At 37.4% G+C, this 70,549-nt stretch overlaps 1 protein-coding gene across 2 annotated transcripts; it reads left to right on the forward strand.

The window, feature by feature from the left end:
• Positions 1 to 11,812: 11,812 nt before the first annotated feature.
• On the forward strand, positions 11,813 to 60,623 carry ACADM (acyl-CoA dehydrogenase medium chain). 2 transcript variants are annotated; one of them, XM_060084560.1, is made up of 12 exons: positions 11,813 to 11,898; positions 21,466 to 21,553; positions 23,738 to 23,835; positions 23,952 to 24,021; positions 24,660 to 24,760; positions 25,745 to 25,825; positions 34,959 to 35,089; positions 37,234 to 37,342; positions 41,226 to 41,366; positions 41,928 to 42,023; positions 58,303 to 58,551; positions 59,843 to 60,623. In XM_060084560.1, exons 1-12 carry the CDS (start codon positions 11,869 to 11,871, stop codon positions 59,912 to 59,914), a joined length of 1,266 nt encoding a protein of 421 aa, XP_059940543.1. In that variant the 5' UTR covers positions 11,813 to 11,868; the 3' UTR covers positions 59,915 to 60,623. The 2 variants fall into 2 exon arrangements, with proteins under 2 accessions (XP_059940543.1, XP_059940552.1); XM_060084569.1 differs by lacking the exon at positions 58,303 to 58,551.
• Positions 60,624 to 70,549: the final 9,926 nt, after the last annotated feature.

Below are 70,549 nucleotides of genomic sequence, written 5' to 3' on the forward strand. Positions count from 1 at the left end.
TCCAGCTTGCAAACTGCAGATCTTGGTACTTAACAGCCTCCATAATCAAATGAGCCAATTCCTTAGACTGAATCAGTCTCTCTCCCTCTCTCCATATTTATTATATATATATATATATATATATATATAAAAAATATATATAATATACATAGACTACCCATTTAGTCAGTATCAATGGATTGATTTGGTTCAATAAGTTTTTTCTAGGTGCCAACATAACACCATAATGTGTCTATCTGATTATATTATGCAGACAGCACAAGTTATAGTGATACCTAAATAAATCATAATTGGTAAATAATTGAAATACTTATAATTTTGAAATTATACTGTAATTAAGTTACTTTATAATTTAAAAACATAAGAATGGAAATATTTTAAATTTTGTACGAAGGCATAATACAATGTAGAATCAAATAGAGATAAAGAAACTAGTAATATTACTGGAATGGTAAAGAAAAAACAGACTGGAAGAAGGTATATTGCAAATATCACCATAACTGGCAATTGAAATTTGCTGCAGCAGAGCAAAATTTAAAAGCTGTTCTTTGTATAAGAAAATCTATAAATAATAAAGTAGACCATTTTAGGGCATAATTTCAGTAATTACATAAAGAATTTGGAAAAAAAATTTCCTCTCAAGAAAAAAAATCTATGAAATCAACCACTTAGAATCAAGTGTCCAACAAATATGGTTTTAAAGATTTATAACAGGATCTGAGCTTGTAACTTTGGCTGGTCATAAATTAGCTTGGATTTTTGCTCATACACAAATAAAATTTATGTGGAGAGATGATAAAAGAATAATTATTTTAGTCATGGAATTTGGAAAGTTTTGAGAAAAAGACTAAAAATGAAAATGAAATGTCAGAAAAAGTAAAAGATCTTCAATTAAGCCACCAAACAACTGTTTCCAAAATGCAAGACCTTTCAAACAATATCAAATACCATAGATTCAAATGTTTAAAAATTGCAAACACTTTTCCTTGGCTTTAGATTAGATATGCAATATGAGACAGTTACAACTGGAAATCCACATGCAAAAGAATGAAGTTGGACTCCTATTCCACACTGTACACAAAAATTAACTCAAAATGGGTCATAGACCTAAATGTGAGAAATGAAACTATAAAACTCTTAGAAGAAAACATTAGATTAAACTTTCATGACCTTGGGTTAGGCAAAATCTTCTTAGATATAACAAAAACACAAAGTGACAAAAGAAAAACAGAGAAGTTGGACTTCACCAAAATTAAAAAACATTTTTATTCAAAAGACACCCATCTGGGCTTCCCTGGTGGTCCAGTGGTTGAGAGTCCACCTGCCGATGCAGGGGACACGGGTTCGTGTCCCGGTCCGGGAGGATCCCACATGCTGTGGAGCGGCTGGGCCCGTGAGCCATGGCCTCTGAGCCTGCGTGTCTGGAGCCTGTGCTCCGCAGTGGGAGAGGCCACAACAGTGAGAGGCCCGCGTAACGCAAAAAAAAAAAAAAAAAAAAAAAAAAAGAACCCCATCAAAAAAGAGAAAAAATAGCCCACAGAATGGGAGAAAATATTTGTAAATAATATATCTAATGTAGGACTTATATATAAAGAAATTCTTTCAGATCAATAATAAAAAGATAACCACATTTTAAACTGAGCAAAGGATTTGAGTTGCCATTTCTCCAAAGAAGATATACAAATGATCAGTAAGCACATGAACAGGTGCTGGATAACCTTAGTCACCGGGGAAATGCAAATCAAAACCACAGTGAAATACCATTTCACATCCCCTAGAATGGCTGTAATCAAAAGGACAGATAATAAATGTTGAGGATGATATAAAGAAATTGGAACCTTCATATGTTGCTGGTGGGAATGTAAAATGATGCAGCTTCTTTGGACAACAGTTTGACAGCTCCTCAGATGCTAAACATAGTTACCATATGATCCAACAATTCCACTCCTAGGTATATACCCAAGAGAAATAAACACATACATCCACATGTACATAAATGTGTACATAAATGTTCATAGCAGCATTATTCCTAATAGCCAAAAAAGTGGAAAAAACCCAAATGTCCATCAACTGATGAATGCATAAGTAAAATGTGATATACATCCACACAATGGAATATTATTCAGCCGTAAAGAGCAATGAAGAACTGACACAAGCAATGTGGATAAACCTTGAAAACATGATGCTAAGTGAAAGAAACCAGTCACAAAAGACCACGTATTCCCTGATTCCATTTATATGAAATCTCTGGATTAGGGAAATCTTTGGAAACAGAAAGTAAATGGGAGAAGGTGGGAATGTGGAATGACTGCTAATGGGTATGGGGTTTCTTTCGGGGATGTTGAAATGCTTTAACATTAGGTGGTTGTGACCGTCACATAATCCTGTAAGTATACTAGAAAACCATTACATTGTGCACTTTTAAAGTGTGAATTTTAACGTGTATGAATTATATCTCAGTGAAGCCACAAAGAAAAAAAAAGAGAGAGAGAGAGAAGCATAGGGGAAGAAAGGGAATGGAAGAGAGGAAGGTAGTGTCGAAAAGAGGAGAGGAAAGAAGATGAAAAAATGAGAAAAGCAAGAGCTGCTGTTGTGGGTTTTCTCCTCAATAAGAAATGAAGAATAAAGGAAGGGATAGAGAGAGATTTGGTTATGGTTTTGGAATGGAAGATAATAAATCAATAGAACAAAGAGAAAGGGATTTAATAGACCACAACCATGGATTATAAATTGAATGTCTACAGTTTCCCTGGAGGGATAGTAAAAGATTACAATTCCTTTTATTTAATACTTTTATTTTTATACTATGTGTATACAACTCTGTAGAGATTGGGCCATGTAGGGCCTAACCCTTTATTAACATTATATTATAAAAGAGGTTTGTACAAAGAACACACAAGAGAAATTACTTGATTTGACAGATAGCTTCAGGAATTTCACCAAAGGTGACATTTGAGCTGCCTCTCATAGGACAAATAAAAATCAGATGGAGATCCAAGATGCAGGGTATTATGTGCTAAGGGATCAGTTCATGTGAAAAAGCATAGCATAGCAGAGAAATATGAGGGAAAGGAGGTGGAGAAATTGCACGGGGCAAGGAAGTAAAAGTTCTTTTCTATTATGCAATGAAGTTTTAACCTTATCCTATAAATAATAAGCCAGGGAATGTGTTAAAATGAGATATAATCAGATTTTCATTTTAGAAAGGTAAACAAGGCCTTTATGATGAGGTACATTCTCTCTATACACAGTTTGCTGAGAGATTTTATCATGAAAGGTTGAATTTAGTCAAATGCGTTTTCTGCACCTATTGAAATAATCACGATTTTTATCTTTCATTTTGCTATGTGGTATATTACATTGATTGATTTACAGATGGTGAACCATTCATACATATCAGGGATAAATCCTGCTTGATCACAGTACATGAGCCTTTTAGCATACTGTTGAATTCAGTTTGCTAATATTTTGTTAAGGATTTTTGCACCTATGTTAATCAGGGATATTGGCCTGTAATTTTCTCTTCTTGCAGACTCCTTGCCTGGTTTTGGTATCAAGGTAATGCTGGATTTGTAAAATGATCATGGAAGTGTCCCCTTCTCTTTATCTTTTGGGAGAGTTTGAGAAAAATAGGTATTAATTCTCTTTTAAATGTTTTTTAGAATTCACGAGTGAAGCCATCTGGTCTTGGAATTTTTTTAGGAGGCTTTTGATACTGATGCAGTCTCCTTACAAGTAATTGGTATGTTCAGATTTTCTATGTCTTCATGATTCAGTCTTGCAGGTTGCATGTTTCTAGAAAAGTACCCATTTCTTCTAGGTTGTCCAAATTATTGGCAAATAATTGTTCACAGTTATTTCTTATGATCCCATGAATTTCTGTGGTATTGGTTGTAATATCTCCTCTTCTTTCATTTATAATTTTATTTGAGTCCTCTCTCTCAGTTTTAAAAATTGTCTTTTTAGTATATATTTCATTTATTTTCACTCTGGTCTTGGTTTTTTTCTTTCCTTTTCTGACTTCAGGCTTAGGTTTTTCATTTTCTTTCCCTTGAGCTATAAAGTCAGGTTGAGATCTTCATTTTTTCTTAATGTAGATATTTATTGCTCTGAACTTCCCTCTTACACTGCTTATGTTGCATTCCATAAGTTTTGGTATGTTGTGTTTCCATTGTCATTTATATCAAGATATTTTTTGCGCTTTTGATTTCTTCTTTGACCCATTGGTTGTTCAGTAGCATGCTATTTAATATCCACATATTTGTGAACTTTCCAGTTTTCTTCTTGTGATTAATTTCTAGTTTTATACCATTGTAATAGTTGGAAAAGATGCTTGATATTTTAATTTTCTTAAATTTATCAATACTTTTGTGGCCCAGTATGTGATCAACCCTGGAGAATGTTCCATGTGCACTTGAGAAGAATGTATACTCTTGCTGTTGTATGTAATGTTCTGTAAAAGTCTATTAAGTCTGTTAATTCCATCTGATCTAACATGTAGTTTAAGTTGAATGCTTTCTTACTGATTTTCTGCCTGGATGATCTATCCATTGTTGAAAGTGGAGTATTGCATTATCCAGCTATTATTATATTGCTGTCTATTTCTCCATTCAGAAGTTTTATTTGCTTTATATCTTTGGGTGCTCCTATGTCTTATGCATAAATATTTACAAATGATATATCCTCTTGATGAATTGACCACTTTATCATTATACAATGACCTTATTTGTCTCATTACAGTCTTTGGTTTAAAATTATTTTGTCTGATGTATGTATAGCTATCCCTGCTTTCTTTTGGTTCCATTTGCATAGAACATCTTATTCCATCCCTTCACTTTCAATGTACATATGTCCTTAAAGCTGAAGTGAGCCCCTTGTAGGCAGCATATAGTGTGGTCTTATTTTTTTTTTAACATCTTTATGGGAGTATAATTGCTTTACAGTGTTGTGTTAGCTTCTGATGTATAACAATGTGAATCAGCTATACGTATACATATATCCCCATATCCCCTCCCTCTTGCGTCTCCCTCCCACCCTCTGTATCCACCCTTCTAGGTGGTCACAAAGCACAGAGCTGATCTCCCTGTGCTATGTGGCTGCTTCCCACTAGCTATCTATTTTACATTTGGTAGTGTATATACATCAATGCCACTCTCTCACTTCGTCTCAGCTTACCCTTCCCCCTCCCCTTGTCCGCAAGTCCATTCTCTACGTCTGTGTCTTTATTCCTGTCCTGCACCTAGGTTCTTCGGAACCTTTTTTTTAGATTCCATACATATGTGTTAGCATATGGTATTTGCTTTTCTCTTTCTGACTTACTTCACTCTGTATGACAGACTCTAGGTCCATCCACCTCACTACAAGTAACTCAATTTCGTTCCTCTTTATGGCTAATATTCCATTGTATATATGTGCCACATCTTCTTTATCTATTCATCTGTTGATGGACACTTAGGTTGCTTCCATGTCCTGGCTATTGTAAATAGTGCTGCAATGAACATTGCGGTACATGACTCTTGTTTGAATTATGGTTTTCTCAGGGTATATGCCCAGTAGTGGGACTGTTTGTAGATTTTTTGATGATGGCCATTCTGACTGGTATGAGGTGATACCTCATTGCAGTCTTGATTTGCATTTCTCTAATGATTAGTGATGTGGAGCATTTTTCATGTGTTTGTTGGCAATCTGTATATCTTCTTTGGAGAAATGTCTATTTAGGTCTTCTGCCCATTTTTGAATTGGGTTGTTTTTTTGATTTTGAGCTGCATGAGCTGCTTGTATATTTTGGAGATTAATCCTTTGTCAGTTGCTTCATTTGCAAATATTTTCTCCCATTCTGAGGGCTGTCTTTTCGTCTTGTTTATGGTTCTTTCATTTATGATTTTATTTAGTTGAGTCCTGTTTTTTTCTTGGTAAGTCTAGCTAAAGATTTGCCAATCTTGTTTATCTTTTCAGAGAACCAGTTCTGAGTTTTACTGACCTCTTCTGTTGTCTTTTTAGTCTTCCTTTCACTTATTTCTCCACTCATTTTTGTTATTTCCTTCCTTCTATTGATTTTGGGCTTCATTTGTTCTTTTTCCCGCTCTTCAAGGTGTAAATTTAGGTTTCATAAATTCATTTTCTATGAATCATTTTTCATAATAATGTAATGTAGCATTCCTGGCTCTATTACTAATGCTAGAGAAGACAGAACTAGAGTACTATTTGAAAAAGGAATGGAAGAAAAAGAAAATCAGGTACCAAAAAGGTTAATGTTGTTGTTTTGTACCAAACTTATCAGCTTATAATTACAATTCTATCATCATTTTTCCCCCTATTTAACTGAGAGGAAAATATGGATGCTACCAAGAGTTTTAAACTTGACTCAAAGTCACTTTATCTCAAACTATGGTCATGATTCTTAGTAACTTCAATATCCACAGAAATGATCCTTCCATTAACCTGGCCTCTCAGTCTTTGACTTCCTTCCCCACAATAATATTGTTCTCCACTCTGCTTCAAGTGCTTATTCCCACAATGGTGCCCTAGAGCTTGTCTTTATTTTCCTGCATTCTTCCACCTGACTACTACTCTCTTTTTGGCTCATTCTTTCCAATATTCTAGTTCCATTAATTTTTCAAACTCACTAGATATGCCAACACATTGGAACTAGTACCTCTGCAGGGTCCCTCATATCCTCACAATCTCACTCCCAGGACGTTTGAGAAAAAAGAAAATAGTCTAGGTTCTTCCATGGTGGAACAGTGGTTAAGACTCCATGCTCCCAACACAGGGGGCCTGGGTTCGATCCCTGGTCAGGGAACTAGATCCCACATGCATGTCACAACTAAGAGTTCGCATGCCACAACTAAGGAGCCTGCCTGCCGCAACTAAGACCAAATAAATAAACAAATATTAAAAAAGAAGGAAAGAAAGAAAATAGTCTATACTTGTAAGAGATAGGGTAGGGGATCCCTGGAGAAAGAAAACCAGGCATGGCTTTCTTGACATAAGAGAAGCCATTTTTGGCCTAAGCCATTTTGTGACCTAAGCCTGATTACAATACTTATCCTTGAACAGATCTCAGTAATTAATGATCTTAAGGGAACAAAAGAATGCAGAAGCAAATGACTTATTGGGCAAGAGAAGTAACCACAGAAAAGATAATATATCAGTTGTAAAGACTCCCAGTTCTGTTTCAGTGGTAAAGATTAGCCTGAAGAGCTCAACAACAGATCAACTGGAACCTAAGGGATGATGATGTTGACCTTTTCTGACTCCTGTGACTTTAACCAATAAGAGCTTGGACTCTGTCGACCACCCAATCCCCTTCATGTATATGCATGTACTCTTAGCTTAAAAATTCCCCAATATTGCTGTTTGGGGAGACACTGCTTTGGGAAATATCGCTGGTGTTCCCTTACTTGCTGCAGGTAATAAATCCTTCCTTCTCCTGAGCTTTGGCTTGGTTGTGTCTTTTGGCTCAACACCTATCAAAAGGCGAACGCAGTTTTGGGGTAACATACTTACAAAATAATTTTTTGTTCTTTTCTCAAATTTCCAATATTCCCTCACTCTCTGTTAATAATCTTACTTCCCATTTCATTGGGAAATAGAAACAATCAGCAGAAAATCTCCAACTGTTCCCTCCATCACATCTACCAAATTATCAGCACCTGAACTTACATACTCTTACTTTCTTACCTGTGTGAGTATCTTTTCCTCAGAAATGTATGAAGGAATATAAAAATTTTTCCCTCAACTCCAAAGCAATCTCCGGTCTACCTTCAGCTTATTCAAGGGCCCCAGGTTAAGAACCACTAACCTAAAGAAGGGCCTGTCATTTATGTCATATTCCCCTGAGTTAGGGGGATGGCAGGGAATAAAGGAACATTGGGGAGAGATATTTGAACTGTTGTATGTAAAAATGTAGTAAAAGGTTTGTGGAACGGTGCCCAATTAATATAAAGGTATTTATTAAGAACTGATTCTGGAACCATGCAACCCAGATTGGGACTTGAACCCATGTGCTGCGACTCGAACCCAGCCAAAACCCAGAATGGGACTTGAACCCATGTGCCAGGACTTAAACCCAGCCAAAACCCAGATTGGGACTTGAACCCACAGTCTTTTCTTTGAGAACACACACATGGTCTCAGGACTTAATGAAGCTCAGGTTCTCTCTCTCTCTTTTTTTTTTTTTTTTGCCGTACGCAGGCCTCTCACTGTTGTGGCCTCTCCCATTGCAGAGCACAGGCTCCAGACGTGCAGGCTCAGTGGCCATGGCTCATGGGCCCAGCCACTCCACGGCATGTGGGGTCTTCCCAGACCGGGGCACGAACCCGTGTCCCCTGCATCGGCAGGCAGACTCTCAACCACTGCGCCACCAGGGAAGCCCGAAGCTCAGGTTCTTGATGTCTCATCACAGAGAGGAATTCAGTGACAGACAAAGTGATAAGCAAGAAGTGGATTTATCTAGAGAACCACACTCCACAGAGTGTTGGCCATCTCAGAAGGCGAGAGTGGGCCTCAGGGTATGGGGTTGTCAGTTTTTATAGGGGTGAGTAGTTTCATAGGCTAATGAGTGGGAGGAGTATTCCAGCTATTTTGGGGAAGGGGTGGGGATTTCCAGGAACTGGGCCACTGTCCACTTTTTGACTTTTATAGTTGGCCTTGGAACTCTCATGGTGCCTGTGGGTGTGTCATTTAGCTTGCTGATGTGTTATACTGAGGCTCAAGGTCTAGTGGAAGTTGACTAGTCTGCCATCTTGGACCTATTTGGTTCGAATCAGTTTATGTCATGTCCTCGGGCTATGCCATTCTTTTAAAGGTTGTGCCCTGCCCTTTCCCTCCTGTTTCAATTCCACGTCTACCAAGGGGCAAAATTTAGTAGAAAGGTTGTTTAGCATAATGCCACGTATCACTGAAACTGAGCAGGACTCTGATACAAAAGCCTTTCCATGTCCCCCATTTCTTGTCTGTAAGGAAAAAGGTTTCAGCTCCTAGCCCTTCCCTGAATTCCAAAGGGCAGATTCAAACAGTTACTAATTAGAAGAGTGAGAGAATGCAGAAACAAAAGAAAAGCAGTCAAGAAACACTGCGGAGATGGAGCAGGGTCCTGGTTCCTGCTCAAGGGATATACATAGCAATCTGATACAAACTCTGAATTCTTCTAGGGGAACTAAGTGCCCTTGCCCAGGTGGAAGATGGTAACCTCATGCTTAGCACAAGCACATGGAACCCAGACTGGCTGAAACCAAAAGGCTGATGATTGAGATTCCCGGAACACCACCCTGTTACCTCACCACCAACCAATCAGAGGAAGATCACACATAGTGCAGACCTCCCCTCAAACTTTGCCTATAAAAACTCTTCCCCAAAAACCATTGGGGAGTTCAGGCCTTTTGGGCACAAGCCACCCATTTTCCTTGCTCAGCCCTGCAATGAACATTTCTCTGTTCCAAACTATGATGACATTTCGGTTTGTTTGGCCTCACTGTGTCTTGGGCACATGAACTTGGGTTCAATAACATCACCCTATAGATAGCTTCTTAATTACAAAGGGAAAAATATACCTTTACCATTGAAAGAAATGACCTTAATTGGTAAGCACGTTAATCAATCAAACTTACCATCACAAATAATGGGACAAACCTGACATTAAACACCTCCTAATGTGATACAACATGAATTACACAGTATGACAAAAAGTATCCTTGCCAAATATGTTTAATCTTAACTACTCGAGCCTCTCATAACTAGCAGTTTATAGGAAATACAAGGTCTAGAAGCAAAAATAAATACAATCAGACAACTCAGAATTAGGCCATTCTTCAAGACAACTGGTTGGTTTCTTAAGGAAAAAATCAAAATTACTGGATTACAAGTTTTTGGTTAAAAGAAATCAAAGAAAGTTAAAACCTAACTGCAACAGGCAATCATTGATATGATCTTAGTTCAAAACCGAACAGCATACAAGAGTCATTTTGCAGACAACCAGGGAAATCTAAATATTAACTGGATATTAACTTAGAGAATAACCATTAATTTTTTTCCACGTGATAAAGTTTTGTAGTTATGTAGGACAATGTCCTCATAGGAGATATATAGCAAAAATATTCAGAGGTGAAGTGCCTTAATGTCAACAGCTTATGGTTCTCACAAAAACAAAAACAACCAGCAAACACAAACACACACACACATATATGTATATACAAACATATAAATAAAACGTGACATATAGTAACAATTTTAAAATTTAGTGATGGGCATATGTGTGATTTTGTATTTTTTGTTCATCTTTTCTGTGTTTAAAATGCTCACAATAAGAAATTGGAAAAAAAGAAGTCAAATCCTACCCATCTTTAACAGTCCATTTTGTGTTTTACCTACCTCTTCAAGAGCTTCCTTGCTGATTCCAGGACAAACTGCGTTCTACCTTTACTGAATTTCCCTGCTACTTTTTTTTTTTTTTTTTTCGGTACGCGGGCCTCTCACTGTTGTGGCCTCTCCCGTTGCGGAACACAGGCTCGGGACGCGCAGGCTCAGCGGCCATGGCTCACGGGCCTAGTCACTCCGCGGCATGTGGGATCTTCCCAGACCGGGGCACAAACCCGCGTCCCCTTTATCGGCAAGCGGACTCTCAACCACTGCGCCACCAGGGAAGCCCTCCCTGGTACTTTTAATTTAGCTCTTAATTAACGTTCTGTCTTGTACTCAGTCTGCAATAAATACATCATAAATTTCCAGAAGACAAAGTGGAAGGTTCTTGTAGGGGAGTACAATAACAGGATATAGAAGGTAAACAATTGACTTAGAATTAGATTATGGTCAGCTTCTACCAGGCAAGAAAAGTTAAGTTAGTAACAAGATTTAGGGGTGAGTGCTGAGGGCCTAAATTAGGATGGTGCAATAAAAATGAAAAGTCCTGGGAATTACGGGAAATATTTATACTCCCGACTTGAACTGGGCTTTTACTAGCTTTCACAAAGAGCCACCAAACCTCGACAGCTTTACAAATCCCCCGGCTTTGAAACATCACAGTTATCTCAGAACTCAGGGTCTAACTGGGAAGGGTGACTTTAAATATAATTCTTCAGGCAGACATTGACTTCCAACATTCATTCGCTGAGCCAGAAGCTTTAGACAGGCTCACCTTGCACCCTTATTTCTACACACGTGTACAGTAATAAGTAGCCTTGGGAATACGCAGGAAGATCAAATTTACTTCGTTGATTAAATTCCCTTTGTTTAAATTTTCTTCAACACAGAACATCCTTTAGCTTTGTGTCCAGCGTTTGAGAGTAAAGTATACTTTAAATCGTCAAGGCAGAAATGATTTGGGTTTGATAGGTTTCTCCGGGTTAAAAGTCAAGGTCGAAAGCCAGGGAGACGTCTTTTCGCCAGGCTCCTCACCGCGCCCTCTCACCCAGATTCTCCGCCAGCCCGGTGCCCCGCCAGTTCCCCGCTTGGCGCCAGCAGCCCGCCCAGTTCCCGCCTCCCTCGCCGGTGCCGCCCTCCCGGTTCCTTCTCCGCACCGCTGTCAGCCTCAGCTTCCCCCCAAGAGGGCGCATCGTCTAAACTCAAAGGACCAGCGGGAAGCGAAGCCTTTTCAGGGACCACCCCTCGCGACTCTACAGGCACCAAGGCCGCCAAGATGGCGCAGAAGGCGCAGGCGAGGTCACCTAGCGAGCGAGCTTTCCGCACAAGGATCCCCGCTTCCGCCTTTCATTTCACTTCCAGTGCCCTACTTCGGAGGCCCAGCCCCCTAGGCCCCGCCCACACCCTGGAGGGTGGTCGGTGCCAGAACATGGGCGGGGCCAGAATCGCGTCAGCGGTCTTGGCACAAGCTGCTAGGTTAGAGACTGAGTAGCCGGACGGAGTGTCAACATGGCAGCGCTGTTTAGGCGAAGCTGCGGGGTGAGAGGAAGAGCAGGGCTCGGCGCGGGTGGGAAATGGAGCTTGTGGTGTTTGGCGAGGGGGACCTAGACCGGAAATTGGTGTGGCCGGGGGTGGGGACGGTGTGGGAAGCGGTGAAGGAGTCCTCCTTACCCCACCTCTGGCAATAGCCTGGATTCCGGACCCTGACTTTCACGCCACACCCTCCTCTCGTTGTGGGACGGAATGCTTCCTGCGTTTTCACTTTCCTCTATCCCCTCGGCAGCTGCCCCCGATATAGGCGGCGCCCACTTTTCAGAATATCGCTTTTCTTTCTCTGGCCCGAGACCCTTCCAGAGGTTTTCCGGAGGAATCCCATCCTATCTCGAAGTAAACCCATCTCTGAATTGGCCGGTGCCTCAGAATTACAACCCTGAACTAACTAACTAACTAGTTTTTGCTGAACTAGTATGTCTTGGGGAAAGTCTCTACTGGCTTTCTATCCCCAGCCTAAGAAGGTCATAAAGTAAATTTCATTCTGCAGTTGATGTATACTACAACAGCGGTTCCCAACCTTTTTTTGCACAAGGGACCGGTTTCATGGAAGACGAATTTTTTCCATGGGGGTGGGGGGATGGTTCAGGCGGCAATGCGAGCGATGCGGAGCCCAGGTGAAGATTCGCTCGCTAGCCCACCACGCACCTCCTGTTGTGCGTCCTGGTTCCTAACAGGCCGCGGCCCGGTATCCTGCGGCCCCGGGGGTTGGGGACCCCTGTACTACAAAGTGCAGCCTGCCAAGTTAGGGGGAAAAGGAAAACGGAGCAGCTGCTCATTAGGATAATAAGTTTAATATGCTTTTGGTTTCGTAATATGGAGGGAGACGCCTCCACGTTGTGTACGTAAAAAAAAGAGGAAAGTAAATCATACGGCACACTTTTCTTTGAAGCTTGTTTGTATATTCTAGTGTTGGCGCACAGATTTTAAATTGTCTCAGTCACTAGATATATTTTGCTAGCTTTATTATTTATATAGTCACACAAGACTGCCATTTAAATATCATTTATAATTAAGAACGTTATGCCCTGTACCAAAATAGTAGCTGATTTAGAATTTAGGGTAATTCTGATGGATTTTTGCCCAATATTTGTCATTGTTATGCAGGTTAATGGACTCTGAAGGCAGAGATTGGGGGATTTAAAAAATGATTTTAAACTCTGACACCAGAAAAAAAGGGATTTCTCAATCTCGCAAAAAAAGGAAATAGAAAAACCTGATCCAGAAAACTTATACCCCTATAGTATCTCTTCTTTGACACTCCCATAAAACTAAGACTAATTCCTAAGAAATATGCAAAAGTCTTTCATTATATTTGTGCTGTTATTGCAGAGTTAATGCTTGATTAAAGTTGCTGCCTTTTGGAGGTTTGGAATTCCATTGTTCTGATCAGAGAGCTCAAAGTAGTAACCAATATTTATATAGCATTACGCTTCCAAAATATTATCTTATTTTAATCATCTCCGCCATTACCCAGTAAGATTAGCCTCATTTTCCAGGTTTGAAAAGTTAATTAACAGGGCTTTGGACATTGTTCCCTGGCTGTAGCTACCTTTGTACTTTGTTTTACACAACATGTTTTCCTGAAAAATCGTATGTAAACTTTTTGTAAATTATTTTAGATACATTAATAATTCCCTATTTAAAGTCTCTCAGCAGACCATTTTACCTGTATTGTGAGGTCTAATTTTGTGCAATGCTGTCAAAACACACATTTAGAAGGGTCAAGTTTTTTGGTCTGATTTTTGTTGGGTGTTTTTTTTTTTTAATGGAATCTAATAACCAATTAGGATACTTAAATTGAAAGAGCAGTATAGCAAGGTGGTTGATGGCATGAGTTCATGATAGTAAATGTTAGAATAATAATCCTGGTTCCTAATAGCAAGTAGAATGACCTTGGCCAATTTTACTTGACTTTTCTGAGCCTCAGTTTCTACATATGCAAAATAAGAATAAAAATAGTTCCTTAATCTTAGGGTTGACCGAAAGATTCAGTGCATTGATACTTGGAATGTGACTAAAGAAGAATACGTTTGGTCTATGATGACTGGACAATGAGTATCAGAGAAACCATGTTTTACTTCCAAAATAAAATTAATGAAAATTGCAAAACAGATGTGAATTTTTGTACCCTATTTTTTTCAAAATTGTAGTATAAAGTGTGTTATCACTTTGAAAGGGTTATTTAAATTAAGATATTTGACAGTCTTCATTGTCACTTTAAATGTAGATAATTCTGTTTACAAGTTCAAGTTGTCATCTACAAAGTGGATACTTTCTTTTCACAGATTTTGAAAAACATAAGCAAGTTCAGTTCTTGATCTTTTAGTATATTGTTGAGTTTCTCTTTTCTTTCAATATCTAGCTTACTAGAATTTAGTTCCATCAAATTCCTTGAAGTGTAAATTGTGTAATTTTGGCTGTCCTTAAACATTTACTTAGGAGTTCCAGTATGATTTCCAGTTTGATAACTTTAATAAATGCGAGTGTTTACTTTTTGTGTACATTGAACTGTTGTGAGTATAAAAATGGATTGCAAAGGAATAATATCTGCTTATATTTTTTATATATCTTTCTGAAGAAATATGCATGTATTTCAGGTATTAAGACAAGTAGTATATTAATGGTTTAGAATAGGGTTGGCAAACTGTAAAGAGACAGTAAATATTTTTGGCTTTGTGGACCATATGGTTTCACAACTCTGCTGTGAAAGCAGCAATAGACAATATGGTGTGGCTGTGTTCCAACAGAATTTTATTTACAAAACTGGTGGGTACCATAGTGTACTTACCCTTGGCTTAGAATATTCTAAGAATACTTACAGACAACAGCAGAAAATATAGAAAATTGTTTTAGGCTAATTTGTTTTGTTAAATAAAGTGAGGTATCGTAGAAAATGGGATCCTCCAAGGGGAAGATTCCCAGAGGCATTCCTGGGAGGCTCTCCAGAGACAGGGTATCAAAGTTGATGGACTAGGCAACGCTTGAATATATGGTACCATCCTATTGTTGCCCCCCCGCCCCGTTCCAACTCCCCAATCACAAATGTTCTAGAACTTGTAGGTGAGATTTCTCGAATAGTGGTTCTAAGTCTACCAATACCCCTGATTGGTATTTGTCTTGGAAACACTCCATGTTAGTAGTGCAAATACCACTGATCAGTTTTAGTTGCATTGCATTTTCTAAAAAATTTATTTTTTATACAGCAGGTTCTTATTAGTTATCTATTTCATACATATTAGTGTATACATGTCAATCGCAATCTCCCAATTCATCCCCCCCCACAACGTTCCCCCCTTGGTGTCCATACGTTTGTTCTCTACGTCTGTGTCTCTATTTCTGCCTTGCAAACGGTTCATCTGTACCATTATTCTCAGTTCTCCATATATGTGTTAATATACTATATTTGTTTTTCTCTTTCTGACTTACTTCACTCTGTATGACAGTCTCTAGGTCCATCCATTTCTCTACAAATGACCCAATTTCGTTCCTTTTTATGGCCGAGTAATATTCCATTGTATATATGTACCACATCTTCTTTATCCATTCGTCTGTCAGTGAGCATTTAGGTTGCTTCCATGACCTGGCTATTGTAAATAGTGCTGCAGTGAACATTGGGGTGCATGTGTCTTTTTGAATTACTGTTTTCTCTGGCTGTGTGCCCAGCAGTGGAATTGCTGGGTCATATGGTAAATCTATTTTTAGTTTTGGGTTTTTTTTTTGCGGTACATGGGCCTCTCACTGTCGTGGCCTCTCCCGTTGCAGAGCACAGGCTTCGGACGCACAAGCTCAGCGGCCATGGCTCACGGGCCTAGCCGCTCCGCGGCATGTGGGATCCTCCTGGACACGAACCCGTGTCCGCTGCATCGGCAAGTGGACTCTCAACCACTGTGCCACCAGGGAAGCCCTATTTTTAGTTTTTTTAAGGAACCTCCATACTGCTTTCCATAGTGGCTGTATCAATTTGCATTCCCACCAGCAGTGCAAGAGGGTTCCCTTTTCTCCACACCCTCTCCAGCATTTGTTGTTTGTAGATTTTCTAATGATGCCCATTCTAACGGGTGTGAGGTGATACCTCATTATAGTTTTGATTTGCATTTCTCTAATAATTAGTGATGTTGAGCAGCTTTTCATGTGCTTCTTGGCCATCTGTATGTCTTCTTTGGAGAGATGTCTATTTAGGTCTTCTGCCCATTTTTGGATTGGGTTGTTGGTTTTTTTAATATTGAGCTGTATGAGCTGTTTATATATTTTGGAGATTAATCCTTTGCCTATTGATTCATTTGCAAATATTTTCTCCCATTCTGAGGGTTGTCTTTTTGTCTTGTTTATAGTTTCCTTTGCTGTGAAAAAGCTTTTAAGTTTCATTAGGTCCCATTTGTTTATTTTTGTTTTTATTTCCATTACTCTAGGAGGAGGGTCAAAAAACATCTTGCTGTGATTTATGTCAGAGTGTTCTTCCTATGTTTTCCTCTAAGAGTTTTATAGTGTCCGGTCTTACATTTAGGTCTTTAAACCATTTTGAGTTTATTTTTATGTATGGTGTTAGGGACTGTTCTAATTTCATTCTGTTACATGTAGCTGTCCAGTTTTCCCAGCACCACTTACTGAAGAGACTGTCTTTTCTCCATTGTATATCCTTGCCTCCATTGTCATAGATTAGTTGACCATATTTGTGTGTCTATCTCTGGGCTTTCTATCCTGTTCCATTGATCTGTATTTCTGTTTTTGTGCCAGTACCATATTGTCTTGATTACTGGAGCTTTGTAGTATAGTCTAAAGTCAGGGAGTCTGATTCCTCCAGCTCCATTTTTTTTCCCTCAAGAAAAAATATACTTTGGCTTTTTGGGGACTTTTGTTTCTCCATACAGATTTTAAGATTTTTGTTCTAGTTCTAGTAAAAAATGCCATTGGTAATTTGATAGGGATTGCATTGAATCTGTAGATTCCTTTGGGTATTAGAGTTATTTTCGCAATATTGATTCTTCTAATCTAAGAACATGGTATATCTCTCCATCTGTTTGTGTCATCTTTGATTTCTTTCATCAGTGTCTTGTAGTTTTCCAAGTACAGGTCTTTTGCCTTCTTAGGTAGGTTTATTCTTAGGTATTTTATTCTTTTTGTTGCCATGTTTAATGGGATTCTTTCCTTAATTTCTCTTTCTGATCTTTCGTTGTTAGTATATAGGAACGCAAGAGATTTCTGTGCATTAATTTTGCAACTTTACTGAATTCATTGATTAGCTCTAGTAGTTTTCTGGTGGCATTTTTAGGATTATCTATTTATAGTATCATGTCATCTGCAAACAGTGACAGTTTTACTTCTTCTTTTCTGATTTGTATTCCTTTTATTTCTTTTTCTTCTCTGATTGCTGTGGCTAGGACTTCCAAAACTATGTTGAATAAGAGTGGAGAGAGTGGACATCCTTGTCTTGTTCCTGATCTTAGAGGAAATGCTTTCAGTTTTTCACCATTGAGAATGATTTTTGCTGTGGGTTTGTCATATATGGCCTTTATTATGTTGAGGTAGTTTCCCTCTGTGCCCACTTTCTGGAGAGTTTTTGTCATAAATGTGTGTTGAATTTTGTCAAAAGCTTTTTTTTTTTTTTTTTTTTTTTTGCCGTACACGGGCCTCTCACTGTTGTGGCCTCTCCCATTGCGGAGCACAGGCTCCAGATGCGCAGGCTCAGCAGCCATGGCTGGACCCATGGGTCCAGCCGCTCCACGGCATGTGGGATCCTCCCAGATTGGGGTATGAAGCCATGTCCCCTGCATTGGCAGGTGGACTCTCAACCACTGCGCTGCCAGGGAAGCCCTCAAAAGCCTGTTCTGTGTCTATGGAGATGATCATATGGTTTATATTCTTCAGTTTGTTAATATGGTGTATCACATTGATTGATTTGCATATATTGAAGAATCTTTGCATCTCTGGGAAAAATCCCACTTGATCATGGTCTATGATTCTTTTAATGTGTTTTTGGACTCTGTTTGCTAGTATTTTGTTGAGGATTTTTGCATCTATATTCATCAGTGATATTGGTCTGCAATTTTCTTTTTTTGTAGTATCTTTGTCTGGTTTTGGTATCAGGGTGATGGTGGCCTCCTAGAATGAGTTTGGGAGTGTTCCTTTCTAACAATTTGTCCATTTCTTCCAGGTTGTCCATTTTATTGGCATAGAGTTTCTTGTAGTAGTCTCTTATGTTGCTTTGTATTTCTGCTGTGTCTGTTTTAACTTCTCCTTTTTCATTTCTAATTTTATTGATTTGAGTCCTCTTGCTCTTTTTCTTGATGAGTCTGGCTAAAGGTCTATCAATTTTGTTTATCTTCTCAAAGAACCAGGTTTTAGTTTTATTGATCTTTGGTATTGTTTTCTTTGTTTCTATTTCATTTATTTCGGCTCTGATCTTTATGATTTCTTTCCTTCTGCTAACTTTGGGTTTTGTTTGTTCTTCTCTAGTTTCTTTAGGTGTAAGGTTAGATTGTTTATTTGAAATTTTTCTTGTTTCTTGAGGTAGGATTGTGTTGCTATAAACTTCCCTCTTAGAACTGCTTTTGCTGCATCCCATAGGTTTTGGTTCGTCATGTGTTCATTGTCATTTGTCCCTAGGTATTTTTTGATTTCCTGTTTGATTTCTTCAGTGATCTCTTGGTTATTTAGTAATGTGTTGTTTAGCCTCCATGTGTTTGTGTTTTTTACTTTTTTTTCCCTGTAATTTATTTCTAATCTCATAGCGTTGTGGTCGGAAAAGATGCTTGATATGATTTCAGTTTTCTTAAATTTACCGAGGCTTGATTTGTGATCCAAGATGTGATCTGTCCTGGAAAATGTTCCATGTGCACTTGAGAATGAAATGTAATCTGCTCTTTTCAGATGGTCCTATAATTATCAATTAAATCTATCTGGTCTGTTGTGTCTTTTGAATCTTGTGTTTCCTTATTAATTTTCTGGATGATCTGTCCATTGGTGTAAGTGAGGTGTTAAGGTCCCCCACCATTATTGTGTTACTGTGGATTTCCTCTTTTATAGCTGTTAGCATTTACCTTGTGTGTCGAGGTGCTCCTATGTTGGGTGCATATATATTTATAATTGTTATATCTTCTTCTTGGATTGATCCCTTGATCATTATGTAGTGTCCTTCCTTGTCTCTTGTAGCGTTCTTTGTTTTAAAGTCTATTTTATTTGATATGAGTATTGCTACTCCAGCTTTCTTTTGATTTCCATTTGCATGGGATATCTTCTTCCATCCCCTCACTTTCAGTCTGTGTGCATCCCTAGTTCTGAACTGGGTCTCTTGCAGACAGCATATACATGGGCCTTGTTTTTGTATCCATTCAACAAGCCCGTGTCTTTTGGTTGGAGCATTAAATCCACTCACATTTAAGGTGATTATTGAAATGTATGTTCCTATTACCATTTTTTAATTGTTTTGAGTTTGTTTTTTAGGACCTTTTCTTTTCTGTGTTTCCCACTTAGAGAAGTTCCTTTAGCATTTGTTGTAGAGCTGGTTTGGTGCTGCTGAATTCTCTTAGCTTTTGCTTGTCTGTAAAGCTTTTGATTTCTCTGTTGAATCTGAATGAGATCCTTGCTGGGTAGAGTAATCTTGGTTATAGGTGCTTCCCTTTCATCACTTTAAATATATCATGCCACTCCCTTTTGGCTTGTAGAGTTTCTGCTAAGAAATCAGCTGTTAAGCTTATGGGAGTTCCCTTGTATATTGTTTGTTGTTTTTCCCTTACTCCTTTTAATAATTTTTCTTTGTCTTTAATTTTTGTCAGTTTGATTACTGTGTGTCTTGGTGTGTTTCTCCTTTGGTTTATCCTGCCTGGGACTTGGGTGCTTCCTAGACTTGGGTGGCTATTTCCTGGACTTGGGTGGCTTCTTGGACTTGGGTGGCTATTTCCTTTCCCATGTTAGGGAAGTTTTCGACTATAATCTATTCACATATTTTCTCAGGTCCTTTCTCTCTCTCTTCTCCTTCTGGGATCCCTATATGTGAATGTTGTTGCATTTAATGTTGTCCCAGAGGTCTCTAAGGCTGTCTTCACTCTTTTCATTCTTTTTCTAAATTCTTTCCACTGTAGTGAATTCCACCATTCTGTCTTCCAGGTCACTTATCCGTTCTTCTGTCTCAGTTATTCTAATATTGATTCCTTCTAGTGTAGTTTTCATTTCTGTTATTGTATTGTTCATCTCTGTTTGTTTGTTCTTTAATTCTTCTAGGTCTTTGTTCTTTAATTCTTCTAGGTCTTTGTTAAACATTTCTTGCATCTTCTTTATCTTTGCTGCCATTCTTTTTCTGAGGTCCTAGATCATCTTCACTATCATTATTCTGAATTCTTTTTTCTGGAAGGTTGCCTATCTCCACTTCATTTAGTTGTTTTTCTGGGGTTTTGCCTTGTTCCTTCATCTGGTACATAGTCTTCTGCCTTTTCATTTTGTCTGTCTTTCTGCGAATGTGGTTTTCGTTCCACAGGCTACAGAATTGTAGTTTTTCTTGCTTCTGCTATCTGCCCTCTGGTGGATGAGGCTATCTAAGAGGCTTGTGCCAGCTTTCTGATGGGAGGGACTGGTGGTGGGTAGAGCTGGCTGTTGCTCTGGTGCGCAGAGCTCAGTAAAACTGTAATCCACTTGTCTGCTGATGGGTTTGGCCGAGTTCCCTTCCTGTTGGGTGTTTGGCCTGAGGCGACTCAGCACTTGCACCTCCCTGGCTCTTTGGTGGGGCTAATGGCGACTCCAGGAGGGCTGACACCAAGGTGTACTTCCCAGAACTGCTGCCAGTGTCCTTGTCCCCGTGGTGAACCACAGCCACCCCCCACCTCTGCAGGAGACCCTCCAACACTAGCAGGTAGGTCTGGTTCAGTCTTCTACAGGGTCACTGCTCCTTCACCGGGTCCTGATGTGCACACTACTTTGTGCCCTCCAAGAGTGGAGTCTCTGTTTCACCCAGTCCTGTTGAAATCCTGCAATCAAATCCCACTAGCCTTCAAAGTCTAATTCTCTGGGAATTCCTCCTCTTGTTGCTGGACCCCCAGGTTGAGAAGCCTGACGTGGGGCTCAAAACCTTCACTCCAGTGGGTGGACTTCTGTGGTATAATTGTTCTCCAGTTTGTGAGTCACCCACCCAGTGGTTATGGGATTTGATTTTATTGTGCTTGCACCCCTCGTCCCATCTTTTTGCGGCTTCTCCTTTGCCTTTGGTAGTGGAGTATCTTTTTTGGTGAGTTCCAGTGTCTTCCTGTTGATGATTGTTCAGCAGTTGTGATTCTGGTGCTCTCTCAAGAGGGAGTAAGCGCACATCCTTCTACTCCGCCATCTTGAACCAATCTCTCCACATTGCATTTTTTTAAAAAAGAATTTCCTTTATGATAGGTGTTCAAATATCTGATAATTGGTTTAATACAGAAGTCAAATTGTGGTTGAGGGCATTTAAATACTGACTTAAACTGTTTTCTTGAATATGGTCAAAGAAGCTGTTCTACTCACTTGTGTTGTCAGTATTCTATTTGACTCATGTTTAGTTTATCAAATTTATTGTAATAAAATTGTTCTTTGCAGGTGCTGAGAAGTCTTTCTCGCTTTGACTGGAGATCACAACATACGAAAGCTGCCCAACACCGTGAACCTGGATCAGGATTTAGTTTTGGTATATGCTTTGTTCTGTGTTTTGATTTTAATCTTTTGTTTGTGGTATGTATGCAGCTTTTTATATGTATTTATCAGGAACATGTTTGTAAACAAACTTAGTAATGTCTGTAAGTGAATGGAACCAATTGCCATCCACAGATTGTTCACAGTTAGCCATACCCATTCTTCCTGATCTTTTTTTCTTCTCCATCATAATACCCTATACATAAATCTGTATTAGCAGCATACATATATATTTCTGCCATTTTTCTTAAGTATATATCCCCAAATAAATAACAAATTCACTGCTACATATGACTAGTCTTCAACTTAGAAATGAATGCAACAAATACTTCTTAAACACTTATTAGTTACAAAGTGCTAGGTGCCTGCTAATAAGCTAGAGCCTGTTTTTTCCATAATATATCTGAACTGCAGTTTGGTGCTAGTACATATGGTTCTCAGTTTTGGGATCAGGGAGCCATGTGGTGTCGGAGGGCAAAGGAATAAGATTTTGCTTCCCTTTTCTCTCTAAAATGAAGAGCCCCACCAAGGCAAAAAATTAGAAAAATAATCCCTTTCTTCAGCATCCTTTGCCCCCTAAAGTGCTTCTTGCTTCAAAATTATTACCTTTCCTCTAGTTGAAAACCCATTTTTTCAGTTCACTTGGTCTCAGAAAATAGTTAAAAGGCAGCTGAGATAATTAACTCACACCGAGGTAGAAATAACAAACTCAAAACTCCCTAGGGTTATCATTTTTGGTTTTTATTTTATTTTTTAAGATTGTTAGCATCTTTAAAAGTTTTTTTTTTTTTTTTAACAGAATTAAGTGAAAATTTTGAAACAGCATGAGGGTAGCAGTTTGGGAGACTGGATCTTATTTTCTTATTGAGATGTTAGCATAGGTTTGGTATGGTTGCTCTTTAGTTTCAGTTTGTCAGGTACAGATTCATACTCAACAGTAAGAGACTAGCAGGAGAAATCTATGGTGGTTCGCTGACTGACAGAAGATGAGATAGATATAAGTGTTTAGGAGGGAGATTGTGGAGCTCAAGAAAAGGAATAGGGATAACACCTATGACCAGTTGCACCTGGTTGTTTAGCTATAAAATGGGGATAATATCTACAACACAGGATTTATTTGAAGATTAACTTATATGACATATGTGAAGTCCTAGCACATAGTAACTGGATCAAAGTAGATTCTCAAATAATACATAATAGATCCTTGCCTTCCCTCCCCTTTAACCACTCACAATTTTGATACGACTTGGCCCCAGTTTTAGAAGTAAAGTTGTGATGTAGAGAACACTAGACTGAAACGCTAAGTATACTTTTATTGCTAATTCATTGTAAGACTCTGGGGCTATCGTTTCCTCAGTCTGGGCTTTTGTTTCCTTACTTATACAATGAGAGATTCAACACAGAATTTCTAATGTCTTTTACATTTTATTTCATACATCCCTATAGAAATGATTACTATACTCCTAAACATTCTTGCTTATTCTTGCCTTTCTGCCTTTTTTCTCATTCTTCTTGCCTGAAATACCCTATATCTTTTAAAAACTTTACCTATCCTTTGATAGTATGGATTTTAAAAAGTATGGTGGTAATTGGCTTCTGTCCTTGGTCCAGTCACCCTATTCACTTCATTAATTTGAGAAGCTTTCCCACCACTTTTGCCAGTTGCTTTGTGCTAATTTATAAACTTAAATTATCTGAGTTTAAAGGAGGAGTAAAATTGAAATTATATTAGTATTATATGATATTTTGGAACAAGTTTTATTGGTTTATGGTCACTGGTCATGTCTTAGCTCCCTAATTAGATTGATTCTTGAGATCAGGGCATTGTCATATGTATTAGTTTTATTTCAGTGTTAGTCAAAGTTTGATGAGTCTGCTTTGGAACTAATAATAAGTAAGAAAAATTGTTTTTACCTTAACACTTGGAAGAGGAAAACTCAAGTTTATATCTGTTACTTATTTGTAAAAGCTAGAAATCTTACCTAGCTTTTTGGCATGAGTATTGATATAGATTTATTCATATAGCACAGTGAAATCTTGATTAGTCTGAAGGCACACTGTAGTCTGACTTTCTTGTTATCAAGGTTTAAAGTCTCCATTATAAATATATATTTCCACATACTTCATTTCCCTCAACTCATTGTCCTATTTTAATGTTTTCTAAATAACTTTCCTTTAGCGTTCACTGAACAGCAGAAAGAATTTCAAGCTACTGCTCGTAAATTTGCCAGGGAGGAAATAATCCCAGTTGCTGCAGAATATGATAAGACTGGCGAGGTAGGTTTATGCATTTTAAGGAGAGAAAAGTCTTTGACATATTTTACAAGATTTTAAATATAAATAGATTTTAAATATAACTGGCTTTTATCTTTATTATTATTTTTTTCTTTCAGTACCCTGTCCCACTAATTAAAAGAGCCTGGGAACTTGGTTTATTGAATACACACATTCCAGAAAGTTGTGGTAAGCTTTCTTTACATTTTTAATTCTAGAATAGAATGCCTATGTACAAGAAGAATTTTGAAATTCTATTCAGTCATTCTTTCAGATATTTGTTGCCATTAAATGGCTTTCTACTTTTGTGCCCCTGTGTTCAGACTTCAGTATTTGTCAGCTTTTAGAAGCCTTGTACTCAACACTTAGAGGCATTCTTCCTTCTTTATAACTGGTTCCGATGTTAACTTGATCCTAATCCTTGGTAACTTCTCTCTCTACAGTTAGTTGATTTGTTGCATTTTAATTCTACCTTTGATTTTACATTTTATTGAGACTTTCCTTTCACTCCTTTCGTCAGTCAAAAGGTTAAAATTTTAGCAGAGTTGAATCAAGTTTTTACAAAATCAAGCTGAAACAGGAAGACAGGTCCAGATTACAAATAGTAAGAGAATTTTTTGAAATTTTAAAACTTACTTTAGAGAAGTATACTTTGTTACTGTACTAGCCAGAAAACTTTTAGTTTCTAGTGTTATAGATACTGTATTTGCAAATTTGCTGTTAAAATCAATTAGGTTATATCGGAAGTAATTTAAATAGTTCACCCTTATTTCTGTTGAGGTGTGCTATATATTATAATGGGCTCTTAAAACATTTTGATACTGTAGGAGGTCTTGGACTTGGAACTTTTGATAGCTGTCTAATTACTGAAGAAATGGCTTATGGATGTACAGGGGTTCAGACTGCTATTGAAGGAAATTCTCTGGGGGTAAGTTACCTAGAAAATGAATTGCTTAACTGAGCTGTTGTTAATGAAACAGTACTGCTAAGTTAGGTTAGCTGGTGGAACACAGTTTTCTTTAAAAAAGGAACACAAGATTCTGCAGTGAAGCCTGGAGTTCTTTTCCATGAGTTGATCATTCTGGCTGTTGTCTTTAGTACTCAGAGTCCTAGCTGTCTCTGTGGGAAACTGTTCACTTTGGCTGTGGCTTCAGTGGTAATTCTTAGGTAAGGGCATTGAGGAGAAGGATTGGGATGGCTTGCTGCCACTGCTGGCAATGCTGAAATTTAGTGAGTAATTCTTAGGACACTTGATCATATATACCATGTTATTTATTGTAAATTTAATTCTTTTTTGTTTGTTTGTTTGTTTTTGGCTGCATTGGGTCTTCGTTACTGCGTGCAGGCTTTCTCTAGTTGCGGCAAATGGGGGCTACTCTTCATTGCAGTGCGCAGGCTTCTCATTGCGTGGCTTCTCTTGTTGCGGAGCACGGGCTCTAGGCGCGTGGGCTTCAGTAGTTGTGGTGCATGGGCTCAGTAGTTGTGACTCGCAGGCTCTAGAGCACAGGGTCAGTAGTTGTGGCACACGGGCTTAGTTGCTCTGTGGCATGTCGGATCTTCCCGGACCAGGGCTCGAACCTGTGTCCCCTGCATTGGCAGGAGGATTCTTAACCACTGTGCCACCAGGGAAGTCCGTAAATTTAATTCTCTACTTGTGCATCTTACTACAGTAGATTTTTATATATTATATTACCAACAAGTCCTATATAACTTTGTTTTATGAAAATACTTGGATTAATAGATTTATATCCTCGTGGCTTTAGCTCTCTAACTTAGAGGCAGAATAAAGGCCAATTCTTTGGACTTACCCTTGGGGGAAAATAGTTCTCATGTTTTGAATTAAGTATTTCAATTTACATACCTAATTTTAAAATATCTTGCTTTTTTAATATCACTTTTCTTTGGTTGATAGCAAATGCCTGTTATTATTGCTGGAAATGATGAACAACAAAAGAAATATTTGGGGAGACTGACTGAGGAGCCACTGATGTGTGTGAGTATGTGTAGCTGCTGCTTTATTTCACATTTAAAGAAGTGAATAAGTGTGCTCTTCTTCCTTTTCAGTCTGTATGTATACACTGGGCTACAGCACATTAAGGCAAAAGCAACATATTTAGGTACAATGATGTTTCTGGGGTGCCAGAAAGTGTCATAAAATAATCCTCTTGCTTATTTCCAGAAGAAAGATACCTACTTATAATGTTTCTGGGATGCCAGAAAAGTATCATAACAATCCTCTAGCTTATTTCCAGGAGAGTAATAGCTACTTAATGGAGCACTCTAGAGCTCTAGAACTGAGCAGTTGTGTCAGGAATTTCAGATGGAATACATGACAGTAGGTGTTTGAACTAGTAGTTTTTTGAACTAATAAGAAATTAATATGACTGAAAAGATAACAGTTTGTTTGTTGAATGACTGAGTGACTTCAGGAGGATATTTATAGGTTTTATTTAATTTTCTGAGAACTACTCAACAAATTTTTAAATTGGAATTTATTTTGGCCGTGCCGTGCAGCATGCGGGATCTTAGTTCCCCAACCAGGGATCAAATCTGTGCCCCTTGCAGTGGAAGCGCAGAGTCTTAACCACTGGACTGCCAGGGAAGTCCCTAAATTGGCTTTTTTATGAAAGATATTCTTATACATTTTACACACATGCATGCTGCAGTTCTATTCTGCAAGTGACTTTACACAGGATATTTCTTTCTTTTGGTTATTAGTCAAACAGATTTCAGTCTAGGGTGTGATTGTGATACCAAAATACAGTAAATTGCTATCATTTTGAGCTAACTGAGAACTGGTCTGAAAGAGTAGAAAGTAGTATTTGAAAATAAATGTTTTGGGCTTCCCTGGTGGCACAGTGGTTGAGAGTCCGCCTGCCGATGCAGCGCACGCGGGTTCGTGCTCCGGTCGGGGAAAATCCCGCATGCCGTGGAGTGGCTGGGCCCATGAGCCATGGCCGCTGAGCCTGCGCGTCTGGAGCCTGTGCTCCGCAACTGGAGAGGCCACAACAGTGAGAGGCCCGCGTACCGCAAAAAAAAAAAAAAAGAAAAAAGAAAATAAATGTTTTTTATTTATTTTAGGTACCTAAATTTCAGGTATACTTATGAAGACATTTATATGTATTTCCTACTTAGTTGTCAATTTGTTTCAACAGGTGAGAGTTACCTAGTAGGCTAATTCTCAATATTGTCTAAGAATTGTGTGAAACATCCAGATTCTTTTCTTGTAATGTATATAATATTAGAAACAGGCTAAAAAATTGTAGCATAGAGATGCTTTGGAGAACCTAACTTATACACTGATATGAATACTTGTAATTATCTTACTGTTTATAAATAGGTATTTCTAAAATATTAGAGTCTTTAAAAGTAGTTCAAGTACTTTAAACATTTCTTTGGCAGTTTTGTTATTAATATCTTCAGTATATGTAAAAATACATTCACTCTAGTCCCTAAATTATTCTAACTTCTGAATTAATAAAGGTTTACTGTACATTTTCCCCCTTCTAGTGCATAATATTATTCAAATATGTATCTGGTGCAATTTATATGCTCAAAATATGAAGCCAAGGGTGAAAATGAAAATAGTCAATAGGTATATTAATGAAAAATATTGATTAATTTCTACTGAGAGTCAGTTAACTCTCAATAATATTTATAAAATTATACTACATATAATGTGTTTTATTTAAACTTTTTAGAATTAATATTTAAAAAACTTTCAGGTTGTAAAAATAGTATAGAAGATTTAGAAAGGTATGAAGAAGAACAAAAACATCTGTAATCCCTCAGATATGAAGTTAACTGGTATAACTGTCTTACTGTATACTCTATTAGATTTTTTAATACATATAGATGTATTTTTCACAATCAAGGTCATATTATATATGCAGTATTACATCCTTTTTAACATAACGAGCATTTTCTTATGCTCTACTTCTTTTTAAATACTGTGATATTTATGACTACATAATATGCTATCTAATTGATGTACTATAAATTATTTCACTATTCCCTATTGTTGAATATTTAAATTCCTTAGATTTTTGCTTTTAAAAATAATGTCAGGGGCTTCCCTGGTGGCACAGTGATTGAGTGTGCGCCTGCTGATGCAGGGGACAGGGGTTTGTGCCCCGGTCTGGGAAGATCCCACATGCCGTGGAGCGGCTGGGCCTGTGAGCCATGGCTGCTGAGCCTGTACATCTGTAGCCTGTGCTCCGCAAAGGGAGAGGCCACAACAGTGAGAGGCCCGCGTACTGGAAGAAAAAAAAAATAATAATGTTGGACCTCCCTGGTGGTGCAGTGGTTAGGAATCCACCTGCCAATGCAGGGGACATGGGTTTGAGCCCTGGTCCAGGAAGAGTCCACATGCTGCAGTACAACTAAGCCCATGTGCCACAACTACTGAACCTGTGCTCTAGAGTCCACGAGCCAACTACTAAGCCCGTGCACCACAACTGCTGAAGCCCATGTGCCTAGAGCCCGTGCTTCTCAGCAAGAGAAGCCACTGCGATGAGAAGCCCATGCACCGCAATGGAGAGTAGCCCCTCCTTGACGCAACTAGAGAAAAGCCCACATGTAGCAATGAAGACCCAATGCAGCCAAAAATAAATAAATAAATTTATTTAAAAAAAAAAATAATGTCATGGTAGGGGACTTCCCTGGTGGTCCAGTGATAAAGAATCCACCTTATAATGCAGGGGACATGGGTTTGATCCCCTGTCAGGGAACTAAGATCCCACATGCTGCAGGGCAACTGAGCCCATGCGACATAACTACTGAGCTCGTGTGCCTCAACTAGAGAGCCTGCATGCTGCAAACTACAGAGCCCATGTGCTTTGGAACCCACATGCCTCAATGACAGAGCCCAGATGTCCTGGGGCCTGTGCTCCACAACTAGAGAAGAGAAAACCTGCACGCCACAACAAGAGAGAAGCCTGTGTGCCATAATGAAAGATCCTGCATGCCTCAACGAAGATCCCACATACCACAACTAAGACCTGAAGCAGCCAATAAAAATAATAATAATAATAATGTCATGGTAAAAACTGACACAGAAAAAGATAAGTTTTTGGATTTAATTTACAGTTACAGTGTTAATGCATGTTCGTAAGACTTAATCTCTTACCAGATCATGTGATCAGTTATACTCTTGCGGAGGAAAGTGAGTACAGAAATAAATCAGGGTGATACTATAATTATTTTTTAATACCACTTAGTGTAAAAACATTTTCTAAAAATCAAAACTAATTGTATTATTGCATATATATTACATATATAGTATTAAAATATCAATAATAAGTTAGAAACCATATTTCTTTTTCAAAGATTGGATTAATCTTTTAAAAAGTATATACCTACAATATAGTATATATTTAAAAAAGTATATACCTAAAATATATGCAGTATTAGACAACTGGAAACAAATATTAGACTACTAGGACAAGCTTGTTATGGGCAAGACATTCAGTAAACTTACTTGTCCAAACATGGTCTAAGAACTCACAAGTGTTTGAAAAAGCGTAACAGTGGTAAAGAAAACTCTTGTCATAAAACCATGCATTTCCAGTGGAACTGAGAAGTAGCTGAAATGTAACTGAACACTGAACTTGGGGTCCCAAGACCTGGCTTCAAGCCATATAATAGCAATATGATCTTATATAGATACTTATCTTCAAAGTCTCTTCTGTATTTTCTTCTGTATTGTTATACACACCTATTTTGGTCGTATAACATCTAAAAAGGATATAGTAAAGATAAAACAAAATGCTTATGTTTTTATAAGAATATCTTCACATAGTGTCCCTTTTGCAAAAATATAGTAATTTCTTTCATACCTAATGGCCAGGGGATACTTTGTTTTTCTTTAACTGCCATTCATTTACTCAATATCTGAATTCCCGGCTATATGCCAGACTTCAGCTTATAGGCAGTTTACACTTGTAACTACAGTATAGTATTTTTTTTGTTTTGGTAAGTAGGAAGCACAGAGGCAATTTTATAGTCCTCCATTAGTAATTATTTGAACCTTGAAGCATGTGTTGTAGTATATTATTCTTTCCGGTTTATCTTTATTTTCACTTCATTCCTGATTTTTTAAAAAGCATGCATTATATGAACAACCTCCAGTCACTTTAGAGTGTAAGGCAAAAAAGAAAAAATTAGTAGAGAATGAATGCAAAATTGTTTAGTAAACTATACAAAGATAAGTTGGTGGTATCATCACTAATAAAGAAAAATATAATGTTCTACTCATTCTTTTAAATATTTGAATACTGTGTACCAGGTGGACTTGGAATAAAACAGTGAATAAAACTGGGCTCTTGGGACTTCCCTGGTAGCACAGTGGTTAAGAATCCCCCTGCCAATGCAGGGGACACAGGTTCAAGCCCTGGTCCGGGAGGATCCCTCATGCTGCGGAGCAGCTAAGCCTGTGTGCCACAACTACTGAGCCTGTGCTCTAGAGCCGGCGAGCCACAACTACTGAGCCTGCATGACACAACTACTGCAGCCCGTGTGCCTAGGGCCTGTGCTCCACAAGAAAGAGAAGCCACTGCAATGAGAAGCCCGCCCACTGCAACAAAGAGTAGCCCCCGCTCGCCGCAACTGGAGAAAGCCCGTGCACATCAGTGAAGACCCAAAGCAGCCCCCCCCAAAAAAAATTTAAAAAACCCCACCAAAACTGGGTTCCGGCTCATAAGTTAACAATCTGGTAGACCCTTAGATCCTTACCCAAAATGTATTCATAGTATTATAGAATTCATAGAATTATGCAAATTAAGTAAATAATAAATTCTTCATAAATAAATAATTATGCATAAAAGAATGTTACTAATTTGCTTGACTTAAGAGAACAAGTTGCACTGGAAACAAAAATGGCTTCTGCTGAAAGAGCATTATAAAATTAATTTTACTTACTAGGAAACAATCAAATAAGACAAGAACAACTCTGAAGAACCAGCCATTGTGCATAGAAACACACAAACTCATACACTTCATAAGTTCTAAAATCTATGCCTTGGGCTTCACTGGTGGCACATTGGTTAAGAATCCACCTGCCAACGCAGGGGACCGGAGTTTGAGCCGTGGTCTGGGAAGATCCCACATGCCGTGGAACAATTAAGCCTGTGTGCCGCAACTAATGAGCCTGCGCTCTCGAGCCTGCGAGCCACAACTACTGAAGCCCTCGTGCCTAGAGCCCATTCTCCGCAACAAGAAAAGCCACCGCAATGAGAAGCCCGTGCACTGCATCGAAGAGTAGCCCCCGCCCGCCACAACTAGAGAAAGCCCGCGTGCAGCAACAAAGATACAATACAGCCAAAAATAAGTAAGAATAAAAGAAATTTATGAAAAAGTTTTAAAAAATAAAAACTATGCCTTATTATAAAGTAGAGGAATGTCAAATAGCATATTTCAGAGGAAAAGAAATTCCCAAAGTTACTTAAAATAAAATTTTGGTATTTGAAAGAATTATCTTTTCTGGAGAGTTCATTTGTATAATACTTCTTTGTTGTGATGTTGAAAACAGATTTGAACATCTAGGTAGAAGAGTAATGCAGTTAACCTACATGACACCTGAATCTCCTCTATAGCTCACCTGTGAAAAGGCCATCTAGCTCATGTTTTCATGTCTAGGAGTCTCAGCTTCCTGAAGCAGCTCCATTTGGGAGTGTCCCTGACTGTTAGAAAGCTCTTCTAGATTGCATGCTCCTGAGGGAAAGGATTGTGTCATTTCCTTTTGTAATGTCACCACCTGATACCATAATAGGTGTTCAATAAATTTGAATAATTTCACACTAGTTTTCTCCTATCAATTCAAATCCTCTCCCTTGGCTGTATAGCCCTTCAGGTATTTTAATATGGCTGTCATGTGGATCTTACTTTTTTCTAAGCAAATTAGCCCCAATTTTTTCATCTTTTCTTCATACAACACAGTAAAGTCCCACTGCCTTCTTAGTAATCACTGACTCAAAAATATTATTATAGAGCTAAATATAGTACTCTAGTATGGTCTGATGAGTACAGAGTAGCATGGTTCCATCACTCTTATTTTAGATACTTTTATTTTTTTTTAATATCCCCTCCTGGCCTTGCCCCCACCCCCCACCTTCATTTTAAACTGGAGCTGATTCAAACCTGCTGCTCTTGGAAATAGGCCATCAGTATAGTCTCCAACAGAAAGATGATCTGTGAGGGGATGTGAGTGTGAGAGAGCAGGGCAATCAGAAAGAATGAGAAAATGAGACAAGGGAATGGAAAAGGTGAATAAACAGAGGACGATGAAGGAGGGAGAAAGACTGAAAGATTAAAATGTTGGGCTGAGTGGGGAGCTTGAAGAGAAGGGAGTTACTGAAAGCCTCGAGTTGGAGCAAGTCCAGAGCTGATCCTTCTGGGCACTGTTCTCTCTCACAGATCCAGAGGGTTGCAATAAAGATGTGTCTCTGAGATTTTCCAGGTCTCTTTCCAGTAAATCTGTATTTTCTTCTTAATTAAGGTCTTCTGGACCAAAGGTGTCATCTAAGAATTGTGTAAAGAGCACAAAGATAGGAAGAGGTAGATACTATTCTTTCGTAAATATAGCTTATAGCATTAGCACTGTTGATTTACATAAAGCTTACTCTTGACTTAAGTTGTCAAATCAGTCTCCCTGTCTCGTGTTAAGTTTTGGTATATTCACTGAGTAGTCTATTAAGTCTCCAGTTCCAGGCCTTATCTCTCCCCTGACCTTTACCCTCCTATATGAACTTATCTATTAGACATTTCTTCCTAGCTAGACTCAAATATCTCTTTTTTTCCAAATTGTATTTTTATTTATTTATTTATTTATTTAATTTATTTATTTTTGGCTGTGTTGGGTCTTCGTTTCTATGCGAGGGCTTTCTCTAGTTGTGGTGAGTGGGGGCCACTCTTCATCGCGGTGCGCGGGCCTCTCACTGTCGTGGCCTCTCTTGTTGCGGAGCACAAGCTCCAGATGCGCAGGCTCAGTAGTTTGGCTCACGGGCCTAGTTGCTCCACGGCATGTGGGATCTTCCCAGACCAGGGCTCGAACCCGCGTCCCCTGCATTGGCAGGCAGGCAATCACTGAGCCACCAGGGAAGACCTAGACTCAAATATCTTAAGCGAAATGTGTCCCAAACCAAATTATTTTCTTCCCACTCTATAGTACTGCTTCTCTTCGAGATTATCCCTAATTGGAAGCTTCCTAAACTAAAAAATTGAGTCATCATAACATCCTCTTTAGCTCCCCAACATCCTATTCAGTCACTGTGTCCTGTGGATTTCACACCACAGTTCTAAACTTCATCTTATCTTCTTGCCTTATCTTCTTAGTTTAAGCTTTCTTTCTTGCATAATTTGTGTCCCTAACTCCAGTCTTATGTACATATTTATGCCACTTACTAGATCTGTGAACTTGGGAAAATTACTTAACCTCACTGTCTCAGTTTCCTTATTTATAAAATGTAGATACCTAGTACCTGTGTCATAAGGATTATTGTGAGGTTTAAATGAGTCAAGTACTTAAAACAGCACCTGGAAGATAGTAAAAAGTTATTATTATTATCTCCCCTTAAATCTGTCCTTTATACTTCTGTAATAATAAACTTATCTAAAATGTAAATCTGTCACTTTCCTGCATTTACAAAAACATTGTGTTTCCATTTCATCAATAGCAGTGGTATCTAATATATCTTTTTTAGTTTGTGAACCCGTTTTAGAATCTGACATCCTCAGAAAAATGCATGTATATTCCTCACTTTTGCACACTAGGCTGCTCTGGATTTCCCTGAAGCCCAGGTTCTGTGGCAAAATAGCAAGTGTTTGATAAACTTTTGTTGAATGCATAAAAGTCTGCTCTCCTTAGCATGGCATACACCTCAGCCTCCAGGACCAGGTCCCTGCCTGCCTTTTTAGCCTGTTTTCATGGCTTTCAGTTTCATACTTTACATTCCAGTACTGAACTGCTAGTACTTTGCCTTGTACAACTGCTGTTTCATTCTTCCATGCCTAGATCAGCTTGCCTCACTTATTTGTCATTCAAGACCTATCTCCTTCAACGAGTATTACTTATTCTTCTTTTCATCTTCCTTACCACTCCACCTCCCACCCCCTACAGGTCTAAGTAGTCATTTCTAATGTCCCTATGTACCCTTACTACTTTGAATTAAAATTAACTGTTAAGGTTTCTCTCTTTGGACTATAAGTACCTTAAGGGTAAGGAACTTGTGTCTTTAGGCCTTGTATTCCCAGTACCTGTCACTCAGTAAACTTGAATGAACTTCAGCTACCCGTTGCTTGCCTTCCACCACTCCCTTTATCCATTCTGCTTACATCTTGTCACACATCTGTTGAAGAGCCTTAAGAGGCTCCCTTTTTTCCACCAGATAAAATTTTAACTTCTTAGTGTAGTATAAAGTGTTCTTTGTCATCTGTTCCCTTCTTTTCTTTCCAGACTAATTTCTACCATTCCCTTACATGCACAGAGTATAGATGTTATAGAATCTGGTACTTTTATATCACAAACACTGGGTAACCCTGCTTCTTATCTCGGTATCATTGCATATGTATTATTTCCTGGAATACACATTCCCCCTTTTCCTTACCCCCTAAGAATTCCTTTTCCTTTTTGAGACTTAATTTAAGCATCACCTCTGGGAAGCTTTCTGACACTCTAAAGCTAAGATAGTTTCTTAAGCCCATTGTGTGTGACTTTAATACTTAGATATATAATTACAATATAATATTCATCTCCACTGCTACATTGTAAAAATCTTGAAGACAAGATGTCTTTCATCTCTGGCTTTTCCATCTCCTCCTTCATAACCTGGTAAATGGTAGATACTACTCAATAAATGTTTGAATGAATGAGTTCGTGTGAAATTTATTTAACTTGGTTGAAGATACTTAACATTGTAATTTTTTATATGGTTTATTGGTATCCTACATCTAGTTTTAAATTACATATTAAATGTTTTTACATTTGAGCAGTTTGATTCTGTAAGAACATTTTATTGTTAAGTATTTTAAAGTATTTAAAATACTGACTTAAAAAAATACCCTCCTGGTTCTAAATGTTCATAATTTAATAATTAACATATAATTATTTTCTCTTTTTCCATATATTCAAGGCCTACTGTGTAACAGAACCTGGAGCAGGCTCTGATGTAGCTGCTATAAAGACCAAAGCAGAAAAAAAAGGAGATGAGTATATTATTAATGGTCAGAAGATGTGGATAACCAATGGAGGAAAAGCTAATTGGTATATTGTTTAAAACCTCTCTATATTGATTCTTAAATGCTTTATATTCAGAATCTCCCCCTCTCTCCTTCCTTTATTATTAAACCACCACAATTAAGACAAGTTTTATTCATGGAACTGGAGGGTCCATAAAGGATTATAAATAGTTCAGTGATTTTCACAAACTATTCTTAAGTCCTGAACTATTTCTTCAAATTGTATCAGAAGTTTAATTTGTAAAATAAAATAAAACAAAAATACCTGCTCTGGTTGAATCTGATTAGGAAAGCTAGAGTTCCCTCTACTTGGCTTACTATCCTCACTCTCCCTAGCCCCTACCGGGACCTCCTTGGAACCATTCCCCCAAGACTCTGAGGAAAAAGGAAAGCCATTTGTATAGCACATTTCTCTGCTTCTGAGCAATAAGTTTAGAGAGGACAGACTTTTACTTTAATAAAATCTAAAAGGTCCAAATATATAGGTCCAAAAATAACGACATGAAGTTCAACAAAGGGTCATAAAATCCCTTGTATTAATATAAAATGTTGAAGGAAAACATATTTGATAGCATTATTTGTGGAAAAAAGATGAAGAAAGTTCTATAGGAATCAACAGTGTGATGTATCTGCCTTTAAGAAGCGAATGTAATTTTTTGCTGAAGTAATAGAAGTATAGCATCAAACAAGCAGGAAAAAAAATGGTAGCAGTTCTGGGCAACACTTTTAAGACATGCATTGACAAAATGAAATAAATTCAGAAGCAAGTAAATGTCCTTCATTAAGGTGAGCACAGAAAACATGTCCTATGAAGAGTAAAGGAATTAGATTTGGTTGTGTAGGAAGAATTTTTAAAAATTTTAAATAATGTCTCGTACATGGAAGAGTAGGCTTGTATGTTTGCTTCAGAAAGTCAGTTTAGAATAAATGTGTGAAAGTGAGAAAAATGTAAAGTATAGCTCAACATAAAGGCAAGAATTTCAACAACAGTTCTATCTAGTGTGTGTTAAGTGGTCATGGGAAAAATGTATTTACTCATCACTACAAGTATATAAATAGAAACTTATAGAAGAAGGACCTTCTGGTGATTGGTATAATGAACTAAAAATGGGTTATCTTTCCTTGTCTGCAAAAATTCTGATTCACTATATATGTGTGCTCTTCGGTGCTATTTTTTGGTAAGAAAAGCATTACTCCTGAGAGTGAGTTTACTGTTTATTTTAAATATGTCAATCACTTTATAAGTGTCCAGTAATATGGGGTGCTATATCATTATCTTTAATTAAGTTATCATAATATCAGCAAGTAATAAAAAAGTGAAGAAACGATTAAAATGTAACAAGTTGAGGGAAATCCAACAATGCAAGTAGAAGCTTTCACAATTTTGAGAATTGATTAAGTACAGCGCATCATGTAGTAAGACAAATTTGGTAACATATGAAACTAGAAAACAATTTTTACTATTTTTAAAACTATTAAGTAAAACTGTAGAGTAGATGATAGTTTATTAATTTTAAGCATAGAAAATAAATTAGTTGTTTAAGAAATTTAAAAAAAAATTCTCCTATACCAGGCTATTTAGAACATGGCTTTCCTGGATATTTGGATGTTTTGCCTTTTTTCCTCATGTTTTATTTTTAAATCTTCCTGGGAAGAATTCTTCTGGAGAGAAAACCCAGGAGATATTCATAATAATTCAGCTGTAACACAAACTCTGATTTTGCTGCATGAAGAGGACAGTAGTCAGAACATAAGGGTCACTGTCTCATTTCTTTTCACAGGCAGCCCCATTTACCCTCCTTTTCTAGATAACTTGTCCCTTAAATACTTAAACTAGTTTTGGGAAAGAAAAAGTGACAGTTCCAACACACACATACTTTATTTTATGTCATCTTGATACAAGGAATTTTTACTTGTCAATCAAACTACAAAAAAAAAAGCTAGATATCATATTAGTTAAGAAGTAAATGTGGGGTGAAATACTAGCTCTGCCATGTTGTAAGTATGTGACCTGGGTGAGCTTTTAAACCTCTCTGATTCTTCATTTCTTCATCTATAAAATGGGGGTAATAATAATTGGGATTGTTGGGAGGATTAACTGAGATGGGAGTCACCATATGTTATCTGCTGATACCATTATCTATCATCATGTATGTATATGTGTATTAGGTATTTTTTATTGGCTCGTTCTGATCTGGATCCTAAGGCTCCTGCTAGTAAAGCCTTTACTGGATTTATTGTGGAAGCAGACACCCCAGGAGTACAGATTGGAAGAAAGGTAAAGTGTGTATTTATCAGTGATTAAGGCCTCCAATATTATTTTAACTATAAATTTCAAAATTACTAATTTCAGTTTCCTTTATTGAAAACATTTTGGTTGTATTAAGTTGCAATAAAAATAAATCTGCTTTTGATATTATTGGGTGAAATAGTCCTTGCTAAAGATTTTTAAGTTGAGAATAGTCATGTCAAGTAATTATTTGAAAGAGTAGCCATTCTTGGTGCCAGTCTATGGAGAATGCCAATAACAGCTGTGAGGGATAATGAAGCAGAAATCAAACTATCATTTGTATGGCCTGCCCAGTAATAGAGTTTTAGATATTTCAAAACACTTCCCCATTCTTTTTCTTTGCTCACAGCAACATTTCATGTAGGATAAGTGGCATTATGCCCATTTTATGGATTAAAACACTGTGACATAAGTTGATTACCCACGTTCATACAACACTAAGAGAAAAATCTGTTCCTGAGAAAGTGTAGAAATGGCAAAGAGCCTTGAATGTGGGAAGGCAAGAAAAACTTTATTTGAACAAGAAAAGGTAATTTAACATATTTGAAAAGGATAGTAATATGGGGAACTTCCCTGGTGGCGCAGTGCTTAAGAATCCGCCTGCCAAAGCAGGAGACATGGGTTCGATCTCTGGTCCGGGAAGATCCCATGTGCCATGGAGCAACTAAGCCCGTGTACCACAACTACTGAGCCTGCGCTCTAGAGCCCACGTGCTGGAACTACTGAGCCCACATGCTCTAGGGCCCACGTGCCGCAACTACTGAACCCATGTGCTGCACCTACTGAAGCCGGTGTGCCTAGAGCCCATGCTGTGCAACAAGAGAAGCCACTGCAATGAGAAGCCTATGCACCGCAACGAAGAGTAGCCCCTGCTTGCTACAACTAGAGAAAGTCTGCATGCAGCAATGAAGACCCAACACAGCCAAAAATAAAAATAATATATTAAAAAAAAGAAACAAAAGCACAGTAATCTGAATGCTTGGATATAATTTAGCAGTAGCATTTAAAGTAGATTAAAGAGAAAAGAGTTTAAAATTTAGTAAATCAAAGAAGGAAAGAAATGAAGTCATTAAAGTAGTCCTAGTGAGAGCTAAGGAAGCATGATTTAAGATTATAACTCTGAGAAAAGGAAGAGGAGATGCAGTTTTACAAATGTAAAACTCTTTTTTTTTAAAGTGAATTTGTAAAAAAGAAAACCTATTAAAACCTATTAATGACTAAATGATGTCTATATCTAAGGATTATGGAAGTTAATTAAGAGTTACATGAATTTTCTTCCAAATGGGTAAAGGTTCAGATTATCTTGTCAGATATTAGACTAAGGGTGGCATAACCTGAACTGGAAAGGCTACTTTGAGTTGACTAAGTTATGCAAACTTCTAAACCAATCATATGTATTTGTATGTTTTATTAAAAGCCATGAGAATCTCTCTTTTGTACCAAAGCCTCTTCAAAATGGAAGCATGTTGCTAATGTATGTAAGAGGGGTACTTTCCCTTTTAGGCCGTAGAATGTTAAAAGTGGAAGATACCCTACACATTTTTTATGGTCTGTTTGCTGAACACTGAAACTGAAATCCAAGTGAAATGATTTACTCAAGGTTACATACTTAAGAGGCAGAGTTGAGATCAGTGCTAACGTGTCCTAGAAACTTGCCTAGTGCAGTTTCCTACACTGTATTATTCTATACTTTCTTTTAAGATAGATATTAAAGGTAGACTGCACTTCACAAATAAAACTATAATGAGATTATTGTATATAACAAAATAGAAGTACTAAGAATGGTTGTGCTTCTTCCAAGCAATTGGTTTGTTTTTATTTATGTTTTATTCATTTTTCCTTTTTAGGGATGGTTGCTAGAAAACTCAGGGCCAAATTTATGGCTGTCTCTAAAAAACGTAAAGGTCCTGACAGATTATATTTTATTACCTAGTAAACCGACTTCTGATTTTATCTTGCTATGTCTAGTCTCACTTTCCTTTTTCCCATATTCTAACTTTAAAAAGAATCTCTAATTCAATAAATATTTATTATTGAGTTCATACTGTATGCTAGGCATTATTCAAGGTATTGAGGATACTGTATGGATCAAAACAGAAAAAATTAGATCCTGCCCTTGAGGATCTAATTTTCTAGTGAGAGAGATAGATAGTTATATTGTATATATTTAAATCTCCTTAAGTCTTTTTTGAAATTATCAGAATTTTACAAATTTGTGAAATCTGATGTTTTTCAAAATGTTTTGTGTTTTAGAAATTATATGGCTTGAGATGAGTCCAGGAAGCATTTTGGTTTTAAATGTTCTGGTGTTTGGGATGAGTCTGGGAAACAGGATAGAGTAAAACTGTTTTCGTAAACAGTGTTTTCTCATTATGTCTGAGTGAGGGTCTAAAGGTACTAGAGTTTATCAACTTATAAAGACAAAGAGATGCTGGGTTTTTTCTCAAACTATATGTTAGTGTCACTATTTTTCAAGCCTGGAAGCAGATTATTAGTATTAAATCAAGTAAATTAAAGAATTTGTTTACAGCTCTATGTTCCCATTGCCCCTGCTTCTCACGCTGCTTATTAAAAATGAGATTAAATTGTTAAGATGGGTCATGATATCTGCAACTTCCTCTCAAATAATTCAGCAAATAATGCTAATAGTTATACGCACCCACAAAACACAGAAATAAAGGAAATGTGCCAAAATTGGCAACTCTAGGTAAAGATGAGGTATTCATTTTACTACTCTTGCAGTTCTTCTGTTGGTTTGAAAATTTTTTTAAATGAAATGTTGAGGGGATATAGCTACCTTGGCAATTTCTTTTTTAATATATATATTTTATTGAAGTGTAGTTGATTTATAATGTGTTAATTTCTGCTGTACAGAAAGGTGATTCAGTTATACATATATATATTCTTTTTCATATTCTTTTCCATTATGTTTTATCACAGGATATTGAATATAGTTCCCTGTGCTATACAGTAGGACCTTGTTGTTTATCCATCTCATATATATATATATATATATATATAGAGAGAGAGAGAGAGAGAGAGAGAGAGAGAGAGAGAGAGAGTTTGTATCTGCTAATCCCAAACTCCCAATCCTTCCCTCCCCCACCTCCACCCCCTCCTTGGCAACCACAGGTTTGTTCTCTATGTCTGTGAATCTGTTTCTGTTTCATAGATATGTTCATTTGTCATATATTTTAGATTCCACATATAAGTGATATCATATTGTATTTGCCTTTCTGTTTCTGACTTACTTCACTTAGTATGATAATCTCTAGGTCCATCCATGTTACTGAAAATGGCATTATTTCATTCTTTTTATGGCTGAGTAATATTCCATTGTGTGTGTGTGTTTTATATATATATATATATATAATACATATATATATATATAATACACACACACACACACACACACATCTTTATCCGTTCATCTGTCAATGGACATTTAGGTTGTTTCCATGTCTTGGCTATTGTGAATAGTGCTGCTATTAACATAGGGGTGCATGTATCTTTTCGAATTATAGTTTTGTCTGGGTATATACCCAGGAGTGGAATTGCTGGATCATATGGTAACTCTATTTTTTGTTTTCTGAGGAACCTCCATACTGTTTTCTATAGTGGCTGCACCAATTTACATTCCCACCAACATCTTGTCTCTGATTCACTGGCCTGTCTTGCGGTGAGCAGAGTGAGCTTGGACTCAGTAACAACTGTAGTCCAATAAAGCTATCTTTACAAAACAGGCATTGCAGGCCATAGTTTGTCCACCTCTGTCTCAGACAATTGCAGAAAAGTCATAAAACAGTGGTTAAAGCAAGAATACATGCTAGCTCAAAAAATGTTCCTTAATATATCTTGTTTTCCTTATTAGGAATTAAATATGGGCCAGCGATGTTCAGATACAAGAGGAATTGTCTTTGAAGATGTGAGAGTACCTAAGGAAAATGTTTTAATTGGTGAGGGAGCTGGTTTCAAAATTGCAATGGGAGCTTTTGATAAAACCAGACCTCTAGTAAGTAATATGACTTAATAACCTTTATAGGATTTTTCATTTATTACATTGAGTAGTTTTATTTTAACACTGTATTCTTGGTCTGTATTTCTTTTTTAATATCTGCTTCTTTTATAAGGATGGAGGGATATTGTTTTTTGTTTGTTTTAGAATTCTTCAACACTCTTGCTGTTACAGAAGTTATTTTAGTAAATACAGAATTACTATAGCTGTTTGATTTACAAAGAAGCATTTCACACTTAATCATTCCTGCTGATGTGTACTCATTCCTCTTCCCTCACTCATTAGGAGTATTTCCCCCGAGAAGCTTTCCCTTGTTAAACAGAAAGAATGACTTGTCTCTAGGCTATGATCCTGTGCCTTACAAATGCCTTCCATTAACCTTTAATTCATAAATAATATAAATTTAAATGCTTGTTATCTCCCCCACCCTTTATTGCCTTAAGGTATAGGTCAGCTTCTCTTTGTGTAATCCTTAACTTAGATTTTAGGCAAATAGCCATTATACATGTGTTTTAAAGACAACATGAACTTTTGCTTTGTAAAATGTTAAAATACTAGGTAGCAGCTGGTGCTGTGGGACTAGCACAAAGAGCTTTGGATGAAGCTACCAAGTATGCCCTGGAGAGGAAAACTTTTGGAAAGCTGCTTGTAGAGGTAATTTTAATACTGTACTTGCTTTGTTCAAATGTAAAGACATTCATTTTCATCTAAATATTTGAAAATTATCTTTTAAGTACAAAATAATTTATTTGTGCTTTGGTAGTAAGAAGATAATGTGAACTGTCAGGGTGAGTTTTAATTTATTTATTTGTTTATTTATTTTAAATATTTATTTATTTATTTATTTGGCTGCGCAGGGTCTTCATTCTGGCAGGCGGGCTCCTTAGTCGCGGCAGGTGGGCTCCTTAGTTGTGGCATGCGAACTCTTAGTTGTGGCATGCATGTGGGATCCAGTTCCCAGACCAGGGATTCAACCCAGGCCCCCTGTATTGGGAGCATGGAGTGTTAACCACTGTGCCACCAGGGAAGTCCCCAGGGTGGGTTTTAAGAATAGATTTTCTTTAGACTCTGCTACTAACTATTGTCCACTTTGGGGATTCTGTTAATTAAGAAGAAAAAGAACAGCTAATATTTGAGTGCCTTTGGTGTACCTGACACTGTGCTACACATTTAAAATATATTATGTATTTCCTCCATTACACTCTTGTTTTGGTAGTACTATAATTTCCATTAAAGATCAGGAGACTGCAACTCAGAGAGAATAAATAATTTATCCAAGGATACACAATTTAGAAGTCATAGGTCCAGGATTCCATTTCATGCTCTTAATTCATGTTACTTCTCATGTCTTCTTGAGTATCAAGTAATTTTAGTACTATTTATTATTTTTCTATTATTTTTTTTTTGGCTGCACCACACGGCCTACAGGATCTTAGTTCCCCAACCAGGGATTGAACTTGGGCCCTTGGGGCAGTGAAAGCTCAGAGTCCTAACCACTGGACCGTCAGGGAATTCCCAGGAAATTTTTAATCTTATTTTTTCAAATGTTGATGTTCCCCCATTGTCTATATTCTCTCCTATAGCTCCTGTTAACTATAGGTTGTACAGTGAACACTCCCTGTTTCTACCTCTGTGTGTCAGTGGTTCTCAAGCTATCTGTGGTGAAAGATTGTTTTTAATTTCCAATCAATTGTGAACCATTATTCTTGTAAAATATAAGAATGTCACAATAATATCAAATTGTTGCAAATGCTTACTCTCACTTTCTGTATCATGAACTAGTCCAGTAACAATTTGTGGACTGGCGGTGATCCACAGATCAAACTTGGATTAGTACTGCTCTGTATCTCTTAACCTCAATTTTGTAATTTATCTTTGCTGTATTCTAGATAATTTTCTCAGATTTGCTTTTCAGTTTTTCTTACCCTGTGTCTAATCTGCTACTTAATGCATATAATGACTTTTTTCATTTCTAGAATTTATATCTGGTTCTTTTTCATCTCCACCCTTTCTTTTATGGTAGCCTGGTTTTTTTAACATAGCTTCTCATTCTCCTTTTATCTCCTTAATTATAAAATACTTAAGTTTTAGTCACTTTCTGATTTTTTTTTCTGTTATCTCAAGTTACTAGGGTGATTATTTTTTTGGTCTGTTGCATATGTTCTTTCTGTCATGACAAGTTATTTCCTCTCTTAATTTTTGCTTGTAAGTTTATCTGCAGCAGGTATTATTTTCCTTCAGTGCATTGTGGAAACATCCAGGGGAATTGGTTTTTGTACTTTTATCAGGTAGTCCAGAGGTTTCAGCATTCTAAGAGCTGTTTTTAAATCAAGTATTTCTTTGTGTTTGTCAACAAAAAGAGACTCTACATTAGCTCATTTATGTTGCCAGAACTATATGTATACAGATTAGTGGAATGTATATTTATTACTAAATATTGGTTTAGTTTAATTGTAAACAGATAACATACTTTCCAGGTCCTCCCCACCAAGTATCTGATGATAACTCTTCTGGCTATTTTCAACTCAATATGGAATCTTTTATGTTCCACTTCTTACAGACTCTGAAGTTGATATTTTTTCCTCATGGCTCTTACTGTTAAGTGTAGAAAAGTCTTTGTTTTAGCTTACTACTTTTCTAGGCTAAACAAAAGTAACACTAAAGGGCTGATTTATATATAGCTTTGGTCTGTTACTTCCATAAAGAAAGAATAGATTTTTTTTGGTTCTGTTTCAAGAGACACTATGGAGTGTAGTACTCTAATCACAGCTCTCCTATTCACTACCATGTTTATTATTGTTGTTATTATCACTTCTTTCTTTAAGAGAACACTATGTCACTATTTATCCTCACAGTGCTTAACTTGATGTGGCTAAAGAAAGCTGCCAAAAACAGAGAATGGTACTTTTTTTAACCAATGAGTAGAACTAGAAACATTGATAACAAATTACGGGATGGTAGAATCTCTTAATGGCAATAACTGCCTACTCCTTTGTCTAGTCAAAACCCTCCATCCAGGTGAAGTTGGAGTGGTTTGGGATGATATGAAAAAATCTGTTGAGAATAACTTCCGTTTGTATTGATTATTATTGCTAGTTAACAGTAACTTTTCTTGAGGGGAAAATGGATGAGGGGACATGTTATTTGGGACTTAAGACTGAAATAAGATATACTTAGAAAGAAATATACTTATATCTCCTTGTTACTTAACCATTTTATGCTCAAAATTCTTTCATATCTTCTCATCACACTCAGATTAAAATCCAGAGTCCTTAAAATGGTCATCTGTCAGCCACAGTGACCTTTTGTTGTTGTTTTTAACTATACTCTTCCCCCTAGATATCCAGTTGCTCATTCATTTCACTAAAGAATGTACCCTTGATTACCCTGCGTAAAATAACACCTCCAACATTCTATATAGTATTCCCACTTTTTTTCTTTGTCTTAGCACTGCCCAACATTATACCATGTATGTGTGTGTTTATTGTCTTTCTTTACTGCCTCACTAGAATGTAATATCCATAAAAGTAGTAAATTTCTGTTTTGGAAACTTTTATACTTCTAGCACTTACGATATGTTTTGCAGTGTGAACTTCTCAACAAATAGTAGTAATTGAACTACTACTATATTAAAATATTAATAAATAGCTGCTTTCTTTGTTCTAGGCACTATCCTAAGTGCTCTACATGTATTAATTCATTTAATCCACAAAATACTATAGAGTAAGTACTGGTAGTCTTATTTATTGTATGTAAGAACATAAGTAAATGATGAAATCAAGATTTGAACCCAGGGAGGACCTTCAAGATGGTGGAGAAGTGAGACGTGAAGATTGCCTTCCTCCCCACAAGTACATCAGACATACATCTACATGTGGAACAACTCCTACAGAACACCTCCTGAATGCTTGCAGAAGACCTCAGACTTTCCAAAAGGCAAGAAACTCTCCGCATACCTGGGTAGGGCAAAAGAAAAAAGAAAAAACGGAGACAAAAGAATAGGGATGGGACCTGCACCTCTGGGAGGGAGCTGTGAAGGAGGAAAGGTTTCCATACACTAGGAAGCCTCTTCACTGGTGGAGACGGGAGTGGCGGGGTGGGGGGGAAGCTTCGGAGCCATGGAGGAGAGCGCAGCAACAGGGGTGCAGAGGACAAAGCAGGGAGATTCCCACACAGAGGATCGGTGCTGACCAGCACCCACGAGCCTGAGAGACTTGTCTGCTCACCCGCTGGGGCAGGCGGGGGCTGGGAGCTGAGGCTCGGGCTTCGGTCGGATCCCAGGGAGAGGACTGGGGTCAGCTGCATGAACACAGCCTGAAGGGGGCTAGTGCACCACAGCTAGCCAGGAGGGAGTCCGGGCAAAAGTCTGGACCTGCCTAAGAAGCAAGAGACCATTGTTGCGGGTTGCACGAGGAAAGGGGATTCATTCAGAGCACTGCTTAAATGAGCTACAGAGATGGGCGTGAGCCGCGGCTATTAGCGCAGACACCAAGACAGGCATGAAACGCTAAGGCTGCTGCTGCAGCCACCAAGAAGCCTGTGTGCAAGCACAGGTCAGTATTCACACCTCCCCTCCTGGGAGCCTGTGCAGCCCGCCACTGCCAGGGTCCCGTGATCCAGGGACAACTTCCCCAGGAGAACACATGGCACGCCTCACGCTATTGCAATGTCATGCTGGCCTCTGTCAATGCAGGCTCGCCCCTCATTCTGTACCCCTACCCCCCCGGCCTGAGTGAGCCAGAGCCCCCTAATCAGCTGCTACTCTAACCTCCTCCTTTCTGAGTGAAGAAGAGATGAGCTCAGGTGACCTACATGCGGAGGTGGGACCAAATACAAAGCTGAACCCCAGGAGCTGTGTGAACAAAGAAGAGAAAGTGAAATCTCTTCCAGTAGCCTCTGGAGCAGCAGATTAAATCTCCACAATCAACTTGATGTACCCTGCATCTGTGGAATACCTGAATAGACAACGAATCATCCCAAAATTGAGGCGGTAGACTTTGGGAGCAACGCTATATATTTTTTTACTTTTTCTCTTTTTGTGAGTGTGCATGTGTATGCTTCTTTGTGTGATTTTGTCTGTATAGCTTTGCTTTTACCATTTGTCCTAGGGTTCTGTCTGTCTGGTTTTTTTTTTTTCTTCTTTTTTTTTTTAAAGTATAGTTTTTAGCACCTGTTATCATTAGTGGATTTGTTTTTTGGTTTGGTTGCTCTCTTGTTTCTTTTTTTCTTTTTTCTTTTTTTTTTTTTTTTTGTGGTACGTGGGCTTCTCACTGTTGTGGCCTCTCCTGTTGCGGAGCACAGGCTCAGCGGCCATGGCTCACGGGCCCAGCTGCTCCGCGGCATGTGGGATCTTCCCGGACTGGGGCACGAACCCACGTTCTCTGCATTGGCAGGCGGACTCTCAACCACTGCGCCACCAGGGAAGCCCTCACTTTTTAATTTTAAATAATTTTTTAATTTTTTATTTTAATAACTTTATTCTTTTCTTTCTTTCTTTCTTTCTTTCTTTCTTTCTTTCTTTCTTTCTTTCTTTCTTTCTTTCTTTCTTTCTCCCTTTTATTCTAAGCCGTGTGGCTGACAGGGTCTTGGTGCTCTGGCTGGGTGTCAGACCTGTGCCTCTGAGGTGGGAGAGCCGAGTTCAGGATATTGGTCCACCAGAGATCTCTCGGCTCCATGTAATGTTAAATGGTGAAAGCTCTCCCAGAGATCTCCATCTCAACGCTAAGACCCAGCTCCACTCAACAACCAGCAAGCTGCAGTGCTGGACACCCTATGCCAAACAACTAGCAAGACAGGAACACAACCCCACCCATTAGCAGAGATGCTGCCTAAAATCATAATAAAGTCACAGACACCCCAAAACACACACTGGACACTGTCCTGCCCACCAGAAAGACAAGATCCAGCCTCATCCTCCAGAACACAGGCACCAGTCTCCTCCACAAGGAAGCCTACACAACCCACTGAACCAGACTTAGCCACTGGGGGGAGACACCACAAACAACAGGAACTACAAACCTGCAGCCTGCGAAAAGGAGACCCCAAACACAGTAAGTTAAGCAAAATGAGAAGACAGAGAAACACACAGCAGATGAAGGAGCAAGGTAAAAACCCACCAGACCTAACAAATGAGGAAATAGGCAGTCTACCTGAAAAAGAATTCAGAGTAATAATAGTAAAGATGATCCAAAATCTTGGAAATAGAATGGAGAAAATACAAGAAACGTTTAACAAGGACTTAGAAGAACTAAAGAGCAAACAAACAATGATGAACAACACAATAAATAAAATTAAAAGTTCTCTAGAAGGAATCAAGAGCAGAATAATTGAGGCAGAAGAACGGATTAGTGACCTGGAAGATAAAATAGTGGAAATAACTACTGCAGAGCAGAATAAAGAAAAAAGAATGAAAAGAATTGAGGAGCATCTTAGAGACATCTGGGACAACATTAAATGCACCAACATTTGAATTATAGGGGTCCCAGAAAAAGAAGAGAAAAAGAACAGGACTGAGAAAATATTTGAAGAGATTATACTTGAAAACTTCCCGAATATGGGAAAGGAAAGATAATCAAGTTCAGGAAACAGAGGGAGTACCATACAGGAAAATCCAAGGAGAAACACACCAAGACACATATTAATCAAACTATCAAAAATCAAATACAAAGAAAAAATATTAAAAGCCACAAGGGAAAAGCAACAAATAAAATACAAGGGAATCCCCATAAGGTTAACAGCTGATCTTTCAGCAGAAACTCTGCAAGCCAGAAAGGAGTGGCAGGACATATTTAAAGTGATGAAAGGGAAAAACCTACAACCAAGATTACTCTACCCAGAAAGGATCTCATTCAGATTTGATGGAGAAATTAAAAACTTTATAGATAAGCAAGAGCTAAGAGTATTCAGCACCACCAAACAAGCTTTACAACAAATGCTAAAGGAACTTCTCTAGGCAGGAGACACAAGAGAAGGAAAAGACCTACAATAACAAACCCAAAACAATTAAGAAAATGGTAATAAGAACATACATAGCGATAATTACCTTAAATGTAAATGGATTAAATGCTCCAACCAAAAGACACAGACTGGCTGAATGGATACAAAAACAAGACCCATATATATGCTGTCTACAAGAGACCCAATTCAGACCTAGGGATACATATGGGCTGAAAGTGAGGGGATGGAAAAAAGATATTCCATGCAAATGGAAATCAAAAGAAAGCTGGAGTAGCAATTCTCATATCAGACCAAATAGACTTTAAAATAAAGACTATTACAAGAGACAAAGAAAGACACTACATAATGATCAAGGAATCAATCCAAGAAGAAGATATAACAATTGAAAATATTTATCTACCCAACATAGAAGCATCTCAATACATAAGGCAAATGCTAACAGCCATAAAAGGGGAAATTGACAGTAACACAATAATAGTAAGGGACTTGAACACACCACTTTAACCAATGGACAGATCATCAAAAATGAAAATAAATAAGGAAACACAAGCTTTAAATGATACATTTAACAAGATGGACTTAACTAATATTTATAAGACATTCCATCCATAAACAACAGAATACACTTTCTTCTCACATGCTCATGGAACATTCTCCAGGATAGATCATATCCTGGGTCACAAATCAAGCCTTGGTAAATTTAACAAAATTGAAATCATATCAGGTATCTTTTCCTACCACAATGCTATGAGACTAGATATCAATCATGGGAAAAAATCTGTAAAAAATACAAATACATGGAGGCTAAACAATACACTAATTAATAACCAAGAGATAAGTGAAGAAATCAAATAAGAAATCAAAAAATACCTAGAGACAAATGACAATGGAGACACGACGACCCAAAACCTATGGGATGCAGCAAAAGCAGTTCTAAGAGGGAAGTTTATAGCAATACACTCCTACCTCAAGAAACAAGAAACATCACAAATAAACAACCTAACCTTACACCTAAAGCAATTAGAGAAAGGAGAATTTAAAAAAACCCTAAGTTTGTAGAAGGAAAGAACTCATAAAGATCAGATCAGAAATAAATGAAAAATAAATGAAGGGAACAGTACCAAAGATCAGTAAAATTAAAAGCTGGTTCTTGGAGCAGATAAACAAAATTGATAAGCCATTAGCTAGAATCATCAAGAAAAAAAGGGGAAGACTCAATAGAATTAGAAATGAAAAAGGAGAAGTAACTACTGACACTGCAGAAATACAAAAGATCATGAGAGATTACTACAAGCAACTCTATGCCAATAAAATGGACAACCTGGAAGAAATGGACAAATTCTTAGAAAAGCACAACCTTCTGAGCCTGACCAGGAAGAAATAGAAAATATGAACAGACCAATCACAAGCACAAAAGTTGAAACGGTGATTAAAAACCTTCCAACAACCAAAGCCCAGGACCAGATGGATTCACAGGTGAATTCTGTCAAACATTTAGAGAAGAGCTAACACCTATCCTTTTCAAACTCTTCCAAAATATAGCAGAGGGAGGAACACTCCCAAACCCATTCTACGAGACCACCATCATCCTGATACCAAAACCAGACAAAGATGTCACAAAGAAAGAAAACTACAGGCCAATATCACTGATGAACATACGTGCAAAAATCCTCAACAAAATACTAGCAAACAGAATCCAACAGCAAACTAAAAGGATCATACACCATGATCAAGTGGGGTTTATTCCAGAAATGCAAGGATTCTTCAATATATGCAAATCAATCAATGTGATACACCATATTAACAAATTGAAGGAGAAAAAGTATATGATCATCTCAATAGATGCAGAAAAAGCTTTTGACAAAATTCAACACCCATTTATGTTAAAAACCCTCCAGAAAGTAGGCATAGAGGGAAATTACCTCGACATAGCAAAGGCCATATATGACAAACCCACAGCCAACATTGTTCTCAATGGTAAAAAACTGAAACAATTTCCACTAAGATCAGGAAGAAGACAAGGTTGCTCACTCTCACCACTATTATTCAATATAGTATTGGAAGTTTTATCCACACCAGTCAGAGAAGAAAAGGAAATAAAAGGAATCCAAATTGGAAAAGAAGAAGTAAAGCTGTCACTGTTTGCAGATGACATGATCCTATACATAGAGAATCCTAAAGATGCTACCAGAAAACTACTAGAGCTAATCAATGAATTTGGTAAAGTAGCGGGATACAAATTAATGCACAGAAATCTCTTATATTCTTATACACTAATGATGCAAAATCTGAAAGAGAAATTAAGGAAACACTCCCATTTACCATTGCAACAAAAAGAATAAAATACCCAGGAATAAACCTACCTAAGGAGACAAAAGACCTGTATGCAGAAAATTATAAGACACTGATGAAAGAAAGATGATACAAACATATGGAGAGATATACCATGTTCTTGGATTGGAAGAATCAACATTGTGAAAATGACTCTACTACACAAAGCAATCTACAGATTCAGTTCAATCCCTAACAAAGTACCAGTGGCATTTTTTACAGAACTAGAACAAAACATCTTAAAATTTGTATGGAGACACAAAAGACCCCGAATGGCCAAAGCAATCTCGAGAAAGAAAAACGAAGCTGGGCGAATCAGGCTCCCTGACTTCGGACTATACTACAAAGCAAGACACTGTGATACTGGCACAAAAATGGAAATATCGATCAGTGGAACATGATAGAATGCCCAGAGGTAAACCCACGCACATATGGTCACGTTATCTTTGATAAAGGAGGCAAGAATATACAGTAGAGAAAAGATAGCCGTTTGAATACGTGGTGCTGGGTGAACTGTACAGCTACATGTAAAAGAATGAAATTAGAACACTGCCTAACGCCGTACACAACAATAAACTCAAAATATATTAAAGACCTAAATGTAAAGCCAGACACTATAAAACCCTTAGAGGAAAACACAGGCAGAGCACTCTTTGACATAAATCACAGCACGATCCTTTTTTACCCACCTCCTAGAGAAATGGAAATAAAAAGAAAAATAAGCAAATGGGACTTAATGGAACTTAAATGCGTTTGCACAGCAAAGGAAACCATAAAAAAGATGAAAAGACAACCCTCAGAATGGGAGAAAATATTTGCAATCGATGCAACTGACAAAGGATCAATCACCAAAATATACAAGCAGCTCATTCAGCTCAATATCAAAAAAGTAAACAACCCCATCCATAAATGGGCAGAAGACCTAAATAGACATTTCTCCAAAGAAAATATACAGATTGCCAACAAGCACCTGAAAGGATGCTCAACATCACTAATCATTAGAGAAATGCAAATCAAAACTACAATGAGGTGCCACCTCACACCAGTCAGAATGGCCCTCATCAAAAAATCTACAAACAGTAAATGCTGGAGAGGGTTTGGTGAAAAGGGAACACTCTTGCACTGTTGGTGGGAATGTAAATTGATACAGCCACTATGGAGACCATTATGGAGGTTCCTTAAAAAACTACAAATAGAACTACCATACAACCCAGCAATGCCACTACTGGGCATATACACTGAGAGAACCATAATTCAAAAGGAGTCATGTACCACAATGTTCATTGCAGCTTTATGTACAATAGGCAGGACATGGAAGCAACCTAAATGTCCATCGACAGATGAATGGATAAAGAAGATGTGGCGCATATATACAGTGGAATATTACTCATCCCTAAGAAGAAATGAACTTGAGTTATTCGTAGTGAGATGGATGGACCTAGAGTCTGTCATGCAGAGTGAAGTAAATCAGAAAGAGAAAAACAAATACCATATGCTAACACATATATATGGAATATATAAAAATAATGGTTCTGAAGAACCTAGAGGCAGGACAGGAATAAAGACGCAGGTGTAGAGAATGGACTTGAGGACACGGGATGTGGGGAAGGGTAAGCTGGGAGGAAGTGAGAGAGTGGTATCACTAATGTATACTACCAAATGTAAAATTGATAGCTAGTGGGAAGCAGCTGCATAGCATAGGGAGATCAGCTTGTTGCTTTTTGACTACCTAGGGGGTGGGGGGGAGGGAGATGCAAGAGGGAGGAGATATGGGGACATATGTATGTGTATAACTGGCACACTTTGTCATAAAGCAGAAACTAACACACCATTGTGAAGCAATTATATTCCAATAACAATATTTAAAAAAAAAAAAGAAAAAAAAGATTTGAACCCAAGTAGTCAGTTATTAAAGAGTCTGTCCTCTTTGCACACTCTACATGTGCTATTTCCAGAGATATAAAAGAAGTTTGATATAGCCTCTGCCTTCAGGAGCCATTGACTTTGGAGATAAGGTACATATCAGAAAAGAAATATTAAGAAATAATATAGAGCAATATAACATTAAGTCCCAAAATGAGATCTACATACAGGGTTACAGAACCAAAAGGAGAGAGACTGTCTTGGGCTAGACGTGTTACAGGGATTCTGAGCTGGATTTAGAAAAGAGTTTCTCAAAGCATGGGCTGAAATGGAACTGAATGAGACTCTTTGGGAGTATTAATTAAAAACATAAACTGGGTACCACCCTAGATTTTTAAATCAAAATCTTTCAAGAGAAGCATGGGCATGTTATACCAGGTTGCTGAGGCTGTAGTGAAATAAGTGATTCTGCCTAATGCCAATGGGAATATAAATTGGTGTAACTTTTATGAACCACATTTTGGCAATATATATCTAAAGTACCTACCTTTAGGCCCACATTGCAATGGTTATACTACAGCTACATTTCATATAATATTTATCTTTCAGATATACTCCCATTATGTGCAACATGACATTTTTATAGATTGTTTATTTCAGCATTGTGTGGAAACAGCCTAATACTATAAACAGCCAAGATTTTGATCATCAATACAGTGGAATACCCTGCAGTTCTAAAAAAGAATAAAGAAGTTCTCTATGTATTGATATATAGAGTGCTTAGATTTATTGATAAGTAAGAAAAGCAAAATGAAAACCCATCAAAATGGTAGGCTACCATATGTATAAAAAAGGGAGAGACAATGGGGGGTGGGAAAAAAATGAGGGATAGACAATAGATGTATTTGCTTACCTGTGTATATAATATCTCTGAGAAAATGAAAAACAAACTGTTAACCTGATTACCTCCAGGAGGGGGAATTAAATGGGGTGGGGAAGGGCAGGGATGATACAAGTAGGAAGAAAATTTGAACTTTCAACTGGTGGTTGTATTACCTATTCAAAAATGAAACCAAAAACAAAAAACTGAAAGAATCATTGACTTAGAAGAATGGACACAATTCAGGCAGATAGTAATAAGAGAAGATATTACTTTCCTTATCCTACATAGGAATTATTCATATTGGTTAATAATGCCTCCTCTAAGACTTAATTACCACACCGGTCTCAAGCAACTTGTCATGTTCTAAAGTACTAAATAGAGTAAATATATGAAATTGAACACCTCAGTTTTTTGTTTTATTTTCTGTGACCTTTAGTTCCTATTAGTTTGTACACAGTCATAGAATGTGTGTGGTCTTTTTTATAACCTATTGGTCTTCAAAACCCATTTTGGTGTTGCATACTACACAAAGCACCTTTCTAATAATCTTAGTATTCTTGTTTCTGAATGCCTTTAGGACTTCTTTGAATATATATTAAAGGATATGTTCCATTCCATGTCCATTGTAGAATAATTTATGTGATACAATATAAGTAAAATTAAGTAAAAAAAGTTATTCATAATCCCGTTGTCCAGAGAAAATTACTGTAAATTTTTTCATTTTGCTCTATATTCCCTTTTTCCAAAAAAAATATATATATATATATATAGTACATGTGTTTGTGGTTTTTTTTTTTTTTTTTTTTTTTTTTTTTCTTTTTGTGGTATGCGGGCCTCTCACTGTCGTGGCCTCTCCCGTTGCAGAGCACAGGCTCCGGATGCGCAGGCCCAGCGGCCATGGCTCACGGGCCCAGCCGCTCCGCGGCATATGGGATCCTCCCAGATTGGGGCACGAACCCGTATCCCCTGCATCGGCAGGCGGACTCTCAACCACTGCGCCACCAGGGAGGCCCTGGTTTTTTTAATTGATGTATAGTTGACATACAATATTATATTGGTTTCAGGTGTACAACATAGTGATTTGACAGGCAAACACATTAAGAAATGATCACCACTATAAGTCTAGTAACCATCTTTCAACATACTAAATTACTGTAGTATTATTGACTATATTCCTTATGCTGTATATAACATCCCTATGACTTATTTATTTATATAACATGGGAGTACATATATCTTTTTGAATTAGTGTTTTTCTGTTCTTCAGGTAAACCCAGAAGTGGAATTGCTGGATCAATTTTTAATTTTTAATTACTTAATTAAGTACTATTTTTAATTTTTTTAGGAACCTATATACTGTTTTCCATAGTGGCTGCACAAATTTACATTCCCACCAGCAGTACATGAGGGTTTCATTTTCTCCACATTGTTGCCAACACTTGTTATTGGTTGTCTTTTTGATAACAGCCTTTCTGACAGGTGTGAGGCAATATTTCACTGTGGTTTTGATTTGCATTTTCCTGATGATTAGTGACTTTGAGCATCTTTTCATGTGTCTATTGGCCATCTTTGTGTTTTTGGAAAAATATCTAATCAGGTCCTCTGCCCATTTTTTATTGGATTTCTTTTTTTGATAAGTTGCATTTTTTAATGTAATTTGTATATTAACCCTTATCAAATATATCATTTGCAAATATCTTCTCCCATTCAGTAGGTTGCTTTTTCATTTTGTTGATGATTTCCTTCACTGTACAAAAGCTTTTTAGTTTTTACTTTTATCTACTTCCATGTGTTTATTTTTGCTTTTGTTGCCCTTGCCTGAGGAGACATCCAAAAAATATTGATAAGACCAATGTAAAAAAGCATACTGCCTCTGTTTTCTTCTAGGAGTTCTATGGTTTCTGGTCTTACTTTTAATTCTTTAATCCATTTTGAGTTTATTTTTGTATATGGTGTAAAGAAATGGTCCAGTTTTGTTTTTTGCATGTAGCTGACCATTTTTTAAACTGGCTGTCTTTTCCCCATTGTATATTCTTACCTTCTTTGTTGAAGATTAATTGATCATATAAGTGTTCATTTATTTCTGGGCTTTCTATTCTGTTCCATTGATCTATGTGTCTCTTTTTGTGCCAGTGTCATACTGTTTTGATTTCTATAGCTTTGTAGTATAATTTGAAATCAGGAAGCATGATACCTCCAGCTTTGTTCTTTCTCAAGATTGCTTTGGTTTTTCAGGGTCTTTTTGGTTCCACACAAATTATAGGATTATTCTAGTTCTGTGAAAAATTCTGTTGGTATTTTGATATTCATATTGTTATGAATCTGTAGATTGCTTTGGATAATATGGGTATTTTAACAATATTAATTCTTCCAATCCATTAGCATGGACTCTCTTTCTATTTGTATCATCTATGTTTCTTTCATCAATGCCTCACAGTTTTCAGAGTACAGGTCTTTTACCTCCTTGCTTACTTTTATTCCTAGCTATTCTTGTTGATGCAATTGTAAATGGAATCATTTTCTTTTCTCTTTCTGACAGATCATTATTAGTGTATAAAAATGCTACAGCATTCTAATAGTTTTTTTGTGGAGTCTATAGGGTTTTCTATATCATCATCTGCAAACAGTGACAGTTTTACTCCTTTCTTTCTAGTGTGGATGCTTTTTACCTCTTTTTCTTGTCTGATTGTTGTGGATAGGACTTCCAATTCTGTGTTGAATAAAAGTGGTGGGAGTGGGCATCCTTGTCTTGTTCCTGATCTTAGAGGAAATGCTTTCAGCTTTTTGCCATTGAGTATGATGTTAGCTGTGGTTTTTGTCATTTATGTCCTTAATTATGTTAAGGTATGTTCCCTCTACACACACTTGGTTGAGTGTTTTTATCATAAATGGGTGTTGAATTTTGTCAAAAGCTTTTTCTGCATCTATTGAAATGTTTATATGGTTTTTATCCTTCATTTCGTTAACATGGTTTATCACGTTGACTGACTTGCGGCTATTGAACCATCATTGCATCCCTGGAATAAATCCCTCTTGATCTCATGGTATATGATCTTTTTAAGATATTAATGAATTTGGTTTGCTATTATTTGTTGAGGATTTTAGCATCTATGTTCATCTGGGATATTGGCCTATAATTTTTATGTATTTTTACTTTTTGTTTTTGGTAGTGATTTGCTTTTGGTATCAGAGTAATGCTGTCTTTGTAGAGTGAGTTTGGGAGCATTCCTTCCTCAATTTTTTGGAATAGTTTGAGAAGGATAGGTGTTAAGTCTTTGTTAAATGTCTGGTAGAATTCACCTGTGAAGCTGTCTGGTCCTGGACTTTGGTTTCTTGGGAGTTTTTCATTACTGATTCAATTTCATTACTAGTAATTGGTCTGTTCAAATTTTTCTTCCTTATTTAGTCTTCTTAGGTTATATGTCTAAATGAATTTACCCATTTCTTCCAGGTTGTCTGATTTGTTGGCATGTAATTTTTGTAGTAATCTCATGATATTTTGTGTGTCTGTGATATTGGTTGCATCTTGTCCTCTTTTGTTTCTGATTTTATTTCTTTGGGTCCTGTCTTTTTTTGATGAGTCTGGCTAAAGATTTATCAATTTTGTTTATCTTTTCAAAGAATCAGCTCTTAGTTTCATTGATCTCTTTTGTATTTTTTTGTCTTGATTTCATTTATTTCCACTCTGAGCTGTATTATTTCCTTTGTTCTATTAACTTTGGACTTATTTGCTTTTCTTTTTCTAGTCTCTTTATGTGTAAGGTTAATTGTCTATTTGAGATTTTTCTTGTTTCTTGAGGAAGGCCTGTATTGCTGTAAACTTCTTAGAACTGCCTTTGTTATGTCCCATAGATTTTAGAACATTGTGTTTCCATTTTCATTTGTCTCCAGGTATTTTTAAATTTCCTCTTTGATTTCTTCAGTGAACCATTGGGTTTTTTAGTAGCATGTTGTTTAGATTCCACGTTTGTGTTTTTTGCAGGATTTTGTTTTGTTTTTGTAGTTGATTTATAGTCTCTACCATTGTGGTCAAAAAAGATGTTTGACATGATTTCAACCCTGTTACATTTATTGAGACTTTTTTTGTGGCCTCACGTTATCTATCCTGCAGAATGTCCCATGTGCTGTTTAACAGAATGTGTGTTCTGCTCTTTTGGGGTCATGAATATATTTTTCCAACACTGTAAGCATACTACATTTTTGAAATTTTCACATATCAAGGTATGGTGAACATATTTCCATCTTATAACATATCTTGGCCATCTAACTCATAGAAAACTCACTGTCGCCTCGTGAAAGTATTTGTCTAAGTCTCCTATTTAATTATGAACCTGTAGAGGATAAGAAACATCTTTTATTTGTCTTTGTCACTTTCCCATCAGCACCTGATACAGTGCCAGATTATTTTTCACTACCTATGGCAATTTTCTTTAAAAAGTCCCAGAAGATACTCTGAAGGATCCATATAATTTTTGTGGTATTTTTGTCAAAAATTATAACCTCATTCCACTCCTGAGAAAACATTAGGCAAACCCAAATTGAGGGACAGTCTACAAAAAAATAACCAATAAGTATTATTCAAAAGTGCACCATGGTCATGAAAGAGAAGGAAAGACTAGGAAGAAATAGCAACTTAATTCAGTTGGAATCCTGGATGGGATCTTTCAACAGAAAAAGGACATTGGTGGAAAACATGGCCAAATTTGAATAAAATATATAGTTTAGCTGATAACATTTTACCAATGTTTATTATACTATGGTTTTGTAATATGTTACCACTGGAGGAAGCAGAGTGTAACTTTTTAAGTCTAAAATTAGTTTTAAAAGTTAAAAAAAAAGTTCCAGGGAAAAAACTTTTAGTCAATAAATATCCTTAAGCTTTTTTCTGTTTAATTCTAGCACCAAGGAGTATCATTTTTGCTGGCTGACATGGCAATGAAAGTTGAACTAGCTAGATTGAGTTACCAGAGAGCAGCTTGGGAGGTTGATTCTGGTCGCCGAAATACCTATTTTGCTTCTATTGCAAAGGCATTTGCTGGAGATATTGCAAATCAGGTAGCTACTGATGCTGTTCAGATTTTCGGAGGCAACGGATATAATACAGAATATCCTGTAGAAAAACTAATGAGGGATGCCAAGATCTATCAGGTAGGGTGTTAAAAATGATTTTTATTGATTTTTAAGGAACATAATATAAATGACATAGTAGATTTCTGATTGTTTATAGATTTTTATGTCACAGGTAATAATAAATCATTGTAATAAATGGCTGTGAGCCTAAATTTTTGTAACTAATTAACACAAGGAAGAATGTTACATTGAAGTGTATTCCTTGAGAGAGAATAGGCTAACAAAGTAAATGGTGCAGACATGTACAGGATGTCTGGATCAGCCTTCTTTGATTCTTAACATCCCAGCTAATTGTAACCCACTCTTTGCTCTCCTAAAAGTATGTGTATCATTTAAATTAATTAAATTATTTTATTTTGAATCTCACCTGACAACTCTTGAAGTCATATTTGGGAGATAAAAAAACAACATGAGGAGAAAGTGATATAGATGACTCTGTCTTATAAATTAAATTCATGGTTAGAAAAACTTAGAGATAGGAGTAATTTAGTGAAATAAATGCTCATGTCCACATGTAGTTTAAGTAATTATAAGCCATGATTCTCAATATCTCTTCCCTTGCTTTCCTCAACCCCCAGCAAATTATTTGACAAATCCAGTCATTTGAAATCCAGAGGTAGAATCATAGAATGTTAGAGAAAGAAATTTAGACAGTGCAGCCCCTCAATTTAGACTTGAAAAAACTGAGAACCAGAATTTGTGCCTTATCCAAAGTTATGGGTTTATCTGGTAATACTCTCCCTTCCCTGGAGCTTGTAATTATTACGTTTTAGCTTTTCTCTGCCATCTGAACTAATAAATGATTAGAAGTTTAAACTGGAAGTGAGGGCTGGCTACTAGGGCTACCTAAATGAACAAAAACAAATCCTTCCAGCATCTTTTTCTTTAGCAACTGTGTTCCTTAGGCAACAAGAGATAAAAATCAGGTTTAAGAGCAGAACAGAAAATGACTGACGGCGACAACTAGCTAAAAACAGTTCAAAAAAGTTGGTTAAATATTTTAGCAACATTGAACTTTAGATTTCCCAAACACTTTTTGAAATGTTAATATCCTTTTCTTTGATGTTTTAAGACTGTCCTCCAAAATTTTGGTAAATGAGTTTTTATAATAATTTTAACTAATCTTTAGAGAATTTATGTATTTTCCTGGGTTTCAGAAAATCAAGTTTCAGAATCACTGTAGACTACAGACCTTATATATGGTTTGATTCAGTTTGGTATTGCAGTGGAGCTTAGAGTACTGTCCGAAATACTGGGTGTTTACATACGAAAGATATTTAACCTACATGTATTTTCTTATTTTTTGCAGATTTATGAAGGTACAGCACAAATTCAAAGGATTATTATAGCCCGTGAACACATTGGCAGGTATAAAAATTAACCAGATCACCATGTTAGTAATTGTTGAGTAATTAGAACATGATCTACTACTTAAAACTCCAGGAAAGAGAAAGAGCGGGCTTTAAGGTTTTTTCCAGTAAAAATTTTAAAATAAGTACTCTTATACTAAACCTATGCAACTGATGCTAATAGTATTCTATTTTTGTTTAGCTTTATGACTTGCCTTTTCTATAATAAATTTGGTTTTATTAAAATTATGTGTTGTCCTTTAGTTCCACTGTACCTGAATCACATTAACCTAGAAAGATACATTTGGCTTGTTGTTTTGACCTCTTATAATTAAAGTAACAGAAATTTCTTGGAATTTCAGTGTTTTTCCAGTGACAGGAAGGAGGGTTTATAAAAGTATTCAGAATGTTCCAAAATTTACATTGAGAAAGTATTCTAGGATTTAAATAACTTGCCAGTGACTTTGTAGACTTAGTGGTATTTGTGTTAGAGGAGTTAATTTTACTGCAATTTGAAAAGCATTTGTTTTCCATTTTGTACAGTAATAACCAAAAATTTGATGTTCATATTCTCCCTTTATACAATGACCAAAAGTTACTTGAAAATCTTGTTTAATTCTGAGCCCACATTTCACTTGCCTTATTTAAAATAAATCAGTAAAATTTCCCTTAAATTATTTTTATATGACTCTATTGGTCTCTGGTTAACCTTTGGTCTACTGTACAGTCTCATTCCATGCATATACATTCTAAAAATAAACTTAACTAAAATTGTTCAGTTTTGTGTATCTGTTCAATTTGTGTATCTGTATTCTTTTCAAGACGTCTTACTACTTCATGCAAGTGTGTACTTGATTTATTTACTGTGATAGAAAAAAATTCATGTTTTGATTTTGAACTGCATAGTTACCTGTCCATTTGTTCATTAGATTGCATTATTAGATACTTCAGAAAATATCAGTATGAAATAATGAAAGAACCAAATGTGAATTTACTATTTCTTGGTAATCCTAAACATCAAATACTGCTAAAATATGTTATACTAAATGGTGCTTCTGACATCACTTATGATTTTTCAATTCTGATACCAACTGGGAATCCATAGTTCAATCCTATTCTGACAGTAACTTAGAATAGTTAGCATCAGACTCCACAGGTGTAAGGGCTCCGCCCACTCCATCTGAAGTGGTATCTCACTTCAGCAACACCACTATAAGTCCTGGATCCCCAGGCAACCCACACTTCTGACCACTTTGGCTACAAATTCGGGTATTCCCATGACCTTGCCCTTGGGTTTGATAATTTGCTAGAATGGGTCACAGAACTCAGGTAAAATACATTTACTGATTTATTACAAAGGAGGAAATGCAAAGGGCAAGGTATAAGGAGAGACACCGAGCTTTCATAACTTCTCCCAATGTACCACCCTCCCAGTACCTCAGTGTGTTCACTAATCTGAAAACTCTTGAATCTCATCGTTCAAGTTTCTGTAGAGAATTTACAGCCTCCGTCTCCTCCCCAGATGTCAAGCGTGGGGTTGAAGTTCCCACCTGCATTAGTTGGCTAAAGTTGCCATAACAAAATGCCACAAACTGGGTGGCTTAAACAACAGAAATTTATTTTTTCATAGTTCTGGAGGCTAGAAGTCCAAGATCAAGGTACCATCTGGGTTGGTTTCTGTTGAGGCCTCTCATCCTGGCTCCTAGACAGCTACATTCTCACTGTGTTCTCACATGGCCTCTTGTCTGTGCACATGCATAGTGAGAGAGTGAGCTCTAGTGTCTCTTCTTCTTACAAAGACACCAGTTTTATTAGATTAGAGCCATACCCTTATGACCTCATTTAATTCAATTACTTCTCTTAAGTCCCTGTCTTCAAACATGGTCAAATGGGAATGGTTAGGGCTTCGACATATGAATTTGGGGCGAGGGTGGGGGTGGCAGTTTAGACCACAACACTACCCTCTAATTACTTGGTCTTTCTGGTGACTGGCCCTATCCTGAGCCTCTTTAGGGGCTCCACCCTAAGTCACCTCATTAGCACAAACTCTACTATGATCTTTTGAAAGGGGCTCATTATGAATAATAAAAGAGGGACTTCCCTGGTTGTCCAGCAGTTAAGACTCCACACTCCCAGTGCAGGCCTGGGTTCGATCCCTGGTCAGGGAACTTGATCCCACATGCCACAAAAAAAATCCCGCATGCTGCAACTAAAGATCGCGCATGCTGCAATGAAGATCCTGTGTGCTGCAACTAAGACCTGGTGCAGCCAAATAAGTAAATAAATTTTTTTGAATTTATTTATTTATTTATTCATTCATTCATTTATTTTTTGGCTGCGTTGGGTCTTTGTTGCTGTGTGCAGGCTTTCTCTCGTTGTGGTGAGCGGGGGCTACTCTTTGTTGTGGTGTGCCGGCTTCTTATTGTACTGTCTTGTTGTGGAGCACGGGCTTCTAGGTGCGCAGGCTTCAGCAGTTGTGGCGCATGGGCTCAGTAGTTGTGGCTTGCAGGCTCTAGAGCGCAGGCTCAGTAGTTATGGTGCATGGGCTTAGTTGCTCCATGGCATGTGGGATCTTCCTGGACCAGGGCTTGAACCTGTGTCCCCTGCGTTGGCAGGTGGATTCTTAACCACTGCACCACTAGGGAAGTCCCTAAAATTTATTTTTTAAAAATAATAAAAGATACTCCTGTTGCTCAGGAAATTCCAAGGACTTGATGAGCGTGAAACGGAGCAGGACGCCATGGTCCTTCTCCCCCAACCCCATGTCCTTCACCTGCCTTTTGTCTGTGGAAAAACTTTAGCCAAAGAATAAGTTTAATCAGAGAAGTGAGAAAATGCAGAAGCAAAGAAAAGTCAAACAGGACAAAACAATAATAGTTTAGTCAGGAAGCAAAGTCAAGGACCTTTAGCTCCTCCTCAAGGGCTATAGATAATATTCTGAGCCATATCATGTGAGCTGTCTTACAGACACTGAAAGCCCCACCAGGTGGAAGAAGTTAACTACATTATGACCAGACTGTAGCCATGACATAAGCTGCTACAATTCTGAGAACTGGCCTCAAGGAAATGGGAACAAACTGACCCTGGAACTGAAGATTAACTGTACTTAAAACAATCAGGATGACGCTGGTCAGACCACTACATGACCAATTTCAAGATGACTGTCAGAGCTGACTATGCCATTTCTGCATGTAGCCCCCTCCCTCTGTATAAAAGCTCTTGCCTCCTGACTGTCAGGCTGGCGGGGAGTCAGCCTTTGGACAGGCATCTGTCCTTCCTCCCCTGGCCCCGCCCCCCCATTGCGGGCATCCAGAATAAAGCAAACTTTCTTTTCCACCAACCTTGCCTCTTTATTAGCTTTTGAGTGGCGAGCAGCTGGACCCCACTTTCACTTACAGGCTCACCCAGGGACTGGGGACAAAAACCAAATCCATTTCCTCTTACACCTCACTAAATTATGAAAATAAAAATCTAATCTTTTACCAAGAAAGTTTAAATGGCTTTTTCATGCTCAATTATGAAACTGTGTTTTAATGGTACAGCTCAAGATTGGTAGGAGATTTCTAAATAAATTGGATATTACATAGAAATTACAAGTTAAAAGGAATACATACATTCCAAATGCAAATTTGAATTTACACAAGTTCAAAAATTCACCTACGTATTGTAAATATAAAGCTTCTAGACATGTAACTGTATTCCAAAGCCACATAATGAGAATATTAAAGTACCTTTGATAAGCATTAAGCAATTATATAACTATCAATTAAGTGCTTTTAGTCACAAGTAACACAAATGAACTTAAGCTACTTAAGCTAAATATGGACAAATATATTTTAAGTATATTGAAGTGCCTCATGGATCTGAAGGCTGGAACAGAGTCAGTTTTAGGAAGGATCTAGAACCCAAATAGTCTTTAGGAACCCATGAAATAGTACATTTCTATCTCTCAACTCTACTTTCCCTGTCATGTTTCATTCTTTCTTGTTCTATAGCATAGCTTCTTCCTCTGCTTCTTTGATCCCATGATAGAATAAGACCTAATACTTATATATTAGATTTCCTGCCACTTACAAAAGCTGACTGGCAAGGGCCATTACAGCCAGGAGGATAGGTAGAGTCAGACTACAAACATGATTGTTAGTTGCCTACATCTGTGACTTGATGGTTCCTGGAAAATACATAATTTTATAAAAGATCTGGTATGTTTATGGCAACTTTATTGAATGTTTAAGGAATCTACCAGAGTCATCAATTTGCACATAGGGAGAAGAGTTTATTCCAAGACTCCTCTGAATTTAAAAAAAAAAAAAAAAAAGGCTGTTTACATGGCTTCTAGAATGACACCCATTGATTTGAATATATACCCTGTAACCAGATAATACAAAAGTTCTTTGGAGATTGAACTCTATAGGCAACAGGTTTTTTTTTTTTAAAGGTTTCATATAATTAATTAATGAATGAGAGAACTAACAAGATGTTAAAACTAGTATAAGGGAGAATTTGAAGAACAGACATATCGGCAGTTAGAAACGCTTAAAAGAATTTGCTAATAGATGTAAAACTGGTAGGGCGAAAAACCTAAAGAGGGGGTCATCTTCTCTTTTTTTTTTAGGACACACTGTGTGGCATGCAGGATCTTATTTCCCTGACCAGGGACCGAACCCGTGCCCTCTGCATTGGGAGCACAGAGTCTTAACCACTGGACAGCCTGGGAAGTCCCAGGGGTCATCTTTTCTATACAGGAGAAACCACTTGTAGTTCATGGCTCATTTTCATTACTCTCCATTTTCTATAATTTAACTTTTTTTTTTTTTTTTTTTTTTTTTTTTTGCGGTATGCGGGCCTCTCACTGTTGTGGCCTCCCCCGTTGCGGAGCACAGGCTCTGGACGCGCAGGCTCCGGACGCGCAGGCTCAGCGGCCATGGCTCACGGGCCCAGCCGCTCCGCGGCATATGGGATCCTCCCAGACCGGGGCACGAACCCGTATCCCCTGCATCGGCAGGCGGACTCTCAACCACTTGCGCCACCAGGGAGGCCCTATAATTTAACTTTTAACAGAGTTGTAAAACAGTTTACCCAGCCAGTAGACAATCACAGGTATATACCTCTTCAGAGGATCCATGAGATAATATCTAGCAGTCCACTAAAAGGACACTTAATAATTTCTTTTATACATTTCCACGTCTTTGACAATGTGTTTTGACAGTCTCTTTTCATGTGAGCATAAATAATCTGCCAAGATTACTCTTGATACAAAAAGACAGGTTTCATTAGGTTTGGCTTGATTACCTTTGTACAGTAAGGGTGTTAACTATGTAGGCCTCCTCAGATTTACTTTGCAAATCCAGAGATGTGCAATATTGAACAATTATTAAAGCTGCAGGATTAACCTCTGTACGAAAGTTTTCATAAGGCCACTGAAATTGGACTTCTAAAAGCCTCTGGAACCAAGCTCAAGAAACTATCTACCAGATTTCTCCAGTAGAAATTTACCTAAGAAATTTACCTAGAAATTTACCTAAGACTTTAGGTAAATTTCTTCCTCAGCATCTCTAAAATTTACTAGAGAAGGGACCTTCCTTACCATCTGTAAGACTGGGAACTTGTAAGCCAGGTACCATTCCAGTTTTACTGGGGCAGCTTTGTAGGCATTGACTCTACATATAAAGTCAACTTGTTTTTTTAATAATGGGTTTGTCATACATGAGTAAATGTGAATTGGTCTCAATTATGACACTCCAGGTATGGCTTTGGTTACACAATCAGTTTGTTCAATTATATCCTGGTAAACAGGAGTAAAGATTCCTTTTGATATTGCCATCAAATGTAAAGAGACTCAGTAAATGTTTCTAAATTCTGGGGACACAGAATCAGATACCATTTTAAAATTCCAGTTTACAAAAGCAGAATCAACTAAATTGAAGACTAGAGATAGCCTAAGAATTAAAAAGGGCTTCCTTAGATACCCATAAAAATAGAACATAACAACTGTATAAACAATATTCCAAACAAGTAATCATGATTAAATTTCCCTCAATGGTCCCTTCAGTTCTCTGTAATTGCTCTATTGGATCTTGGATCAGTAAACTACTTTCATGAAGCTGTCTGCTTCTAGTGGTTAAGAATCCGCCTGCCAATGCAAGGGACACAGGTTCGAGCCCTGGTCTGGGAAGATCCCACATGCCATGGAGCAACTAAGCCCATGCACCACAACTACTGAGCCTGTGCTCTAGAGCCGGCATGCCACAACTACTGAAGCCCACGTGCCTAGAGCCTGTGCTCCGCAACAAGAGAAGCCACCGCAGTGAGAAGCCCGTGCACTGCAATGAAGAGTAGCCCCCGCTGGCCGCAACTAGAGGAAGCCCATGCACAGCAACAAAGACCCAACGCAGCCAAAAAAAAATAAATTTAAATAAAATTTAAAAGTAAATAAATAATAAAAAGATGAACCAAAATTGATTAAAAAAAAAAAAAAGGTCTGCTTCTAGACAAAAGAGTTCTAGAAATCCTGACTCAGTCCACTGGTATGGTGTGAAATTTGTCTAAGCTATGTCAGTTTGGAAATGTGTACCCACAAAACTATTCTTTGATGTCTCTATTGACAGTTCAAAGCACCTGATTCTTCCCATGAGGCTCTGAGACTGTCCGTTCCTGAATGTACAAACTTTGGCCTGTACATCTATAGACAGAGCCCTCAAGCTAGCATCAGAGTAAAAGAGAAACTATCTGTAGATAACCGTTTTAGTTTAGGCTGCTACAACAATACCATTGCCAACTAAAGAATGTTACTTACCATCCAGTTCTGTTAAGAATTAAGCTCTTAGCCCCTGCAGTCACTGACCTTCAACACAGCCTGAAAGGAATTCAGGGCAGAATGAGGCATTCTATGCTCTGGGAAAACTGACAGAACAGACCTTCAGGAAAAATAGGTACTTTCAGGAGAAATTTTTTATGAACCTGGATTCTTGCATCTTCCCATACTTAGAAAAACACTAAAACCATTAACTAAGATATCTGTTCTTCATGTCTAGCAGCAACCTTCTAAAGAGATGTGTGCTGGGTTGCATATACCCCCTTCACCACAATCACATGTATACTGACCTCCCCCATTACCTCTTCAGAACAGTTTCTCAGAGCTATTTGAAAGTCTGTCTCCTGGGCTATAGTCCTCAGTAAGACACTGAATAAACACAACTCACAGTTTTTCTGTTGTACATTTTTTTTCAGTTGACACCATAGACTGAGTAGTTTAAACAACAATGTATTTCTCACGGTTCTAGAGGCTAGGAAGTCTAAGATCAAGATGCCTGCCCTCTTCTATGTTGCAGACTTCTAACGTCTTTTACACTAACATGGCAGAAATAGGGTGAGAGAGCTCTCTGGGGTCCCTTTTATAAGGGCACTAATCCCATTCATAAGGACTGTACCCTTATGACCTAATTACCTCCTAAAGATCCCACTTACTAATACCATCACACTGGGGATTCGGATTTCAACATATGAACTTGTGGGGGGACAGAAACATTCAGTCCATTGTAATGACCAAGACTGAAAGTTGTATAGACACCCAATAATATCAGAATGGAAGTGAGTTCAAATCTCTATTACAGCATAGTGCATAATTATTTCATAAGAATTTAACCATTATTTCCCCTGAGGGAAACAAAGAGAATTGACAAATCTCCAGGGCCTTCTCATAAAGTGTACAATTTTGGACATATTTATATTAATAACATTTTACCTATACAAATTTAAGCTATGGAAGGCTGAGTCAATCTGAAATATTTACCAAATTTTTCTATAAAGCTCCCACAGTATAGTGTTGGTAAATAAGAAATATGGGGCACATGAAATAAACTTAATTATTTCTAATGTCTTTCTTTTTATGAGGTGAAAGAATAGATTTTTTTATTTTCCAGCCTCCCAATCCCTCTCCTCCAGGAAATTTCAAAGATACATTTAGATGTAAAATATACCCTGAAACTTTTATTTTTCTAAATTCAAGATTTAACCTTGAGAAGGCAAAATCAAGAGATGTCAGAGATGATCTGATCACTTGATTAAGATAGGATTATAGGTACCTGAGAAAGAACACTTGTTTACCTATTTAATTAAAGGGACAATAAATAAAAATAAACACAGAAAAATATAACATGATTACACAGAACTTTGTTTCTCAAATGAGGAAACTTTGTGCCTTTTTTTAAAATAAGGGTATTAAAATTTCAACACATAGAACACAGAAAATTTATTCTGTAAGACAAAATCTCTGGTATGTATGCAGACGGTAAAGAGTAACCTTTTACCTTTGGTGAAGGGGTCAATCAGTAAACCAAGTAAGCAAGCCCCATAAAGCTGAGTGAACTTTGCCAAAATTTTAGCACCTTCCAGTGTTTTTTTTCAGATTCAGGTATTACACACCAAGGCAAATAAAATTCACTTTCCTAAAGTTTTGTCCTTCACAATGCTTTTTCATATTCTAGAACAAGCTGATACTTGGAACAAAACTACTCATTTTCTCTTGAAAAATAAAAACACATACCTAGTTGTATTTCTCTATCACTATTGGCCCAACTCTAGTGAAATAATAATCCTTATTATTATGACTTAATTGTAGAAACTAACTTCTACTTCAGAGAAAGCTGGGAAGCAGGTCATTGAGAACTGTTTTTCACACACAAACATTTTAGCAAAGCTCATGAATATTAACACAACTTTATACATCTATGCATATCCCTTTACACCTTGAAGTGGCAAAAAGAAACATATTTATTAAGTTGACCCAAATGTAACTTATTCCATAGCATATCAAAGTAAGAAACAAAAGTATATAAGCTTAAAATTATGTTCAATAATCAATGATTTAATATTCTATCCAAGAAACAATCCAGGCATATTTGATTATTCATTAATTAATTCAATATCAGTCCAAGGTTTTACATTTCCTAAAGATCATGGAAATTATCTATAATCTGACATAATTCAAAATATAATTACTGTTGGAATAAACAAATCTTGTTAGACTTATGATTCAATATGGTGGAACCCAAAATTACATTTTAAAAAATCTTAAACTTCATTTAGGTGTTAGGTTAGCTAATTTGAACAATAAATCATTATAAAAAGTTTAGGAAATCCAGACTAATTAGTCTCTTCATTTAAAAATAAACTGCACTTAAACATACAGTACTATACTTGTATTATACGGATAATTAGAGAAAAAGACACATAGCTGGGGCTTCCCTGGTGGCGCAGTGGTTGAGAGTCCGCCTGCCGATGCAGGGGACGCGGGTTCATGCCCCGGTCCGGGAAGATCCCACATGCCACAGAGCGGCTTGGCCTGTGAGCCATGGCCGCTGAGCCTGTGCGTGTGGAGCCTGTGCTCCGCAAAGGGAGAAGGCCACAACAGTGAGAGGCCCGCATACCGCAAAAAAAAAAAAAAAAAAGACACATAGCTGTTTTTCTCTTTGACCCAAATTACAAACCTCTCTAATTTGTCCACAGATTCATCTTACTATGTGAACTTGAATTTTTTTTTTTTTTTTTTTTTTGCGTTACGCGGGCTTCTCACTGTTGTGGCCTCCCCCGTTGCGGAGCACAGGCTCCGGACGCGCAGGCCCAGCGGGCATGGCTCACGGGCCCAGCCACTCCGCGGCATGTGGGATCCTCCCAGACCCGGGCACAAACCCGCGTCCCCCGCATCAGCAGGCAGACTCCCAACCACCGCGCCACCAGGGAGGCCCTGAACTTGAATTTTTAAAAATGTTTTTTGAGCTAGTAGTTTTTATCAGAATGACTGTTTTCCTTTAAAGTCTAGCTCGTTCAAAGTATTAGAAGTTAATTTTCACAATTTTTCTGTTAATTTGGGGACTAACCCATTTATATAAGTGCCTATTTATAAACTAATCAGAACAGAGTTCCTCAATATGAGGCATAATCTATTAGTTTACACTGTTCAGAAGTGGGAAAGTATTTCATAGATGTGCAATAAGAGGTCAAAGCCTTCCTCAATTATAGACAAACAGACACACTAAGAACTTAAAAGTTTCAGATCTACAAAAACTTCAGTCACAGGTCAAAAACAAACTCAACAGTCCAGATCTCAAAGCTGATTTTCTTTTCAGTGGGCTTTAAATTCTTAACTGATTAGAGCTCTCACACATAGACAAGAGTGAATAAACCAGATTCTCTGTCATTTCTCACCCATGAGAGAATAGACTTCTATAGCAGACAGAGATCATCAAGTGGGTCATAAAAACATAGTCTCAATCATTGCCACCAATGAGATTAAATTATGAACTGTGCCTGAAGCAGAAACAAAAACAAGACACAAAATCAGTAAGGAGGTGAAAAAAAAAAATCAGTAAGGAGGGCAAAACCTACATAAATAGAGTCCAGAAGAGTTAAGGCTGTGGAGTGGCTGTGAGAGCCAAGAAAAGACCTGCTTTGGCTTGGGTAGATCTTAAGGTGCCATTCTCAAGCAATGCAGTTTACTTACCTCTATCTGTTAAGTGTACTTGGGTATCTAAGGAAATGTATAATTTTCAAAATGGTAAAATCATGATGCATATAAATATAAAGTGAATACATGTCAAAAATTTTATTTAACTCATTAAAAAAGGAGGGATAATATATTAATATATTAAAACCAATTTCTAGCAACC

The sequence above is a fragment of the Mesoplodon densirostris genome, chromosome 2, assembly GCF_025265405.1.
Source record: "Mesoplodon densirostris isolate mMesDen1 chromosome 2, mMesDen1 primary haplotype, whole genome shotgun sequence".
NCBI classification, from domain to species: domain Eukaryota; kingdom Metazoa; phylum Chordata; class Mammalia; order Artiodactyla; family Ziphiidae; genus Mesoplodon; species Mesoplodon densirostris.

What these genes read in the sequence shown, in the direction of transcription:
- ACADM (XM_060084560.1), top strand. Translation starts at nt 11,869, where the DNA reads ATGGCAGCGCTGTTTAGGCGAAGCTGCGGG. An exon ending in TGTTTAGGCGAAGCTGCGGG is followed by an intron (nt 11,899 to 21,465) that starts GTGAGAGGAAGA and finishes TGTTCTTTGCAG; the next exon opens with GTGCTGAGAAGTCTTTCTCG. An exon ending in GAGTACAGATTGGAAGAAAG is followed by an intron (nt 37,343 to 41,225) that starts GTAAAGTGTGTA and finishes TTTCCTTATTAG; the next exon opens with GAATTAAATATGGGCCAGCG.